The 54,023-nt window shown below is 42.4% G+C and overlaps 1 pseudogene; it reads right to left on the bottom strand.

Moving 5' to 3' along the window:
* Window positions 1-31,117: 31,117 nt before the first annotated feature.
* Window positions 31,118-33,859, bottom strand: LOC130705598 (glutathione peroxidase 1-like; annotated as a pseudogene).
* Between the last annotated feature and the right edge of the window lie 20,164 nt (window positions 33,860-54,023).

Here is a 54,023-nt window from a genome sequence, read left to right on the forward strand (position 1 = left end):
GTCCTAACCACTGGACCACCAGGGAATTCCCTCATTAGCATGCTTATTGAGAAATCTAGTGTAAACAAAATAGTCCGTGCATTCCTGGAACTTATATTCTAGGATGTAGTGAAGGAGCAAGAGAGACGGATGATAAGTAAGTAATTCTACAACTAAGCAGGTAATTCCCCAGAGTACTATCAAGAAAACAAGACAGGATGATAGAGAATGGCTTGGGGAGGCGGCAGTACTCAAGAATGATGAGAAATGCTCTCCTGGGGCAAGAGCAAGTAGAAAGACCACGAGATAAGATGTGACCCGTGTTCTGAAAGGAGTTGTCAAGTGCAGAAAAGAAGCAGAGATGAAGCCTGTTGAGTGAGGTTCAGCTGTTGAACTTGGCTCAGGGTCAGGACTCTATCCACCTGGGAAAATTGGAAAGATCAGGAACAGCCTGGTCCTTAAAGGGCTGAGATTACCGGACCCATTATCAAGGCAGGGGGCCAGGCTTGGCCGAGCCCAGCAGAGAACATGACTCCAAGGGGGGGGGGGGGTCGACCTGGAGCTTGATCCCAGGGATGTGTCAGAGGTCAGATCCAGGCCAACACAACCAGAAAGTTCTCCACTGAAGTCACATGATTCTGTTTCCTGAGCCCATTGCCTTTTCCCCAAGGAAACCTCAGATCTCTGGTTTGGAGCGTTCACTGTGATGTATCACATACCGCTTGAAGCCCATCAAAGCACCTGAAAGCTGGAGGATGCTAATGGATTCTCTCTTCTTAGCTTAGGATGGCTGCCATAGTCCACTTGTCCTGAGCACACAGAGACAGACAAGAGCAGAGCAGAGCCCCTGAGCCTCCAGAGAAGTCCAGACACATTTTATTTGTCCGTGGCCTACTTTCAGAGTCTCTTGATAAGACATTTTTAGAACACTGATCTTGGAAAGCCATGGAACCAAGCAGGGTAGGGTTGGTGATCTCTTACAGCCTGTCTACCTCATGGCCTGCTTCTTTACATATTCAAAATGAGCCCTTAACTATTCAAGTATGCATTCTGGGAGGGTCACTTAGCCTCCCTGCTAGGTTATAAACTCATTTTCTGGCAGAGTTAAGTTACTTAAGGAACATCTGTTGGTGTGCTTATGGCAGCTGCAAGCACCAGCAGTGTTTTGGCAATAGAGTTACTGGGATCAAGAAGGCTAGATAGCTGCCCCTAAGGAGTTTGTGATCTAGTGCAGTAATTCTCCAACTTGGCTGCAAATTGCAGTCACCTGGGGAGAGTCTGATTCAGTTGGTCTGGGATTGGTCAGGCACATGTGGAACCTTAACTTTCTAGTTGGCTTGATTGTGCGGCCCAAGTTGAGAAATGTTCTTCTAGTAGATGAAAAGAAGCACATCATTTCAATATAATGTGGAGAGTGCTATGGCTGAAGCAGTCCTGGGGTGCTGTGACAGCCCAGAGGCGAAGCACCCTTCCAGAGAGTCTCAACCTTGTATGTTAGAAGCACTTGTGGAATTTACAAAATGCCCTGGCTCTCTCCCAAGCTCAGGGACTCAGAATCTCAGCTCTCAGGGCATGAGTGTGTTTAAAAAGCTCCCCAGGTGATTCTGATACCCAGAGATGCTTGAAAACCATTGGAACCCACCTAGGGAGATATAACGGGGGCAATCGCTTTCTAGCAGAGGTAACAGCTGCATGGAGACTAGGAAAGTACACGTGATAATTCAGGCAAAGGAGGAGGGTAGGCCTTGGTATTCTACTTTGCTCCTCCTGTAATGCCCACATGGACCCTGGAACATGGTAGTTACTCAATAAACCACTGTTAAATAAATGTTCAGGACATAAATGATGACTGGGGTTCATATGTGGAAGCACATCTGTATTGGTTTCCTAGGGCTACCATAACAAAGTACTCAGAACCACGTGGCTTAACACAACAGAAAGTTATTCTCACAGTTCTAGAGGCCAGAAATTTGAAATCCAGGTTTTGGGCGGGGCTGCTTCCTTTTTGGAAAGTCTGAGGGAGAATGTACTCCATGCCTCCCTCCTAACTTCTGGTGGCCGCCAGCAATCCTTGGCACTCCTTAGCTTCTAGAAGCATCACTCCAATCTCTGCCACTATTGTCACGTGAACTTCTCGGCTTCTGTGTGTTTCTGTGTCCAAATTTCTCTCTTTTTATAAGGACACCCCAGTCATTGGATTTGGGCCCACCCTAATCAGGATGACCTCATCTTAACTTGATTACATCAGTGAAGAGCCCATCTTGAAATAAGGTCATATTCACAGGTAACTGGGGTTAGGACTTGGACATATTTGGAGGTGGGGGAAGGACACAGTTCAACCCACAATGACATCCCAAAGGGCAGGAGAAGCTGGTGGTCACAGAATGGAGGGAGGTGGGCAGGGGAGGAGCCCTGAACTCAGCCTGTCCCTGCTCCCACTACGTCTATTCACTTGACTGACCGGTTTGAAACCTTTTCCACCTTATGAACCCCTAGCTTTTGTATGACTTCCACACATAGCGCATTGGTGATTTGTGAAAGTGACGTTTCTCATTTTTAGGGAGCAATGAGAAATATTCTCTAAACCAGTTTGAGATTGTGTGACATCTTCTTTCCTCCATTCAAGCCCTCAGGCTGTACTGATTTGATTCTCGCTTTAGCTCTGACTAAAGTGGAACACACACTCACAGACTCAAGACGTTCTGTGCTAAAACTGGGACAGTCCCCACAAACTGGGACAGATGGTCAGTCACCCTGTTTCTCATTCTGTCTTTGTCTCTCCTTTCCAGCCTCCCTGTTTTGTCTTCTGTTTGGGTGTGCCCTGGTGAAAAGAATAGACACATGTAACATATTTATAGCTTGGTTAAAGGACCGTGAGGAACTCCAGCTGAGTTTTATCCAAGCTTAATACTTAGATACTGTTCAAGAAGCAGCGTGGCCTTATGATTTGGTAACTGTTCAAGAAGCAGCGTGGCCTTATGATTTGGTAAAATTAAAAAAGAAATATTTTATCCTCTAAGGCCCCACCTAACTGCCCACACTGTGAACTGGCAAATAATAAACCTTAAAATGTTGTAATTCAGATGTAGAGTGGACTTGTTTTGAGTGTATAACCATGACTTTCACATGAACTTGGAGCCTTCCCTTGTAACCAGAAGTCTCTGAAAATCGCCTGTATTCATTGTCTCCTCCTTCCATTGCTGTCTGGTTTGTGGACCCACAGCCATAATGCAGATGGTTTCATTTTTAAAAAATATTTATTTATTATTTATTTTTGGCTGCACTGGGTCTTAGCTGCGGCACGCAGACTCTTAGTTGTGGCATGCACGCGGGATCTAGTTCCCCGACTAGGGATCGAACCCAAGCCCCCTGCACTGAAAGCACGGAGTCTTACCCACTGGACCACCAGGGAAGTCCCATAATGCAGATGCTTCTGAAGATTATCAGAACGTTCGATCATCAGAGTTCATGGACAACATATATTAAAATGGCTGAAGTTAAAAAGCCTGCTGTACCAAGTGCTGGCAAGGGCGTGGAGGAATTGGAATTCTCAAACACTGCTGGTGGGAAGGTAAAATGGTACAACCGCTTTGAAAAACACTGCAACCATTTCTTAAAAATGTTAAATATACACATACCCATATGAGCCAGCCTAGGTATTTACCCAAGAGAAAAGAAAGCATATGTTCATACAAAGACATGAACATGAATATTCAAACCAGCTTTATTTGTAGTAACTGAAAATGGGAAACAACCCAAATGTCCACCAACAGGAGAATGGATAAACAAATAGAGATATACCCATATATCCATGGTATATTCACAATGGAAAACTACTCAGCAAAAAGAAAGAGAGACAGGGGCAGGGGACGAGAGAGAGAGAGAGGGAGACTATTTGATATATGCTCCAACATGCATGAGTCTTTTTTTTTTTTTTTTTTTTTTTATTTTTAAAAATTTTATTTATTTTTGGCTGCTTTGGGTCTTCGTTGCTGATTCTTAACCACTGCACCACCAAGGAAGTCCCAGAGTTTTATGATTTTTAAAAATACGTTTTAGGTTTAACTTTTCTTATAATATAAGTGGTTTAGATATCAGGAATTCTTCATTTAGTGATTGTAGCCTATCGAGCCTTCTTTTCTCTTACCTCTTGCAAACAGCTTTTGCAGCCCTTAGGCTAGAGCAGGGGTCAGCCTACTTTTTTTGTTAAGGCCTAGATAGTAAATGTTTTAGGCTTTATGGGCTGGCTGGTGTTGGTCACAACTATTAAACTCTGCCCTTGTACCCCAAAACCGCCATGGATAATATGTAAACAAATGGGCATTAAAAAAAAATTATTTATTCTCAGCTACGTCCGGTCTTAGTTGCGTCACGTGGGATCTTTCATTGAGGCGTGTGGGCTTCTCTTCAGTTGTGGCGCGTGGGCTCCAGAGTGTGTGGGTTTAGTAGTTGCGGTGCGCAGGCTCTGTAGTTGCGGTGCGCAGGCTCTTTAGTTGTGGTCCGCGGGCTTAGTTGCCCTGTGGCATGTGGGATCTTAGCTCGCCGACTAGGGATCGAACCCGAGTCCCCTGCTTTGGAAGACGCATTCTTTTTTTTTTTTTTTTTTTTTTTTTTATCCACACACACACACTGTATTTTATTTTTACAAGAGATAAATAGACTGACACCAAGCATTGTACATGGATGACCACAACAAAAGCAACAATGATTGCAATTACCAAACATGAAACACAGTTATACTATGTCATAATATTGACATTCAGTCTAGTAATCCTCCACTGTAACAGCTCCTTTACTTTGCAGTGAAAATTGATTTGTATATTCTTTTCCTCTGAGTCCTTGTGGGATTTTTTTTTTTTTAATTCAGACAGAAAGTCACAAAAATTATACTCATCCTCATCAGTTCACTCAGTCCCATGTAATTAATTTCTTTTTTTTTTCATCTTGATCTTTTGTTAGCACTTTTATGAGTTCATCAGTTTTTCATTAGAGTTCTGAAAATGCTTATTCATTCAGTTCAGCAGTACAGTCAGTTACCAGAAACCTGTACTTGTCAGAGTCTTTTCCATGAATTTCTTGAAGATGAAACCCTTTTATAGGAACATATTTGCAAAATCATCAGAGTACACCCAGAACTGTCTGTAAATGACAAAAGACTTGAAAATGACCATGGTTAAAGATTTGATGAAAGTTCATAATAATGCATTTGACAAGAAAATTAGTTATTTCTGAGATATACATTTTAAAGTAATAACTAGGATTATTACTTATAACATTATACCAGAACATATAAGATTTTTAGACGTTTCCTGTAATGTCTGAAACATTTATATTAACATATTTCCATACATATTTCCATACAAATACAAATATAAGATTTTTAGAAATTTCATGTAATGTCTGAAACATTTATATTAACATATTTCCATACATATTTCCATACAAATACAAATATAAGATTTTTAGAAATTTCATGTAATGTCTGAAACATTTATATTAACATATTTCCATACAAATACAAATATAAGATTTTTAGAAATTTCATGTAATGTCTGAAACATTTATATTAACATATTTCCATACATATTTCCCTACAAATACAAATATAAGATTTTTAGAAATTTCATGTAATGTCTGAAACATTTATATTAACATATTTCCATACATATTTCCATACAAATACAAATATAAGATTTTTAGAAATTTCATGTAATGTCTGAAACATTTATATTAACATATTTCCATACAAATAACCCAATGAAAGTTTAGTATTAGTTGTTTTGTTTGTTTTTTTATACTGCAGGTTCTTATTAGGCATCAGTTTTATACACATCAGTGTATACATGTCAATCCCAATCGCCCAATTCAGCACACCACCATCCCCACCTCATCGCAGTTTTCCCCCCTTGGTGTCCATATGTCCATTCTCTACATCTGTGTCTCAACTTCTGCCCTGCAATCTGGCTCATCTGTACCATTTTTCTAGGTTCCACATACATGCATTAATATACGATATTTGTTTTTCTCTTTCTGACTTACTTCACTCTGTATGACAGTCTCTAGATCCATCCACTTCTCAACAAATGGCTCAATTTCGTTCCTTTTTACGGCTGAGTAATATTCCATTGTATATATGTACCACATCTTCTTTAGCCATTCGTCTGTTGATGGGCATTTAGGTTGCTTCCATGACCTGGCTATTGTAAATAGTGCTGCAATGAACATTCGGGTGCACGTGTCTTTTTGAATTACGGTTTTCTCTGGGTATATGCCCAGTAGTGGGATTGCTGGGTCATATGGTAATTCTATTTTTAGTTTTTTAAGGAACCTCCATATTGTTCTCCATAGTGGCTGTATCAATTTACATTTCCACCAACAGTGCAAGAGGGTTCCCTTTTCTCCACACCCTCTCCAGCATTTGTTGTTTGTAGATTTTCTGATGATGCCCATTCTAACAGGAGTGAGGTGATACCTCATTGTAGTTTTGATTTGCATTTCTCTAATAATTAGTGATGTTGAGCATCTTTTCATGTGCTTCGTGGCCGTCTGTATGTCTTCTTTGGAGAAATGTCTATTTAGGTCTTCTGCCCATTTTTGGATTGGGGTGTTTGTTTCTTTGATATTGAGCTGAATGAGCTGTTTATATATTTTGGAGATTAATCCTTTGTCCGTTGATTCATTTGCAAATATTTTCTCCCATTCTGAGGGTTGTCTTTTCGTCTTGTTTATGGTTTCCTTTGCTGTGCAAAAGCTTTGAAGTTTCATTAGGTCCCACTTGTTTATTTCTGTTTTTATTTCCATTACTCTAGGAGGTGGATCGAAAAAGATCTTGCTGTGATTTATGTCAAAGAGTGTTCTTCCTATGTTTTCCTCTAAGAGTTTTATAGTGTCCAGTCTTACATTTAGGTCTCTAATCCATTTTGAGTTTATTTTTGTGTATGGTGTTAGGGAGTATTCTAATTTCATTCTTTTACATGTGGCTGTCCAGTTTTCCCAGCACCACTTATTGAAGAGACTGTCTTTTCTCCATTGTATATCTTTGCCTCCTTTGTCATAGATTAGTTGACCATAGGTGCGTGGGTTAATCTCTGGGCTTTCTATCTTGTTCCATTGATCTATGTTTCTGTTTTTGTGCCAGTACCATATTGTCTTGATTACTGTAGCTTTGTAGTATAGTCTGAAGTCAGGGAGTCTGATTCCTCCAGCTCCATTTTTTTGCCTCAAGACTGCTTTGGCTATTCGGGGTCTTTTGTGTCTCCATACAAATTTTAAGATGATTTGTTCTAGCTCCGTAAAAAATGCCATTGGTAATTTGATAGGGATTGCATTGAATCTGTAGATTGCTTTGGGTAGTATACTCATTTTCACAATGTTGATTCTTCCAATCCAAGAACATGGTATATCTCTCCATCTGTTGGTATCATCTTTAATTTCTTTCATCAGTGTCTTATAGTTTTCTGCATACAGGTCTTTTGTCTCCCTAGGTAGGTTTATTCCTAGGTATTTTATTCTTTTTGTTGCAATGGTAAATGGGAGTGTTTCCATAATTTCTCTTTCAGATTTTTCATCATTAGTGTATAGGAATGCAAGAGATTTCTGTGCATTAATTTTGTAACCTGCAACTTTACCATATTCATTAATTAGCTCTAGCAGTTTTCTGGTGGCAGTTTTAGGATTCTCTATGTATAGTATCATGTCATCCGCAAACAGTGACAGTTTTACTTCTTCTTTTCCAATTTGTATTCCTTTTATTTCTTTTTCTTCTCTGATTGCCGTGGCTAGGACTTCCAGAACTATGTTGAATAATAGTGGTGAGAGTGGACATCCTTGTCTCGTTCCTGATCTTAGAGGAAATGCTTTCAGTTTTTCACCATTGAGAATGATGTTTGCTGTGGGTTTGTCATATATGGCCTTTATTATGTTGAGGTAGGTTCCCTCTATGCCCACTTTCTGGAGAGTTTTTATCAGAAATGGGTGTTGAATTTTGTCAAAAGCTTTTTCTGCATCTATTGAGATGATCATATGGTTTTTCTTCTTCAATTTGTTAATATGGTGTATCACATTGATTGATTTGCGTATATTGAAGAATCCTTGCATCCCTGGGGTAAATCCCACTTGATCGTGGTGTATGATCCTTTTAATGTGTTGTTGGATTCTGTTTGCTAGTATTTTGTTGAGGATTTTTGCATCTATATTCATCAGTGATATTGGTCTGTAATTTTCTTTTTTTGTAGTGTCTTTGTCTGGTTTTGGTATCAGGGTGATGGTGGCCTCATAGAATGAGTTTGGGAGAGTTCCTTCCTCTGCAATTTTTTGGAAGAGTTTGAGAAGGATGGGTGTTAGCTCTTCTCTAAATGTTTGATAGAATTCACCTGTGAAGCCATCTGGGCCTGGACTTTTGTTTGTTGGAAGATTTTTAATCACAGTTTCAATTTCATTACTTGTGATTGGTCTGTTGATATTTTCTGTTTCTTCCTGATTCAGTCTTGGAAGGTTATACCTTTCTAAGAATTTGTCCATTTCTTCCAGGTTGTCCATTTTATTGGCATAAAGTTGCTTGTAGTAGTCTCTTAGGATGTTTTGTATTTCTGCGGTGTCTGTTGTAACTTCTCCTTTTTCATTTCTGATTTTATTGATCTGAGTCCTCTCCCTCTTTTTCTTGATGAGTCTGGCTAATGGCTTATCAATTTTGTTTATCTTCTCAAAGAACCAACTTTTAGTTTTATTGATCTTTGCTATTGTTTTCTTTGTTTCTATTTCATTTATTTCTGCTCTGATCTTTATGATTTCTTTCCTTCTGCTAACTTTGGGTTTTGTTTGTTCTTCTTTCTCTAGTTTCTTTAGGTGTAAGGTTAGATTGTTTACTTGAGATTTTTCTTGTTTCTTTAGGTAGGCTTGTATAGCTATAAACTTCCCTCTTAGAACCGCTTTTGCTGCATCCCATAGGTTTTGGGTCGTCGTGTTTTCATTGTCATTTGTCTCTAGGTATTTTTTTATTTCCTGTTTGATTTCTTCAGTGATCTCTTGGTTATTTAGTAACGTATTGTTTAGCCTCCATGTGTTTGTCTTTTTTACGTTTTTTTCCCTGTAATTCATTTCTAATCTCATAGCGTTGTGGTCAGAAAAGATGCTTGATATGATTTCAATTTTCTTAAATTTACTGAGGCTTGATTTGTGACCCAAGATGTGATCTATCCTGGAGAATGTTCCGTGTGCACTTGAGAAGAACGTGTAATCTGCCGTTTTTGGATGGAATGTCCTATATATATCAATTAAATCTATCTGGTCTATTGTGTCATTTAAAGCTTCTGTTTCCTTATTTATTTTCATTTTGGATGATCTGTCCATTGGCGTAAGTGAGGTGTTAAAGTCCCCCACTATTATTGTGTTACTGTCGATTTCCTCTTTTATAGCTGTTAGCAGTTGCCTTATGTATTGAGGTGCTCCTATGTTGGGTGCATATATATTTATAATTGTTATATCTTCTTCTTGGATTGATCCCTGGATCATTATGTAGTGTCCTTCCTTGTCTCTTGTAACATTCTTTATTTTAAAGTCCATTTTATCTGATATGAGTATAGCTACTCCAGCTTTCTTTTGATTTCCATTTGCATGGAATATCTTTTTCCATCCCCTCACTTTCAGTCTGTATGTGTCCCTAGGTCTGAAGTGGGTCTCTTGTAGACAGCATATATATGGGTCTTGTTTTTGTATCCATTCAGCGAGCCTGTGTCTTTTGGTAGGAGCATTTAATCCATTCACGTTTAAGGTAATTATCGATATGTATGTTCCTATGACCATTTTCTTAATTGTTTTGGGTTTGGTTTTGTAGGTCCTTTTCTTCTCTTGTGTTTCCCACTTAGAGAAGTTCCTTTAGCATTTGTTGTAGAGCTGGTTTGGTGGTGCTGAATTCTCTTAGCTTTTGCTTGTCTGTAAAGCTTTTGATTTCTCCATCAAATCTAAATGAGATCCTTGCTGGGTAGAGTAATCTTGGTTGTAGGTTCTTCCCTTTCATCACTTTAAGTATATCATGCCACTCCCTTCTGGCTTGCAGAGTTTCTGCTGAGAAATCAGCTGTTAACCTTATGGGGGTTCCCTTGTATGTTATTTGTCGTTTTTCCCTTGCTGCTTTCAGTAATTTTTCTTTGTCTTTAATTTTTGCCACTTTGATTACTATGTGTCTCGACGTGTTTCTCCTTGGGTTTATTCTGTATGGGACTCTCTGCGCTTCCTGGACTTGGGTGGCTATTTCCTTTCCCATGTTAGGGAAGTTTTCGACTATAATCTCTTCAAATATTTTCTCTGGTCCTTTCTCTCTCTCTTCTCCTTCTGGGACCCCTATAATGCGAATGTTGTTGCGTTTAATGTTGTCCCAGAGGTCTCTTAGGCTGTCTTCATTTCTTTTCATTCTTTTTTCTTTAGTCTGTTCCGCAGCAGTGAATTCCACCATTCTGTCTTCCAGGTCACTTATCCGTTCTTCTGCCTCAGTTATTCTGCTATTGATTCCTTCTAGTGTAGTTTTCATTTCAGTTATTGTATTGGTCATCTCTGTTTGTTTGTTCTTCAATTCTTCTAGGTCTTTGTTAATCATTTCTTGCATCTTCTCAATCTTTGCCTCCATTCTTATTCCGAGGTCCTGGATCATCTTCACTATCATTATTCTGAATTCTTTTTCTGGAAGGTTGCCTATCTCCACTTCATTTAGTTGTTTTTCTGGGGTTTTTTCTTGTTCCTTCATCTGGTACATAGCCCTCTGCCTTTTCATCTTCTCTGTCTTTCTGTAACTGTGGTTTTTGGTCCACAGGCTGCAGGATTGTAGTTTTTCTTGCTTCTGTTGTCTGCCCTCTGGTGGTTGAGGCTAAGAGGGTTGATGGGAGGCTCTGGTGGTGGGTAGAGCTGACTGTTGCTGTGGCGGTCAGAGCTCAGTAAAACCTTAATCCACTTGACTGTTGATGGGTGGGGCTGGGTTCCCTCCCTGTTGGTTGTTTTGCCTGAGGCAACCCAACACTGGAGCCTACCCGTGCTCTTTGGTGGGATTAATGGCAGACTCTGGGAGGGCTCACGCCAAGGAGAACTTCCCAGGACCTCTGCTGCCAGTGTCCTTATCCCCACGGTGAAACAGAGCCACCACTTGTCTCTGCAGGAGACCCCCCAACACCAGCAGGTACGTCTGGTTCAGTCTCCCCCAGGGTCACTGCTCCTTCCCCTGGGTCCCGATGCACACATTACTTTGTGTGTGCCCTCCAAGAGTGGGGTCTCTGTTTCCCCCAGTCCTGTCACAGTCCTGCAATCAATTCCCACTAGACTTCAAAGTCTGATTCTCTAGGAATTCCTCCTCCCGTTGCCGGACCCCCAGGTTGGGAAGCCTGACGTGGGGCTCAGAACCTTCACTCCAGTGGGTGGACTTCTGTGGTATAAGTGTTCGCCAGTCTGTGAGTCACCCACCCAGCAGTTATGGGATTTGATTTTACTCTGATTGCGCCCCTCCTACCGTCTCACTGTGGCTTCTCCTCTGTCCTTGGACGTGGGGTATCCTCCTTGGTGAAGTCCAGGGTCTTCCTGTCAATGATTGTCCAGCAGCCAGTTGTGATTCTGGTGCTCTCGCAAGAGGGAGTGAGAGCACGTCCTTCTACTCCGCCATCTTGGTTAATCTCCCATGCATGAGTCTTAATCTCAAAATAATTAGGTCAATTCTCAAAATAAGGAAACCAGATTAAAAAAGAGTACATACTGTATGATTTCAATTATATAAAATTCTAGAAAATGCAAACTAGTGGTTTCCTGGGGAGGATGGATAGGGGAGGGTGGGGTGCAGGGGTTACAAAGAAGCAGAGGGAAGTTTAGGGGGTGATGGACGTGCTCATTAGCTTGATTGTGGTGATGGTTTTAGGGTGTGTACATATACGAAAACTTATCAAACTATGTGCTTTAAACATGTGCAGCTTATTGTATGCCCGTTATGCTTCAAACAAGTTGTTTTTAAAAAGCCCCACGCACACATTTCAGTCCTATATTTACTGATTTATCTGCGGTATTTGGGAAATCTGATAATATCCTCCTCTTTGAAATACTTCCCTTCCCAGGCTCCCCTGATCTCTTCCTGCCGAACCACACACACAGGAAGCGGCCACGGCAGTAGCTGTACAGATGAGACTAGAGTCCGGCTTGTTGACTTTAAACATATATACCTATCTTTCTATCATCATCTTGAGCGGCCACAGCAGTCACAGAAAAGCAGAGAAACTTCTAATCAACCTGAAAACCCAGATGTCTCAATAAACACTTTTGTATTTCCCCGCTGCCATGACACCAGGAAGGGGGGATGGGTTAGTGTGCTTGGGGGATATTTGGTATTTTTCATCCTATGTAAATGACTACCCTTGTAAAATAATGAATTCAGGAAAGACGAGAGATTCAGGAACCGGCTCCCAATTAACCCAACAGCCTTCCGGTGTGCCCCTCAAAGCTGCAGAGGGAAGGAGTCGAGGCCCAGTTGCCTGGGTGAGCTGTCTGGCTTTTCACCCTTCGCTCCGACATATCTGGTGCAGAGGCTGGGACTTGGCTGGGCTTCATTCTTCTTAGATGCAGTGCAGACACATATCCCTGGCTTGACCCCAGGCCCCATCTTCACCCGCTCAGGAAAGAAGAGCAGCTTTTTCAGTCCTCATCCATCCTGCAGCTGCTCACATCAAGGGCTTAAAGAAATGGCAAGTGGCCGGGCTTTCAAAAGCCGCCTTGCCTTACCAGACAATTGAGTAACTTTCTTAAGATCTGTTGCCAACTTTTCGGTTTGCCCTATAGTTACCCAAATATGTTATGACATATGCTTATTTAATGTCTCTACATGTGGTTTGAATTTAAGAGAAGTCTACCAGACTGTGGATCTGCAGTTTTACCAGGACGCTGTAGTGCAAAGTCAGGAAATATCAGCCCAAGTTTCTGTCTACACACCCGGGGCACAGTTGCTAATCCTTGTAGGAGTCACATGCTTAGGTATTGACAGGCGCCTGTTCTGAGATTCCTCTGTTTTACTAAACTCAAGGTTGTCCTGGGTAACAGTCAGATTTGTTTAGTACCACACAATTTTTCATTTGCTTTTCTCTAGGAAACTTTCAGCTGAGTTTCGCTTCCAAATGGTGTCTTTAAGGGTAGATGTTCTTAAGACTTAGTTCAAAGATCTCACTACAAATCTATTTGTTGACTTCTTCCAGATAAAGATTTAATCCCTTGCTCTGGGAGAGAGACATTCTTTTTGCTTTCTGGGGAGAAAGCAAACACTGTCTCATGGAACCGCTGTCTAAGGGCCAGGCAAATCCCACTGGACTAGGAGAATGTGTGTGTTAAGATAAAGGAGAAGTACCACTGCATCCAACAGTGAAAAGTAGAATCCAGGAGCTCAGGGAGCTGTGATTGCTATTGGCTCTTTTTGACTATAGAAGCTAGTTGGCCGGAAGGCACTATTAGCTCTCTGATCCATCAAGGGGTATTTGTATCATGAGTCAGTATTAAAGGAGACAAGAGGTCACAGGGGTGGAGCAGGGAAGTAAAAGTAATCAAAGCCAAATAATGCCCCAAGACCCAGCTTCCCTTTGGGGTGAGTCCATTCAGAGAACCTCTGAGAAGCAAATAGGCAGGGCTTCCTTTTTCTGTATTGACAAGAGTCTTAGCCAGTTCTTTAAAGAGTTTCTTACCTTGAGCCTCTGAATCTCAGAAATGGGACAGGCAGAAGGGCTTAGCCTACGTGGAATGATGGTATTGAAACTGTTTTTTAACTTTGAAATCAAAAGAGAGAGAGAGAGAGACAGAGACAGAGAAAGAGAGGGACCAGACAGTTTTGCTGCTGTATATAGCATAGTAGGTGAAATAAGCTTTACTTTGAAGAAATCACCTATCAAAGATTATAGCTAATGCAAAGAAACGTTTTAAATTGTGCAGTGAATTTCACCAATGTAGACAGTCCAATCTGGATAACTGAAATAATTTTTCAAATAATAACAATAATAGATAAAATTAATCAAATACTTGACTACATACCAGAACTCATCGAATTCTCTCAACACGCAGAATTTTTCATTTATTTTGTATACGAAGAAGTGAAGGCAGAGGGGAAGCAATTGCCAAGGCCCATAAACAGATAAATGGCAGAGCACGGATCCAAATGCAACCCCTAGACTCTAGATTCCTCCGTAATATTCCTGATACTGTACTGATCCTATGGGAGTGTGGTTGATGGTTTTGTTCATTTGTTTTCATTGGTGGGTTTGTTTTGTTTAGTTTACTTTCGTTGGGGGTGGGGACACCTGGTCAGTGAGAGTTGCTTGTAGTATCTAAATACTATCTTAATGTTTACTGGAATATTGTGTGTATGTGGTACACAGACAGCCGAAATATCAAGGACAGGAGTCGAGCTCCCTGCCAAGAGGAAGCACCGCACGATGCAATGAATGGAGCGTGGAACTGGGAGTCACGGGCCCACGTTCTAGTCCTGGCTCCGTCACTCATAAGCCATGTGACTTAGGGCATGTGACTTAGGGCATGTGACTCTGAGCCCATGTTCTTTATCAGTGCCTTGAGTCCTACCCTCCTCACATATCCATATCAGAGGAAGAAGGCAGTGCTTACAGCTCTCTTTAACTCTTAATTGCATCAAGGGTTTGGTTTGACTCATCACTTTCCAAAGTGCAGAAAGAGGCTATGGAAAATGTACCTTTTCCTCCTGACTCTTAGGCACCTTTGCAAGATGAGCTGCTGGTCTTCTGAGGGTCCAGAGGCATGAGGATGGACTTGACCTGTCAATATTTTGGAATTATCTTGTTAAGTATGTTCTCTTTCTTTAGAGAAACTCCATAGGACCTCAAAGTATCTGCCCTGGCTACTAACAGAAAAATCACATTGAACCTGACTACATCTTTGGTTGGGTGGACTCTTCCAATTTGAAGTTGTTGAGAGACATGGCTAGCGGAAGAAGCAATGATTGTCAAGGAAGCAGTCTTCCTCCACAGAGAAGCTCCATGCAAGTTAGTGGAATAAAAATTTCCCAGAACAACGAAGTAAAAGACCACAAGAGGGCACCACACTTCACTTTTCTGGATTAAGAAAACATGTGGGCAACGCAAGGTACAAATGCAGAGGTCACAATTGAAGGGATTTAGCTCTTATTGTTTAACGTGTATTTTTGTCCTCTAATAAAATGAGAAATATAAATATTCATAATATTTTGCATAAATGTGAATATGGCCTGAGTGGCTTATAAACAACAGAAATTTATTTCCGACTGTTCTGGAGGCTGGAAATCCGGGATCAGGGTGCCACGCATGGTTGGGTGGGTTCCAGTGAGGACCTTCTTCCGGGTTGCAGATGGCTACTTTTGCCTTGCATCCTCACTTAGCAGAAAGAGAGAGAGAGAGAGAGAGAGCTCTTCTGGGGTCTTTTCTTATAAGGGCACTAATTCCATTCATGAGGGTGGAGCCCTCATGACCTAATCACTTCCCAAAGACCCCACCTCCTATTGCCCTCACATTGGGGGTTAGGATTTCAACAGAGGAATTTGGAAGGGACACAAACATTCAGTTCACAGCATCTCCTTTACCTGAGAGATCAGCAACGTGAGAGGCCAGGAGTAAAACAGGCTGTGTGTCCAGGGAGTTTAGAACTTGAATACTCCATTCATGCCGTTTATCAGAGACCAGAAAGCCAAGTATGGGAAATGTGATCTTAATTACAACCACGTGAAATTGCTCAGTGATGTGGTCGTAAGGAATTAGATTTCTGAAAGAAGGAGAAAATCATAGCCGGTTTGTTCGTAGAATTTTATTCCTCTCTCAAAGGTGGACGAGATGCACGTAGGTGACCACTGGCAAAAAGCACTGCTGTTGGAAACCAGACAAGGAATATATTGACTTTGAGAGAATTTGCCAAACCTACAATAAAAGAATATGGTTCTATTTTCAAAGTGCTTCAGCTGTGAGACTCTCCTGGAGGTTCACAATTGCTTAAATCCCTGCCCTGCTGGAAAACTTTCTGGAGGTAAAGAGTGAAAAGACAGAACTGGGGTCTGGGCACAGTTCACTGCGAGGCTTAAAAGAATTTTACATTAAAAATAAAGGACATCATTGATACAAAACTCCCCCTTTTGCCTAACTGAAATAGACTACTAACATAGGATTTCATATCAGCACACTTTCAATGCCTCAAGCCTAAAGTAAATCAGGTTGGTTGAATAGAAAATAGATGGCAAGTCTTTTGCCCTCATTCCTTGAAGCCTGGTTTTGTGGGGAAGCCGCAGGAATAGGGTGGTGGTTAGGTGTGCAGGCTCTGGAATCAGACTTCCTGGTTTAAACCCTGGACCAGCCTTTCCTAGATATGCAGCCTTGGGCAAGCTAGTTCAAGTCCCCAAGGTTCCGTTTTCTGTAAGATGGGGGATAGATCGTAATGGTATCACAGGGTTATGAGAATTAAATTAGAAGATAAATGTAACCCCTCCCCCCAGCACAGGGGTATTGTTGGTATTAGTATTATTAAATGGCTTTGTGATTGGATCTGTTTTCTCTTAGCCTACCAACCTTAAGCAGGGTCAGCGTGTGATAGAAAAAAACCAACGGCCTCTGCCGTTGCGTGACCTTGGAGAAATCACTATATCACTAATCTCAAAACTTAGTGTGATCGTCTGTATAATGATGATGAAGCAGATACGAACTTTACTCCACAACCTTGGGTGCACTAGATACTATTATATTCTTTTGTTTTTCTAGAGCCAAGTTTACTCTGACCTTGACCCTATCCGGGAGGCAGAAAATTTAGTCTTAGTCTTAATAGGCTCCTCTCTCCCCAAGCAACATCTGAGAAAGGTTCCCTCTGTCTTTAGTCCAAGAGCTGCATCAATGCTCCGTCCTTTGTCCAAGCCTTTCGAAGGTGGGTCACTCTGATCCTTCTCTGCCAACCAAGCATAGGGTGCTCGTCGGGCATGGGAGCCCCCATGTAGGATGCCCACCCACCATTGGTGTTCCAACCCTTTTAAAGCCTGGTCACCCCCTCACAGCGCTGCAAAGGACGGAGGCTCAGGTCACCAGTGCTTCACCCCATCCATGTTCCAGGCTTGGGAGAAGCCTTCTCCTCACTCTATTATCACAGCTTCTACCACTTCCTGCCACAAAGACATTCACTCCTCCCCAGTCCCCCTAGGAAGATACCTTAGGCTTTCAAGAGTAAATGCCAGGGGACTTCCCTGATGGTCCACTGGGTAAGACTCTGGGCTCCCAATGCAGGGGGCCCAGGTTCGATCCCGGGTCGGGGCACTAGATCCCACATGCCACAACAAAGATCCCGCGTGCCACAACTAAGACCTGGCACAGCCAAATAAATAAATAAGAAAAAAAAAAAGTAAATGCCAGGAAGGTAGTGGTATTAGTGGGGTTATGTCCAAGAAACCTCTGTTTTGGGCCTTGAAATAAAAGAATATAAAGCCCCAACCATCTTCCAGAATCAAAAGAGAAGGTAAGAATCCAAGGAAAATAGGACATAAATTAACTTCTCAATGAATAATACCACTTCAAGTGGGTTGAACTAGGTGATGATTCTCAATTTTGTCTCTCCAAGAATTTCTTCCATTATTTTATTCTGTCCCCAAATATCAATTAGTAAATGCTTCTAGTTACACTTTCATGAATATCATGTATATCAATATTTAATGTTTTTACTACGACAAATGTATTTATTTTTTTGTTAACTAAGTTGCAAATAATAACATCATCCACAGAGGACAATGTACATCTAAATCATTTCTATGTTTTGTTTTAATAGCACACCTAGTAGAGAAGCTAATCTCAAAGAGATATATAGATAGGAATGGAAGAAGAGATTTCAAAGGAATTTCAGCAAGAAAACAAAGCAAATAATGCTTACTTTCAAAAGTTATCTCTAACCTTTCAGTGTCCAGTTTCAACAAATCTATCCTATGAAAGTAACTGTAACTTATCTCTCAGGGAAAGAAGTGGATCCCAGATTTTACACATTTTACACATTACAGTTGGCAAACTAACCTTAAAATATCACATGGTACATGGGGACCTCTCCAATGAGACGGGCCTCCAGCTCACACTACATCCTGCCCACAACAGGAGTTTGACAACATCCAGACTGGTCCACGCCCTGTTCAGTAAGATGTGTCCACTGACCAAACATTTGCATTTCACAGCAATAGTAAAGCACTACAAGTTTCTAAATACTTACTGCAAATTTCTGTAGGTATCTTGGGTGGGCTGCTTACCGTTCTGTCAGTGTGGGAACCACACTTTGAGTAACACTGCTCTATAGTTCTTTACCAAGGCTCTCTGCGGCTCTCTCTAAGCTAACAGAAGAGGGTGTGAGCTCCTCTGACCTCTTTCTCCTCCTCATAAGAGTTCTGTATTTTCATCCATAGGCAACTTTTTCCTTCAGGAGTTATTCAATAGGGAAATAGTTATTCTCTCTTACCTTGCCTACATTATTAATCCCATCTTTCCTGATATTCTCGGGACCATCTCTACAGCAGACACTTTTGGTTGCCTACTCGGCTTTCTTCCTTGCTTCTAGGGTCCCAAATTTCAGGATGAAACCTATCCCTCAGGAAAGGTGACTCTTGTTAAAGAATTTTTTTGAAGGTAAAATCATGTCTCATTCAAATGTAAAATAAACATGTGTCAAAGATTTTATTTAACCCAATCAATAATGAGAGAACAAGTAAGATGTTATAACCAGTTCAGAGAAGAATTCAAATAATCATACATAGACAGGAAGAAGAGGACTGCTGAGATGAATTTACAAACAGATGCACGGAATCACAAGGCAATGACCAACTGCATTCCACTGCACATAATTTGTTTGCATTTCTCATGATAAGAATTACTTACATTACTAACAGTTTTCTATAATTTACAGATTTCTCAAATAGCCCAAAGGCAAGGAAAAGTGGAGAAAATCTGGAAGGACTGCTAGACCTGTAATCTTTCTTTTTGCTCATTTCAAAGTCTTTCACTATTTCTCCTGATACCCTATTCCCAGGTCTAGTAGTAAATCTCGCTTGGCTTAAGCCAGTCAATGGTAATTCCATTCTTCTTTCTGAGTGAATGTTTTAGAGATGGGAATGTGACCCAATTCTGACCAGTGAGGTGTTAAAGAAGTTTGGGGATGGAGGAGTGATCTTAATACGTTTCCACAGGAAAAGCTGACCTTCTTCCCTTCCCTGGGTATCTTTTCTGGATGTCTTCTGGATGTTATATCTCAAACCTCCTACAGCAGCAACCTTGAGGGTAAGTCTACTGTAAGGCTGAGGATGTTACCAAGAGATCCATGGAAAAGAAGAAATTGAGCTCAGGATCTGTCCTATTTCTGGACTTTTTCTTCTGTCAGATCATAACCCTCCTGGTTGTTTAAGCCATCAAAGCAGTTTTCTGTTACTTGCAGTTGATCCAAGAAGACAGACGAATGGAAATAAGCACGTGAAAAGATGATGATCATTAACATTACTAGTCCTTACGGAAATGCACATTAAAACTTCCATGGGGTACACATCTACAAGGATGGCTCAAATGTAAAGAAATCTAACAACCCGAGAATACCAAGTGCAGGGGAGGAGAGACTGGACTTCTCACAGATTGCTGGTGGGACTGCAGAAGGGTACAGGCACTTTAGAAAATAATGGGGTAGTTTCTTATAAAATTAAGCATACACTTACCATATGACCTAGCACTGTCATTCCTAAGTGTTTACCCAAGTGAAATGAAAATTTATGTTCACATGAAAACCTGTATGTAAATCTTTAGAGTGACTTTTGCCATAATTGTCAAAAACAGGATAAAAAACACAAATTTCTCTTAATTGCGGAATGGATAAACAAATTGTTGTATATCCATACAATAGAATACTACTCAGCAATAAAAAGGAATGGATTACTGATATACACAACAACGTGGGTGGATCTAAAAAAAGGCATTATGCTATATGAAAGAATCCAGACCAAAACAGAGTAATTCTGTGTTATTCTATTAATATGACATTCTGGAAAAGGCAAGACTACCAGGACAGACAACAGATCACACTGGTTGTCAGGGCTGTGGGTGGAGAGGAGCTGGCTTTAAAGAGATACTTGGTGGTGGTGATAGAACAATATGCATTTTTCAAAACACGCAGCACTGTTTACCAATAAAGGGTGAATTTTACTGTATACCTTAAAGAAGAAGAAAGAAAGAAAGAACACATTGCAAAGACATGGAGTACTGGGCTTCATGCCCTGATCTGGTCACTTCCACCACCCCAAGCTTTGAACTGTCTCACACCAGTTCTACACACGTATCATTTGCATGAATGTGTTGCTCTGAGTCAACTTAGATTTTCAGGTAATCCTCTGAGAGTTAAACTAGTAAAAATAAGTTGACAAAGCAAAATTGTTTTCCATGTCCTCTTCCTTATTCCTTTCTTCCCAGTCTCCTTTGCAGATTCCTCCTCCTCAGGCTACCCACAAAGGTTGGCATCTGACTCCTATTTATTACTCTCCATCTTTAGAGATATTCTGTATTTCCAGGACTTTCAATCACTACTTATATGCTTGTAAGTCTCAGATCTATGTTTTTTGACTCAGACTTTGTCTTAAACTCTGTTCCAAAACTTTGGACTTCATACAACCATTTCGTCTTTCTTGTATTCTGCAGGTCAGGAAGTGCTCAGCTGGGCGGTTAGTGTTGATCCCTGTGGCATCAGCTGAGTCGCTGGGGCTGAAGGAGCCACTTCATGATGGCTTCTTCACTCCCATATCTCCATCTGGGATGGGGCACTGTCAGTTGCTGCTGAGTCTTGGCTGGGAGCCTAGCTGGGCCTGTCAATCCACCATGGTTCCACCATAGGACCTGGGTTTCTTATAGCATGGGCACAAAAATGTTTAATTTTTATGTAATCAAATTCATCAAATTTTGCCTTACAGTTTATGTTTTCAAGATGTGTTTTGAAACTACTTGCCACTTCATGTCACAAAGTAGGAGACACAGCATAGGTGGGCCGCCACGTGCCCCAGAAGAATGAAGAATGGATTTTTGCAGACACACTTATGGGGTTACATGTGGCATTTAAATATGATATTTGATCCTTAAATGGCTGTTCCGCAGAGCTACTTGGTCAACCTAATTACTCACCTAGGAATTATTACATGTGCTAGAAATAAGCTTCTATATTCTTTAGGCTGATGCATTTTTAGGTCTCTTTGCTACAGCACATTAACCTTACCCTAAGGCATATATCCATCTTACAGACAAGGGAATGAAGCTTGGAGGAATCATACACCTTCCTCAGGTTTCCACAGCTAGAATGCAAGCTGCCAGGTAAATCAACTCCAGGTATCAGAGACTGTATTTTTTCCCCTGAATTGGGTTTGCTCTACTTTCTCTTCTCAGAATTTCAAATCTTTCCGTTCACTTTCATATGAGTTTTACTGCTAATTGAAGGCAATTCATAAAAATTCAAAGTCAGTATATGGTTTATGCTCTGAAAGGTGAGGTGCTAATAATAAAGAAAATATCAAACATGTAAAGGACCTCTTTCTTATCTGAATGTTATTTATTGTTGGGTAAACTTTGGAGAAAGCCACAATTAGCTTCCATCTAGTGAAAGGTCTAGTCTTAGTGATGGTAAGCGCCCCTAGAGAGAGCAAGGCTGATGGAATACTGAAGAGGAATTTAAGTTAGACGTCAAAAAGGACTTTTGCCTCATACAGTCATATGAAAATATTCTGCACAAATATTCATATGAAATATTCTACAAAAAATTTGAAGAACTTGATATATGTGGGTTAGTTATTATGACACCTGGGAAATAAGAATGTTTTGTAGTAATTTTAACACTTACTCATTACTCCAACAATCATCCTGTGAGGTAGATCACTGTGACAATATAAGATATGAGGTAACAGATAAGTGAAGTAACTCTACAAGGTGTAGTGATTTCTGGGTACACCTCTAGGAGTTGTTTGGCTGTTAGGTCATCAGAGAGCAAACCTGCCTCTCTGACAGGCGTGATTAGGTAAGGTAGAGGGGGTCTCGATCAACAAGACTCCACCTGAGCTGGAATAAAATCCAGTTCTCTTAGTCACCTGTGAAATCTAATGAATGGGGATGTACTCAGGGGTATGAAGGAGTTAAAAGAGAACCCAGACATACAAGTGAGGCAGATCTAAATTCCCTTTAGAACATTTTATGGTAACTCTTGGGTGTGTTTCCTACAGATAATTTTTTTTTTCATCTGGAGAGCATATGAAAAGTGAACATAGTTAGGAAGCAGAAAAAGACATAGCTAATAGAAATTAGAGCTAAGTAAATTCATAGAAGCAGTTCTTTAGCGTCAACCTAAGAAGGATTGGAGATAGAAAAGCAGAGAGCTTATCTGCAGGTGTGCAAAGTTCAGGGAGTGGGCTGACCACAGCTCAATTCCTCACCATTGTAAGTAATGCCTGGTTCTCCAAGGGAGCTTAGCTGCTTGGTGCTATCTATGGTCTCCAGATTGTATACACTTGGAAGTGTCTTTGATTTTGCTTTAAACTGAAAGGGAATTGGTGCTGTGCAGCAGCTCTGCATTCTTAAAAAGACGAGTTTTGTTTACTAAAGAGGACATTTAAATGCTGATCAAGAACATTCCTTCTGGTTACTAATATCTGGTACTAACAACCAGATGTTATTAGTATATTATAGTATACTATGAGAATACTTGAGATAACTAGGCACAGCTTCATTTTGTCATTTACATGTAAACATTCCAAGAATCCAAAACACTGAAAATTGTGTCAGCAGGTACCCAGGCCCTAATCATTTGCCTGGAGACTGGTGAGGCCTTTGTGGTTCTCAGTCTTATAGGACAGAGTAGTAGATGGGCTTTCGGATTCAGACTTAGATACGGGGTACAAGATAGGATTCAATTACTAGAACTAGAGCGTTGATTGCAGTGGGTCTCAGGATCAAAACACAAGCTCAGTTCTCAGAACTGGAGAAGTGGCCTGAAGTTAGACTAGCAATGAAGGCAAGTTGATAACTTTGGCCAAGAACATAGGTCTAAAATCCTTAAGTTTAAAGTCAGGGTAGATCCTTCAGACAAGGGCAAGGGTGAATCTATAAAAGCAGGACTAACTGCCCAATTAGTGAAGAAGAGGGACTTAGGGACTTAGGAACTTAGGAACCCAAGCAGGGCCAGCCATGTGGGGTTTGCGCTCATCCATTGTGGGGAGACAGTTTGAACTCTAGAGATCTGAGTTCTTTTAAGATGAATTTATACTAAAAAATAAATCTTTGCAAACAGGTATTCTGAACTAGTTTTTCTTTGGGGGCTAGGTCTCAAACATGAATTAAGGTATCATTTAAGTCAATCTTTATTCCTCCATCTAGCAGAAAGCCACAACATCCTTTAGAGCAGCAGTCCCTAAACTTTTTTAAAAAAAATTGCTTACAACCATCAACAATAAGCTTTTGAGGGCTTCCCTGGTGGTGCAGTGGTTGAGAATCTGCCTGCTAATGCAGGGGACACGGGTTCGAGCCCTGATCTGGGAAGATCCCACATGCCATGGAGCAACTAGGCCCGTGAGCCACAACTACTGAGCCTGCGCGTCTGGAGCCTGTGCTCCGCAACAAGAGAGGCCGCGATAGTGAGAGGCCTGCGCACCGCGATGAAGAGTGGCCCCTGCTTGCCACAACTAGAGAAAGCCCTTGCACAGAAACGAAGACCCAACACAACCAAAAAAAAAAAATTAATTAATTAATTAAAAAAAAAGAATAGCTCTTTAAAAAAAAAAACAATAAGCTTTTGAGCACCTTCATTTACATTAATTTATCCATGTATAAGTAATATGTGTGTACAATTTTCCTAGAATATTATGTATATTAAAAAACAAAAACAGGGGCTTCCCTGGTGGCACAGTGGTTAAGAATTCACCTGCCAATGTAGGGGACACGGGTTCGAGCCCTGGTCCGGGAAGATCCCACATGCTGCAGAGCAACTAAGCCCGGGCGCCGCAACTACTGAGCCCACGCGCCACAACTACTGAGCCCTGCGCCACAACTACTGAAGCCCACGCACCTAGAGCTCCGCAACAAGAGAAGCCTCTGCAATGAGAAGCCCTCACACCACAACGCAGAGTAGCCCTGCCGCAACTAGAGAAAGCCAGCATGCAGCAACGAAGACCCGACGCAGCCGAAAAAATTAAAAATAAATAAATAATTAATTTGAAAAAATAGAAACTTAAAAAAGATTAAATAAAGAATGCATAGAAATTCTAATATGATGCTGTTGTACCCCAGTAGACTGGCCCCTTTTGGGGTGGGCACCTTCCATTTTGGAGATCTCTCCTTAGGAATATTAATGGTGAATTACATGGTCTGCATGGCGTAACTGAGCTTCCAAACTACTCTCGCCAGGTCTGGAAACATGGTTTTTATTCCTCCCATTCATTAACCTGACAGTGTAGGCCTTACAGAGCCCTATCTTGGTTATTCTGAATTATTCTGATTAATGGCAGACAGTGCTGGCCTCAGATGGCCATGTTGTTCTGCCCTGATCATCATGGCAAAGACAGAGTGAACTGATTCATTTTCTGCACAAAGAATATTAGGCTCCAGCTGCTGAGGTCAAAGGCCAAATGAAACATCACCTGGGGCTCAGGTTCAGAGCCAGAATCTATCTATTCCCTGGAGATCTGGGGCCCTGGGATCAGAGGACAAGCACAACTGGACACTAAAATGCTGCTAAAGCAACGCTAGAGATGCCTCATGGGACTGCGGTGTCGCGGCTGTCACCACACCCCAGATCCTTAAACCTGTGAGCCTGAGCCTTGAACCCTAGCGGAGTCTCTGCAGAACTCCCAGACTTGCTGAGGAGTTTACAAAATTATCTCGTTACCCACTTTCACAGATTTTCTAAATAACAGCTTTACTGAGATATAATTCACATTTCATAAAATTCACCCATGTAAACCAATTCAATGGTTTTTAATATATTCACAGATATGTGCAACCATCACCATAGTCAATTTTAGAACATTTTCATCATTCCAGAAAGAAACTCATTGGCCAGCACTCCCCACTTTTCCCCAACAACCCTTCCCTCCTCCCTCCAGCCCAGGGCAATCTATTCCCTGTCTCTATAGATTTGCCTATTCTGGACATTAGATATAAATGGAAGCATATAATATGAGGTCTTTTGTGACTGGCTTCTTTTACTTAGCATAATGTTTTCAGAGTTTATCCATGCTGTAGCACGCACTAGTATTTAAATTTTTGGTTTCACGTAATTCTGCATTGTATAGATATACCACATTTTATTTGTCCATTTTTCAGTTGATGGACATTTTAGTTGTTTTGACTTTTTGGCCATTATGAATAATTCCGTTACGAACATTTGTGTACAATTTTCTGTATGGGCATACTTTTTCATTTCTCCTGGGTATATGTCTAGAAGGAGAATTGCAGGGTCATGTGGTAGCTCTATGTTTAACCTTTTGAGTAGCTGTCAGACCATTTTCCAAAGTGGCTGCATCATTGTATGTTCTTACCATAAACAACGTTTGAGAGTTCCAATTTTTCTACATCCTAGCCAACATTTGTTATTAGTTGTCTTTTTGATTTTATCATCCTGGTGGGTATGAAGTGGATCTCATTGTTGATTTGATTTGTATTTCCCTGAGGATTAATGATGTTGAGCATCTTTTTATATGCTTATTGGCTATTTATACATCTTCTTGTACAAATGGGGAATGTCTACTCAAATCCTTTGCTCATTTTTAATTGTGTTGTCTTTATTATTAGGTTGTAAGAGTTTTTAATATATTCTAGATACAAGTACCTTAGTAGATATATGATTTGCAAAAAATTTTCATTCTGTAGGTTGTCTTTTCACTTTTTTGGTGCCTTTTGAAGCACAAAAGTTTTTAATTTTGATGATGTGCAATTTATCTATTTTTTTCTTTTCTTGCTTGTGCTTTTGATGTCATGTTTAAGAAAACTATTGCCTAATTCAAGACCGTGAATATTTACACCCAAGTTTTCTTCTAAGAGTTTTATAGTTTTAATACTTATATATAGGCCTTTGAACAATGAGTTAATTTTTTTGTATGGTGGGAGGGAGGCATGCAATTTCATTCTTTTGCATGTAGATATCCAGTTATCACAGAACCATCTATTGAAAAGACTATTCTTTTCCCCATGGAATTGTCTTGGCGTCATTGTTGAAGATCAATTGATCATAAAGATGAGGGTTCGGGACTTCCCTGGTGGTCCAGTGGTTAAGACTCTGTGCTCCCAATGCAGGGGGCCTGGGTTTGATCCCTGGTCAGGGAATGCTGCAACTAAGAGTCCGCATGCCACAACTAAAGAGCCCGTGTGCTGCAACTAAGACCCAGTGCAGCCAAATAAATAAATAAATATATTTTTTTAAAAAAGATGGGGCTTATTTCTGACTCTTCATCTTTATGCTTCATAGATTTACATAGGCCTTTTACTGTTTTACTGTTTACTCAGTATTAAGATTTTAGGAATGCTTCTAATTGAAGCCCAGGAAGAAATTAACAATCAATAAATTATGCTCTATGTAATGGAATGTTATGAAACCATTAAAAAGCATTAAGAAGTTCTGTATCAATTGACATGGAAAGACAACCACAATATATTTTTTGACTAAAATCAAAACAAAACAAAACCAAAAAGCTCTGACCCAGATTAGAAAACAGTATATGGCCCCCATATATGTATATACTTCTATATGTTTTTATAAAGTCTAATTTTATAAATAATGGACAGAATGTATATATGGGGGTGATCTTGGGAGGTCTCAGCCTACAGCAGCTTGAAGCAGGATTTCGATTCCTGGCCAGAGATGGAATTTGGGCCATGGCAGTGAGAGCACTGAATCCTAGCCAGTAGACCAGTGGTCAGCAACAAGGCCCTGGCCCATCAGCTCTGTAGAAATGAATTTCCACATAGAGACAGAAAGTAGTGAAGCAAGTAAAGTGTTTATTAGGAGGGAAACAAGTACGTGTGGATAGACACATGGGCGGGCTCAGAGAGAGTCACGCCCTCGTGGTAGTTTGAATCACTTTTACAGGGCATTTCTTCCGGTTTTCCTTTGGCCAATCATCTTGCTTTGCCTGGTTCTGAGTCTGTATTTGGTGTCTGTCAGGGTCCTCCCATGTGTGGGCGCGTACCTCTTAGCCAAGATGGATTCTAGCAAAGAGGTCTATGGGTAGGTTGACATAACTTACTATGAAGTGACGCCCCCTCCCTTTTGACCTCCGAGGAGCCTTTCTGCGCATGTGTAGTCGGGGAGGTCTCCTTGACTTTGAGAGGGAGGAATGGGTGGTCTTTTATCTCTCATCTGGGCAGGGCTCAGCTCCTCTCTCCTGCCATTTTGGAGTGTTTGTCCACAGGGGAGAAACTGTTCAGCCTGGGGCCCATCTATCTCCTGCCTCAGGGGGAGGATTTACTTTGTAATTTATTTTTTTCATTTTAATGTTTGTGATGAAATAAATATATTAAAATTGAAATTTAGAAAGAAATTAACAATCAAGCCTCCAGAAGGTACATCCACATGCAAGCATGTGGGTGTGCTTTGCATACGTAAGCAAAAAGGGAGACCTGGAACTAGATAGGACCAGACCTTCACATCCCAAGAGTAAGCAACATTTTATAAATTGTGTAATCCTACTCTGTTTATTTCTGTAGCGCCAGAGTGCCAGAGTGTGAAAATAGAGCATCTGGGTGTTTTTCTGAAAATACAAGAAAGCAGCAGTTACCTGATTAAAACCCTCACAGCAGCGCATCACTACCTGTAGGATAACATGTAAACTTCCTGACCTAGCCCAGCTGACAGTCACAATCAGGTCCTTGCCCTCCTTTTCCTTCCCTCCCATACACCTCATATCCTAAACACACATATACCTTAAACCCATGGCCTCACTCTGCTCCCTTTGCCCATGCTACCTTCCCTTCTCTTGCTGATTCTTCAAGACCCTGCTTTAATGTTACCTCCACTATGACGCTTCCCGATTCATCCTCTCTCCTTCCCACAAAATTAGAACGTCTCTATTCCACGCTCCCTTGGCCCTTTCTACATCATTCTATCACATCACTCTCACATTGTTTTCATCGCTACATATCTGTCTCCTGCCAAGAACATGTATTTCCCCAGAGCAGGAATCTCTTCACACCAAGCATAATCTGTGTTCACCATAGATGTCAAGGAATGTTATTGAGTGAATGTGTGTAAAGAAATTGCACTGATTATTTTTGCTGTTAGGCAAAAGTCCACCAGTTATCTCTAGCGATCAAATATAACGGGTGATGTTTATCTCCGATTTGAAAAATCCAAAGGATTTTCCCAGAAGCCTTTCCAAGAAACTATGATCACCTTACAACAACTATTCTGGTAAATCAGGAGAAATGACTTTCACCTGAGCTACTTTGAGTAACTGCGGGTGAAGGATGGCCAAGTTGAGAGGAACTATTCAGATTAGTCTTTTTATTACTTAATTTCACTTTAAAAATGCCAGCATTACTTCATGCTGCACAAAATCTTCGAAGGAAGGCTAAAGGGCTGATGGTCCAGTTTTTTTTCTTTCCTTGTCAAAAAAGAGGAAAAAATGAATATTGTTATCATTTGAGAGAAAAGTGGAGAAACCACAAGCCATTTGCCTGGTTAGTGACACTATTTCTCAGCACGAAATGTCACATAAATCCTATATCCTGTTTAGTACAAGGAATTGTTATTCATCACGCACAGGGCAGCATTTGAAATTCATTTATCTGAGTTCCGTAGCCTTGTGTTAATACCTATAGTTGGAGGCTCTGATTTCATTCTCTGGAGCAACGAGGACCTCACAGACAGCGATCTGCTTGCATGAGATTTTGTACAAGAGTCAAGATTTGGTCCCAAGAGAAGGGCAAATAAGAATAAAAAAGGGACTTCCCTGGTGGTGCAGTGGTTAAGAATCCGCCGGCCAATGCAGGAGACATGGGTTCGAGCCCTGGTCCGGGAAGATCCCACATGCCACGGAGCAGCTAAGCCCGTGCGCCACAACTACTGAGCCAGCGCTCTAGAGCCCATGAGCCACAATTACTGAGCCCGTGAGCCACAACTACTGAAGCCCGCGTGCCTAGAGCCCATGCTCCGCAACAAGAGAAGCCACTACAATGAGAAGCCTGCTCACCGCAACAAAGAGTGTCCCCCAGGGCTTCCCTGGTGGCGCAGTGGTTGAGAGTCTGCCTGCCAATGCAGGGGACACGGGTTCGAGCCCTGGTCTGGGAAGATCCCACATGCCGCGGAGCAGCTGGGCCCGTGAGCCACAATTACTGAGCCTGCGCGTCTGGAGCCTGTGCTCCGCAACGGGAGAGGCCGCGATAATGAGAGGCCTGCGCACCGCGATGAAGAGTGGCCCCTGCTTTCCACAACTGGAGAAGGCCCTTGCACAGAAACGAAGACCCAACACAGCCATAAATGAATGAATAAATAAACCCAAAAGTTAAAAAAAAAAAAAAGAGTGTCCCCCCACTCGCCACAACTAGAGAAAGCCCATGTGCAGCAACGAAGACCCAATGCAGCCAAAAATAAATTAATTAATAAATTAATAAAAAAAAAGAATAAAGAAGAAAACAAAACAAAGCTAAAAGAAAAAAAGAAACAAAAAAACCCAGAGAGCAACCTATTAATCTGGGAAGAAAATGCATTCCATCATTTTCATGATTAGAACTCCCTTTGTTTTTACTCTCAGTCAAGTCAGTTAACCTAAGTTTCCTTTCACATTTAATTCCCCAGGGGCACCTTTGATGTCCAGGAAAAGTACCAAGCTGAATGGTTCCGAAAATCTATTTACTCCAAGTAGAAATACTACACAGGAGACCACTTCTATTCTTGCTCCCATCTTTCTCCTCCTCTTGTTTCCTATAGGGATTGGTGTGAAAAACCCCAAACCGAAGGCTTACATGCCACGTCCAGGAACTACAAAGAATGGGGACCGGGGCTGCCACATCCTCCTCCTCATCCTGGCGTGGGGTGAGGAGCCTCGAGAGCGGGTGTGGAGGGAGGATGTGCTCTAGCGAGATGAGAAGAAGTCGAGTGCCCGGCCCTGCTCCCAGAAGGAAAAACCGTGCAGAGTGGACCTGACACTACTCACGCTTACAGGTTGTCAGGAGGGCGCTGTCCTTTATTTTATTCTCAAATTTAGAGGAATAAGCCACTTATCCCCACTCTGTAGCTCCAGGTCAATCATATGTTTCCTGGTTAGTTCTTCTTTTTTCGAAATTCAATTTCCTCCAGACACATATATCCAAATGCCCATGAGATGTCTGGCTCAGTCTGGGCAACGCGAAACGCATCCTCTTCTTCCCTAAACGTGCTCCTTCTCCGGCTGTCTCCTCTGTCTCAGGGTATTGGCACCACCTCGATCCCAGCCACACGGGCTAATAATTGAGAAATCACCTCATCTCCACGCTCTCCTTCAAACCCACCCTCCCACCCCAGAACCACAACACCCGTTACTAAATTCTGGCTAATTTATCTCCTAATTATTTCTCAGTTTCTCCCACCAGCCTTCTCTTTTTCCACTCTAGTTCACCATTTCTTCCTGAAAAGCACTTTTTGGTGCGTAAGAGACACTTAACGAATGTTTGGCTTTGATGGAATGAAAAGTATCCTCCCATCCATTTATTATAGGATGAATGACTACCAGATTCTCTAGAGTTGGGCTGAAGAGGGAAAATAGAACAGGATTTCATGAGATGCCTGAGGGGAAGTAGTGATCAAAGGGGAGCTAACCCAATTTTCCTCTGCTTTCACCAGCCTATCACTGAAATACTTCATAGTTGACCCTCTGTCCTGTCTTTCCCCCCACCCCCCGACACTCAGCACTTTATTAGTGAGGGGCTGTGGTCTGGGAAAGGGGAGGCTGGGATGGACCAGCGCCCATCTCGGGGGATTTTCCCGGACATCAGGCGTTCCTCCACGCAGGTTTAGAGGAAACACCTTCACGGATCAAATCCCCAGAGAGCAGCGCTGTGACTGCCAGCAGCAGGGGTAGGAGGGGCGCCCTGGGCACAGCGGGGCCGCTGGGGCAGCAGGGCCTCGATGGCAGGCTCGAGGTCGAGGGTCAGAAAGCGGCGGCTGTACGTGTGCGCGGCACACTGTCCAGGCCCACCAGGAGCTTCTGGAAGTTCCAGGGGACGTCGCTGCGACACGCCGGAGACCAGGCGAGGAGCTCGGGGTCGGTCACGAGGGCAGGGGCGTCGGCACTGGGCGTGCGCAGCGCCTCGCGGAGGCGAAGAGCGAGTGCGCCTGCGCGCCGTTCCCCTTGCCCTTGGCCCGGAGCCTGAGCTCGGGCTCGAGCCCGCCGTCTGGTCGGACGTACCTGAGGCCCTTCAGGATCTCCTCGTTCTTGGCATTTTCCCGTGGGAGAGAAGAGCAGCTGGGACCCGGGACCGTGACGGGAGGGGAAGCCTTCTGACCGCAGACATGGAGTTTGCCCATGAGTCACTGAACTGTTGCCTTTCTTGCAAAACCCCTGGGTGGACTTGAACGCCAGGCGGGACGAGCGCCGGCGGGAAGCGAGCCGGAGACCCGCCTCTCCACGCCCAGGGCGCGCGCAGCCGCGGGACCCGCCGGCGCTCCTGAGCCGGGTCGCGCTCCCACCCCCGCTCCGCCCTGCGCACCTGTTGCCTAAACTGCTTGCTCAGGAAGCCGAGCGCGACCAGGCCCGGGGCCCCCGAGGTGCCGCCGCTGCAGCTCATTCATCTGGGTGTGGTCCCGGGCCGTCTTGCCTCCGAGCGACGCCACGTTCTCAGTGAGCAGCGCCTTGGCCCGCAGGGAGCCCAGGCTCACGAGTTCCCCACCGGCCAGCGGGCGCGCAGCGGAGGGGAAGCAGAGCGCCGAGCTGCGCACGTGGCCAGGGTGTGTCGGGAAGGGGAGAGCCGCGGGCTCGAGAGCCCCTCTGTCCTAACAATCCTTTTGCATCTAGGCTCTGCGTGTGGAATAGTATCCAGTGACCTCAGTCATCTATGGGTTACAAGAGTGCTTTTCGAAAACCCCAATTGCCTGGAATCTTGTTGAAATGCAGACTCTAATTGAGGAGGTCTGGGTGAAGCCTGAGCTTCCTAACGAGTTCCCGGTGATGCTGAGGCCGCTGGGTGACAAAAGCTTAGATAATCTCTTTCAGAGTAAAATGTCATTGCCACAAACCATAACCCTGTCACTATTGAAGCATTAAAAGGGACTCAAGGCTCTGCAAGCCTCCAGGTTAAGTAGTTTCAGAGCACGTCAGGATCAGAGCAGGACAGAAAAGGGCAGGAAATGGATATGGGCTGGTTAGTGGAAAATTTCTGCAGCTCGTCAGCCCTTAAAATAAAAGCTTCAGACTGGATTGAGAATTCTCATCCTCTTTGTAGAAATGCGTGACCGTTCAAAAACATGTCATCCCTAAGGACAGAGTGGGGATAAGGCCACTCTTGACATGGTCTGTTGTACGCTCTGACCAAGAGTCGAGGTCAGGTCTAACAGGAAGCAAACAACAGGTGGTGGCCACCTCAGGCTAGTCCCCTTCTCTGCCTATATTGGCTTCGGACACCACACAGAGAATCGGACCGCAAACTCCCACTTCACCCGACAAGTCTTTTTAAGGACCCTGGGCAAGTATGTATTGGTTCAGACACTATTCTAAATAAAAGGGCTGGGTTTTCCAAGTAAATTCCTGCCTTCTTTTCCAAGGAGCAGCTTCATGTCTAAGAAAACATAAGTAGGAGAGAATGGTTTCCACACACTAAGACCTACTCCAGATGCATTGAAAACTCAGCGAAAGAAGCCAGGGCAAACTGATCATGGGAAACACATAGGACATTTGGATCAGAATGTTAGCCTTCGAGTTCATCCTCTACAAAGCCATAGAATGCAAACTGCTGAGGCTTCGCACATCCAGCTTAAAGGGAAAAAGGATTCTCTGACCTCATTGCCTCAGAAAAGCTCAATAGGTCACATTTCCGGCTTGGGCCACCAAGCCCTCCTTTGGCTTTTCCTTCCTATGCACAAAATTTCAGAAGTCACTGTGTGGCTGAATTTCCTTCGGTAACAGAAAAAACAGTCATTATTGTTGAATGCAAGGAACTGATCTGACCTAGAGTCAATGATTTCTTCCTGCAAGTGACAAAGCCTGTTTCCTCCAGCTGATAATGAAACCCTGGAAAGGCACTGAACATGCATTTTCAAAAGCAAATCATCCATGGCAAGGATGCAGTCCTGTACCTTTTTCAATCAAAATTTGAAGAATCGTATTTTAAAACAATTTTTTCTATTGCGGTAAAATTTATGTAACATAAAATTTACCATTTTAACCATTTTTAAGTGTACAATTCAGTGGCATTATGCACATTAAGAATCATATTTTTAAAATAAATAGCTATAAATGGGTCCCTAGTCTCTCTGAAGAAATATACTCAATAAGGGCAACAAAGAAAGAGCTACAGTTTTCATTCCAGAGAAGGATGGAAAACTGTGATACTTCCATACGAATAATTTAAAGGCCTGGAGCAAGGGGAAAAAAAAATCCTATATCCTTCTTTTCCAGGGAAGGTGAGCTAGAGTATTAAGGAGATCTCTACTCACCTCTCAGCTTCAGGAGAGGTCCCTCAATATTTGCTGGATGTACTGTCTACGTGGCCAGCAGGCCTGTCCTGGGCTCATGCCATTTGCAAGATTCACTGGTAGAGAGTACGTCTTCCTACACATGGAGAAAAGATAGTCTCCCTATCCCACATAAAAGAGTACAGTTTAGGGGAAAACTGTACTAGGCTTTGGGGTCAGAAAGATCTGGTTGGAACACCAGTTCTGCTGCTTCTGGTGTCATTGCAAGTTCCTTAAGCACTTTGCTATAAGATGAGGATTAATATTAGTATCTACTTCACAGGGTGGTCATAAGGGTTAAATTAGATAAGAGGATTAGTCAGGATACAATAGGTTCTGCTGCAGTAACAAATGAACCCCAATATTTCAATGGCTTCACCTGATAAAATTTTACTTCTTGCTCATGTCACAGTCTGAGGGGGGCAGGTGGCTTTCCTCCAAGGGTGATCAAGGATCTGGGCTGCTTCCAAATAGCATCTCTGACATCTTCTTGGAGGGCTTTGCTTCCTGATGAATGTAGGACCCACACTGGCTCTTTACACCCTTGGCCTCCAAGTAGCTATGTCTTTCCTGGTTACAGTTCTTTGGAAATAAGCGTGTATATCAGTCAGAATCTGAGCAAAAAAGAAACAAACAAAAACAGATGGCACACTCTAAAGGGCCACTTATTTAATGGATTATTTACAGAGGTGTAAGCAGGGTTAAAAGAAATCAGAAGGGATGGTGAGACCTCCCAAGACTGCCAACAACTCAGTGCAGGTCCTGGATTTTCAGTAGCTGAAACTCAGGGAGCAGATGTGAGATGGGAGTCTGGAAATAGATAACCTAATCTCTCTCTCCTCTCATGTTTCTGACGCTTGCTGTTGCCTCCCAATGATCAAACTCAACTACACACCAGACAGAAGTCAGTGGAGCCTGAGGGATGCATCTACGCAAGTTCAGCTTCCTGGGGGGACGCCCAGAGCAGGGTGGAAAAGTGGATCTGGACCAGCAGGTGGAGAAGCCCCACCAAAACACGCAGAAGACTTAGCAGTGTTCTGAGTACATAGTGGGCACTGAAAAAAAAATGAGTGAAAGAAGATAAGAAAATATGAAAAAAATATTTAAATGTAGCTTATGTTTATTGAGGTCCTCACAGTTCACTCTACTTCTGACAAAGAGAAATATACATTTGCTAAGAAGAATTTTTCTCTCCACAGCACAGATTTTTCAACAAGGGCTCAGTGTCCAAAGCTGGGCTGTCCTTTCTCTCTCCTAAAAGATGAGTTTAACGGGAAGAATAGTGTTTTGTTTGCAAAGCGAGAAACATCGATAGCTCCGCCCCGAAGAACTTTATCTGTGCAGGCAGTAATTACAACCTAAGTTGGGTTGAATGGCACGGTTACCCTGATAACTGCTGTTACTGTTTTCACTCTTTCACTTGCCAACAAGATCCTCTGGTCCCTTATCTTGTACTGGGGCCAACCCAACAAGAGCGGGAGAAGTTGAAATTCTGACACTTGAAAGCACAGGACAGTGTGAACAAGCTGGTGAGTTGTGTTGGCCTTTGCTAAGTAATGGGCTGGGTTCAGTGCCAGTAAAGAGCTTTGGAGAGCAGTGCTCGATGTTTATTCATATATAGTTTCTCATTCTGCACGTAAGTGAAATCATCTTTTCCAAGGATCAAATTCATTTCTTGTTGCTTTCCTCCAATTCAGTATTTTGATGTCAGAAACTCAGGGAAGTTTTGAATTTGAAGGAAATTTAGAAGTCATTTTGCCCAACCTCTTCACACACCATCGATGCCTTGGAGAGACTGGGGTTCAGCCTCTCCCTGAGCCCATTCAGTGATGGGACACTTCCTGGTGCAAGCAGCTCCTGTGCGTGTGCTTTGAGCCAGGTAGGGAGCTCTGGCGGCATTATCTCCTTTAGTCCCCACAGCCCCCTGAGGCAGCTACTATCATAAGCCCCACTTCCCAAGTCAGGAAACCAGAGCAGAGAAGTAACTTGCCCAAGGGCACACAGCTAAACCACACTGAAGCAGGAGCTCAAACCCAGGTCTGTTTTTCTCCAAACCCCAAGCTCTTCTCCATTAGGGTCTCCAAGCACCTTTTCGGACACTCCATGCCCACCAGGAACTCTCTGAAATATTCTTACCTGTAGCTCCCATCATTTTAGCTAATCACTGTAAGTTTTACACGATATCAAAAAGTGGGAATGAAAAAAAACTGTTCCTGATAATTTACATTTTGTACCACTTTACTGTTTACGGAGCATGTCAGTAGTTTCACTTGAGCCTTTCAACAGTTCTTTGAGATAGTTATCACTATCTCTAGTTTACCTGTTAGAAAGTTGAGTTTCACAGCCATAAAAAGGAATGAAATAATGTCATTCGCAGCAACATGGATGGACCTAGAGATTGTCATACTGAGTGAAGTAAGTCAGACACAGAAAGACGAATATGATACCCCTTTTATGTGGAGTCTAAAAAAATTGGTACAAATGAACTTATTTACAAAACAGATATAGAGTCACAGATGTAGAACACAAACTTATGGTTACCAGGGCAGCGGGGGGAGGGATAAACTGGAAGATTGGGATTGATATATACACACTACTATACATAAAATAGATAGCTAATAAGGACCTACTATATAACACAGGGAACTGTTCTCAATACTCTGTAATGACCTATATGGGAAAAGAATCCAAGAAAAGAGCAGATATACGTATACGTATAACTGATTCACTTTGCTGTACATCTGAAACTAACACAACATTGTAAATCAACTATACTCCAATTAAAAAAAAAAAGAGGGGACTCTCCTGGTGGTCCACTGGTTAAGATTTCACCTTCCAATGCAGGGGGTGTGGGTTCGATCCCTGGTCAGGGAGCTAAGATCGCACATGTCTCGCGGCCAAAAAACCAAAACGTAAAACAGAAGCAATATAGTAACAAATTCAATAAAGACTTAAAAAAAAAAAAAGCAAGTTGAGTTTCAGAGAGTGGGCACATGGTCATGTGGGTAAGAGGGTGGTAGAGCCAGGAGCAGAGCCCAGTTCCTTTAGATTTTGGTCCTATGCTCTTTTCACTACTCCATGCTATTGACAGCAAAAGGTGAAACAAGGAGGTATCACTTTTGTCCTGGGTTCCATATTACTTCCTGTCTTGTACTGGTGCACCATGGCTTTCTGAACTGTTGCATTTAGGAGGTTCAGTCTTTCTAATAAATCTGCCTCACATCTGCTCCTTAGATCTGAATCCCAATGAGAAATTCTGTCTCCGTCAACTTTACTACCTGACCTCGACCCAAACTAGTCTCTGCCCTGGTTTATCAACCGTGTTTGTGGGACTGTATCTTAGGGACAGTGGGGCAGATTAGACAGAAAGCAATCTAGAGCCACAGCAGTACAATGATGCTTCTATTTGGTCCACAGGATGCCAAACAGCTGCTTCTAAATATCCAGATGTTTGGCATCATGTAGAACTAAACTTTGATTCATTGGCCAAATATTCCATTGTCATCTAATTAATCAACATATGCTTGAATGTTTTGTTATCTCACAGACTGTATGTTTGCTTAGAAGTGACTAGATTTTAATATTTCAGCTTCCAAAAAGTATCTCTCAACAAAAGCCCCCCCCCACTATTTTCCAATGCATAAGTCTTCTTTTCTTGTTGCTCGCCAATCTGACAAAGGGAGAAAAGTCCCACACATTTTACAAACTATTTAATCAGCTAAATGCATCTGCATCAAAGGCCAGTGTGTTCTTCTGTTGAGAAAAAAGCAAATCTTGCTTTTCCCTAGCGTGATGAAGCCCAAACCCATGTAAGCAAGACACATTAAACATTCCTTACTCTGTCTTTGAGTTCATTTAATTTATTTTTTTATTTAGGTATAATTGACATATTACATGATATTAGTTTCAGGTGTACAATGTGATGATTTGATATTTATACATATTATAAAATGATCACCACAATAGGTCTAGTGACCATCTGTCCCCACAGAGAGTTACAAGACTTTTTTTTCTTGTGATGAGAACTTTTAAGATTTGCTCTCCCAATAAACATGTTAAAAAAAAAAAGTTTGCTCTCTTAGCAACTTTCAAACATCTTTGGTTTTATATCCTGTACTTTACATAAACTATTTAGTGAAAATTATTTCACTGTTTTTCCTAATTGTTTTTCTCTTACATGGCTACCTGGAAACACATTTTCCAGGAATTTGCAATGAGGACCGGAAGTGGTCCAGTGAACAAGATTTCTAAGCTTTCTCTCCAGAAGTAGCTTTCTCCTCCTTGAGATCCTTAGATACACCTTAAATGTCTTTACTCCCTTTTGGACCCATTAACCTACTGCTGCTCAAATTACTAATAGTATCTACTCTGTATTAAGCTATCACTACAGGTGTCAGACTCTGCGCTAAGTGCTTTCAAGACAGGACTCATTTAATTGTCTCAAGAAGCCTTTTTGGTATATTCCATGAAGAGCACCAGTTTGCAAATGAGGAAACTGCAGCTTAGAGTGGATCATCAATTTGTTCAAGGTCACACAGCTACTGGGTCTCGGAGCTGGGACTCTGAACCCCAGCCTAGTTGCCTCCAGAGCCCACGTGCTTAACCCCTTACTCCTCTGCTTTCAAAGTGATAGTCCTCAAACACGGAATGGAATCCACCTGTCCAGAGTGAAGCCCAGCACAGGATGGTCCTTCCCTGACTTTAGGCCTCCTGTTCTCCTCTTCCCCTGAGGACTCCTGTTCCTCCCACGTCCTAAGGTTCAACCCCACAGACCGCAAGTCTTTCCCCAAACACCATACTTTTTTCTCCTCCCTTCATTCGCACACTCCACTCTCCCCACATGGAGCATCGCGCATGCCCAGACTCAGTGTCTCCGTGCCCAGCATCTTCCATGGGAAAATCCCCACTCGTCCAGCAGGGATCACTCAAAGGTTAACGCCTCCCCAAAGCCCACCTGACCCCATGCTGGACCCCTCTTCTCCCATCATACCTTCCTTGGTTACAGTACCTAACACCTTTATCGTCCTTAGTGTGCCGGTCACGTGTTTTGAAATAATTCATTTGCCTGTCCAGCTCTCTCATCAGCCCGGGAGCTTCTTGAGGAAGGGGCTGATCTCATCTCTGTGTCTCCAGGGCCTGGCACAATAGGTTCTCAATTGGTGTTTATTGAATAAAAGATGAACTAAATATGCACAGGTGGTGATGATGTGTGAGTGATTACTAACATTTATTTAACACCTCCATGGAATTCAAACTGCTCAAAATTTGTGTTTCTATAGATTTCATTAGGACAGGACTCAATTTTTGTCTTCACAATCCTCCAGGCAGAGTTTCTGCTTTTGCTTTCTGTATGACCGTGAAATTAACTTTTAATGAGAGAGAGAGAGAGAAATAGACACAGAGAGAGAGGGAGGGAAGGAGAGAGAGAGGGAGACAGAGAGAGAGAGGAAGGGGAGAGAGAGAGGAAGGGGAGAGAGAGAGAGAGCTCTTTTTCTCTGTATCTCAATCCCAAAGTCTCAAGGAAGATTCGATTAACTCAATTCTGACACTAGAACGATCACCACCAATAACCACATTATCCTAACACGACTGTTCCCATAATACCCATGTCGTTGGGAGGAAGAGGCAATTCCATTAAGTGAGAATGGGGGTGGGATGCTGAGCAAAGAATACAACAGATGTCTGCAATAGTCTGCTGACATCAGGGCTGAAAAACAATCTCTTACAGGGTTAGCAAAACCTTGTTTAGGAAATCATCCCTCTCACTGTTTTGGAGATTTTAATAAGGGCCTCTTAAAGACCAAAAGGTCACCCAAACTCAGAGAAATGCCTTTCTAACAGAGGCATTACAGGCCTGATGGATGGGATATTTAGGGGCATAAAAGGCTTCTCAGAGTCTTCAAATGTAGGGAGTTGTGAGGTCCTTTCATAAAACCAGAGACCTCTGCTTATTGACATGGATACTTGTGTCACTGGTAGAAGCTACTGGGCAGTTAAGTTCTAAAAGTAAAAATCTGCCAGCACCAACATCTGCAAAGCAAATGGTATCTAGAAGCCTGGAAGCACTGGGCCCAAGTCATCACCCAGTGAAACAGGTTCTGTATTGGAGAATGGATTACTTCATCTCTCAGGGTTTCTCTTTCCTCAGCTGTGAAAAGGAAATAGATAACAAAGGCATCTTCACTGAGTTCCAGGAGGATCAAGTGAAACAAAGTGTAGAAAGCCTAGATATAAAAATGTTATTTACTTGTGTTATTTTAGGGAGAAACAGAAAATAATGGAAGTACTCATTTAGAAGGGAATGGTAAATAAGGTTGTGTAACTACTCATATTTTGACATTAAATTTTTCTCAATAATTAAAATGGAAACAACAAAAAACTATGGGGAAATGACGGTGGTACAGGTTAAATGTACCATGAAGATGACTAATGTTATATTTTTCTATAATTTTATAAACAACATGAATACATATGAAAAAGAACTAGAAAGGGAGTTCAAATAAAAACTATTTGGGGCATCCCTGGTGGCGCAGTGGTTAAGAATCCGCCTGCCAATGCAGGGGACATGGGTTCGAGCCCTGGTCCGGGAAGATCCCACATGCCGTGGAGCAACTAAGCCCATGCACCACAACTACTGAGCCTGCACTCTAGAGCCCACAAGCCACAACTATTGAGCCCTCACTCTACAGTCTGCGAGCCACAACTACTGAGCCTGTGTGCCACAACTACTGAAGCCCACGCGTCTACAGCCTGTGCTCCGCAACGAGAGAAGCCACCACAATGAGAAGCCTGTGCACCGCAACAAAGAGTAGCCCCTGCTCGCTGCAACTAGAGATAGCCCGCGCACTGCAACGAAGACCCAACACAGACAAATAAATAAATAAATTTATTAAAAAAAAAAAGAAATACAGCATCTTAAGCAGAGGTGGGAGCATGGAGGTAGGGCACATGTGGGCAAGTTGGCACAATTCCCAATTTTTTTCCCTACCCACAATCCATTTGCCCTTCTGGTATCTGCACTCAGTGTTCCTCTGGTAGGACTCCCCCCCTCCTATGTCAACATGTACCAGGGGCAGATGCACCAGAGCAGATTGAAGGTTGAAGTCAATCAGTATATCTGTCAAGACACGTGAAGTCCCTGAGATCTTACCCTACTTGCAAGAAAGCAAGTTAGTCTGCTACCATTTTATGGATGCTGGGAGAGAACATAAGACTCCTCGACAAACTCACACACACACAGACACACACACACGGTATTACAGCAAAAGCAGCAGCCAGAGTGTCAGCAATTTGCACTGTTCCCCAAGCGCCAATCCCCAGGGTGACAATAAGGGCCAGATGACACCTGCATACGTAGTGGGTGGCGTTGCAGCAGAGGAATTCAGAGCGGAGGGACCTGTAGACTGTGAGCAAGCAGAGAACACTGTGACCAGCAAGGAGTCAGTCTTCCTTCCCCAGCTCCCACCCTGAAAGCTGTGGTCAAACTCTAGCACCTTCACCTACTTGGTTGCCTATGTGACCAGGTACAGAGCTGCTTGGGAGAAGGACAGGCCATGCACACCCAGCAGGTATGTGCAAGATGCTCAGGGCCATGATTCTCCTGACAGTATCATATTTTCTTGGCCATATACAGGGAAGTGCATGTGATCCAACCAGAACTACTGAGATGAAATGAAACCTTTGAAGCTTTTGCTTCAGAGGACAGGCATCTTACTTCCCACCCCACCTCTACCTCAGAGGAGAATCTAGAAGAGCCATCTTGTGACCAGTAAAGTCTGTATGAGAATGGAGTCCACTCAAAGAAAGCAGAACTGATAAATGGAGAGATCAGGAAAATTGACTCTGGTGTCATCATTTGATCCATAGTATAAAGCCAGGCTTAAAACCAAGCCGTCTACCTCCAGAGTTTCCATTTATGGAAGGCAATTTAGGTACAGTTTTCTGCCACTTGCCATCAACAGAGTCCTAACAGACACAAATATCAATGTAAACCTGTATTAGTCAGGGTTCTCCAGAGAAACAGAACCAATAGAATATATAAAGAGATCTAGCTCTCTCTCAGTAGATAGATAGATGATAGATAAATCTAGAGGGGGAGAGAGAAAGAGAGAGTGATAGAATGATAGAGAAGAGAGAAAGAGAAAATGATAGAGAAGAGAGACTTATTATAAGGAATTGACTCGTGATTATGGAGGCTGACAAGTCCCAAGATCTGCAGCTGGCAAGCTGGAGACATAGCAGCACTGATGGGGTAGTTCTAGTCTGAAGGCCAGGAAGCTTAAGACCCAGAAAGAGCCAATGTTTCACTTTGAGTCTGAAAGCAGGGAAAAAAATCAATGTCCCAGCTCAAAGTTGTCCGGCAGGAAGAATTCTCTCTTACTCACAGGACGGTAGGGCTTTTGGTCCTCTTCAGGCCTTCAACTGATTGGATGGGGCCCACACACTTCAGGGAGGGCAATCTGTTTTACTCAGTCCACCAATTCAGATGTTAATCTCACCAGAAACACCCTCACAGACGCACCCAGAATAATGTTTGACCAAATGTCCAGGCACCCTTTGACCCCATCAAGTTGACATGTAAAATTAACCATCACAACACTTTGTTAAATTGCATTTATCAAATGTTATGAATGTGCCTAAGTCTTCCTTTGGTGAACTTATAAAAGTCCCTAAGTGATTCAACTTCACAATTTTTATTCTTCCGGACTCTTGAAAAAATGGAGCTGTTTAATGAATCATTTGTTGATTCATTTCATCCAAGGTTTTGCAGGGGTTTTAAGAAACTAGAACTCTATTTTCACAGTTGTGTTGTTCCCGAGACTAAATTAAATCTGCTGGGTCAAACCTTTCCCTCTGTTATAAGAGCTATTTCCCTATACGCATCTCTCCTCTTCCTGAAATAGAAATAGGACCAAAAAAAGAGGGGGAAGAGAGAATTTTTCAAGATAAAAAACTGTTTGGATTTTCTTATGCTATTTTAAGTTCACAATCCTGTCCATTTGATATTCATTTTACATGCCTGGCTTTCATCACAATGATTATCATTTAATTACATTTTAGCTGAAACAGCCATATAACATTTCAGTGAGATTGAGGAAAGACTGAGCCTCACTTCCAGGCTTTTCTGCAGCCTTATGTTATATCTCTGTGTTAACTTTAGAGGCTGCCTTTTATAATACAGGGGCTACGATGTAGATAATTAGTCTTCTGATGACGTCAGGTACATTAAAAATTGGCTTGGTTTCATTTCCGTTCCACACAAAGTTTTCATTCATGGTTCATCCAAGGGTTTTTCCCCATTAGAAGCTTCTTCTCATGGAGCCCACAGTTCATCGGCCATGGGACCAATCAGCCCAGAAGGAAAGAAATGAATGAATGAAACCTAATTCACAATAGAGTGGGATTTCTTTTCATTCTTGTCCAGCGCATTCCCTCTACCTTGGCTATATAGTGCAAACTCCTGGATGCTCCAAGAGATGCTGAAGAACTTGCCCAGCCCTTCAGTCCTCTTGGAGAGGAGCTGAGAGGAAACGTTCCCTCTTGCTGGCTCCTGACCATGGCAGAGAGACCACAGGAATGGTGAGAACAGGACTCACCATGCTGGCTCTTACCTGCCAGCAAACAGACAAGGTCTCCTCCCCACCTCCTCCTCTCCCTCAGTCAGCTCAGCAGAGAGGTTTCCCACCCTGCTCCCCACCATTCAGCCTGTGTCTGTCAACATTGGTCAGGGAGAATAATAGGAAGCTCTAGTTCAGGCTTGGGACAAGCCACGGTCTCTAGGCACCAGCTGTACTTGCAATAGAGCTCATGTATTACAACGAAGTTTGGCTTCTTGTTTCTTTTTTGAATCGGTTCAGAATCTGGAGGAGAGACTAGGTAACAGGTATGATCAGCTCCTTTCAAACCCCAAACATACACCAAGGACCTGGGAGAACTGGCAGAGCTAAGTAGGTTACTGTAATAACTTGATACCAAGTTCCTAAGGTGGAGAGGAGATAAGATGGCAGAGTAGAAGGACGTGAGCTCACCTCTTATTACAGAAACACCAAAATCACAACTAACTGCTGAACAACCATCGACAAAACAAACAAACAAAACAATGCTGGAACCTACCAAGTTCCTAAGAAAACATTCTCAGAAGACTAAAGGCACTCAGAACGTGGGGACCCCTTTTTCTCTTCCATTCTTTTCCATATCCCATCAAACATATAAGGCAGTTGTGAGATATTATACACAGTATAAAGGGCAGTATTTAGTCACAAGCTAGACCTTTGAGTTCCCCTTTAGCTCCAGCTTTTTTTTTTTTTTTTAATAGCTACTTTATTTATTTATTTATTTATTTTTATGTTTGGCTGTGTTGGGTCTTCGGTTCGTGCGAGGGCTTTCTCCAGTTGCGGCAAGTGGGGGCCACTCTTCATCGCGGCGCGGGGGCCACTCTTCATCGCGGTGCGCGGGCCTTTCACTATCGCGGCCCCTCCCGTTGCGGGGCACAGGCTCCAGACGCGCAGGCTCAGTAGCTGTGGCGCACGGGCTTAGTTGCTCCGCGGCATGTGGGATCTTCCCAGACCAGGGCTCGAACCCGTGTCCCCTGCATTGGCAGGCAGATTCCCAACCACTGCGCCACCAGGGAAGCCCCCCTTTAGCTCCAGCTTTTGAAGTGCAACCTAAATGATTAAACAAAATCTGCAGTTCATGTTTGCAAAGTAAATGACTATCAGACTTATGAATCTGATCATCTCTATTAAAAAATTAAAAGCAATGTATTGAGAGAGAAAAGAAGACTCGAGTAAATGAGAAACAGCATGTTCCTGGAGAGGAACACTAAATTTTTATAAGCATGCTAATTGTTCTCCAATTAACTTACTGTTTTAATGCAGTTCAAATCAAAATGTCAGAAATAGTTTGGAAATTTCACAAAATGATTTTATTTTTTTCCCCTCATTTTTTTATTATGCAAACTTTAAAAATAACCATAATAAATTGGAAAAAATAGTATTAAGAACACTAATATACCCACCACTTAGATTCAATAATTAATACTTACCTATTCAAGTATACTTTTTTTTTCAAGTATACTTTTATGTTTGTATGTATATATACATATATATACACTATAAATATATTTACATACACATACTATATATAAATAATTATACTGTGTTTTTGTATTGTTAAATCTATGAAACCAAGTTCACCCTAAATACTTCGATATGCATCTCCTCAAAATAAAATTTCCTATATAATCACAATAACTTGATCGTGTCAAGAAGAGTGACAATTATGTCTTCATACCCATCCATATTTAAACTTTGTGATTGTCCTGAGATCGTCATTACTGCTTCTTTTCCTTCAAATCATAATCTAATCAGGGGTCACATTTTGTTATTCTGTCTCTTGAGGCTCTTTTATTGTAGGAAACAGTCCCTCTGCTTTATTTTTCATGTCTTTGGTGTTTTTGAAAATAATGTTGAGGGAATTTGAAAATGATTTTGATCTTTTGAAAACATCAGGCCAATCCTTTTGGCCTGGATGGGCCTGATTATCCCTTCATGGTGTACTTTACCTTGCTCTTCTGGTCTCTGTATCTCCTAAAAAGGCTTGATTCGGTTCAGAGTCAAGATTTTTAACAAGAGCACTACCTAGGACACATTATATGTTCCATATGGCATCACACGCAGAGGCATATAGTTCGGGTAGCCCTACAGTTCGTCAGATGGATAAGACGGTGACCACCAGGACCCTCCATTGTAAAGGTTCGGGGGTTTTCCCCTTAAAATCAAAATCAGCGAATACTCTGGGAAGAGGCGGGGACATTATTTTCAAGTATATTTGGAAGAACTAGTGGATAAAGATATCAAATAAAATTTAGAAAAAGAATAATTGAGTGACTATTCCAATCAGATATTAAAATATATTTTTAATAATGTGAGAGTAGAGCAAAGATTAGCCCCCTAATGGGATTAGTAGCCTACATATAGCCTCTGTCACGTGGCTTTGGTGAGAGGACATCCACCAATGGGCTGGCACTTAACTTTAACAGTCAGGTAACTGGATAAACATGCCACAGGAGCTCTGGGCTTTAGGTCTTCTTGGTCACCTTTGGGAAGTCACATGAGCGCGCGCACACACACACACACACACACACACACAACAGGCACGGCTATCTCCAAAGAAAGCTATGACTATATCTCAGACAGTGCATTTATCAACTCTATCCCAAGGTTTAGGATTATGTTAGGACAAAGTCCTTTTCGACAGAAACCGATTCAACAGACATACAGTATTAGAAAAGGATAGATGATGTTTGCAGATGAGAAAAAGGAAGCAAAACAAAAAAAAAAATCAGACGGACAAACAGTAAGTCAGGATGTAGGAGGGTTTCCCCTCCTATCCTGGAAGGCAGTCTTCCAATTCAGGATTGTGTGTCAGCTCCAGCCTTGAAGCTAGGGAAAAAAATATCCAGATGATGGCCTGAGGGAGGGTGGTGAGAGAGAGTGAAGGACAGAATACAGCACAGCCCTAGGGAAACTGGGGGCGGGGGTGAGAGCTGGACCAGAAGAGCACACAGGGCCTGAGACAAAGGTGGGGGGACCTCGGGAGAACACGGTGTGTGGTGACATCCTGTTTCTCCTGACTCTGCGCCTCTGTGTGTCTCTCTGTTTTTCTCTATATGCAGACCTAACAGAAAAAAATAATTACTACCTATATTCCTCCCACCCCACCCCCGAAACGATGCTGGCCTCGTCAAAAAGAGATGGTGTTCCTGCAAAGACCTTGGTTCTGCCGTGTCCCTTGACGGGTCTCTGTGAGCAGGTTGGAGAGCAGGGACCAAAGGAGGGTAATCTGCTTTGTCTGAAGGAACCACACAAATGATGGCGTGTATGATGCGAAGATACCACTGACCTTGCACTGGCTGTCTGGGAAACATAAGAATGTGCCAAATAACTGTCAACCGAAAAATTACTCACAACCTAAAAGTTGAGAGTTAATGTTTTATTTGGTGGGAATTTTTAGGACTTCAAGCCCGGGAGGCAGCATCTCAAGTAACCCTTAGAGAACTGCTCCCAGGAGGCGAAGGGGGGAGCTAGGATACGTAGGAGTTTTGCAACAAAGGGCAGGTAGTAGGAACAAAAGATTACCGTTAATTAAAGAAAACTAGACATCTCAAGGAATGTAGCACTTTTCTACGTATGGGAAGATGCAAGAGTCTGGGGTCACTGAAATTATTCCTTAGATATGCACCTCAGCTATCTGGGGCCAGTGGCCTGTATTTTCACATCCTGAGTTTCCTCAGGGCTCACCGTGGGGAGTGATGGCTGCTAGATGGCAGGTATTCTTTCCTTCCTGGGTTCCCTCAGGGCTCACCAGCTTAACACAGGCTGTGGCTGCAATCGCTGATGACCGGGACATCTTTTGTTTACTGATATGGCAGGCAATATTCCATTTATCAAACCACTCCAGCCTTAAACGGGGCTGTCTGGGTGAGTTACCCTGGGGTCCTCCTCATTCTAGAGCTGCTCTCCTTGGAACAAGAGTTGATGCAATTGGCTTGACTTACATGGTGGGTTATTTTCTGCTAATCTAACCAAAAAGAGTCTCCCCTCACTGATGTTTAGGAATGAAGAGGGCTCTTCGACTACCACCATGCTGGCATGGGTGGTCGTGTAAAGGTCTCCCATTGTTCCGCTGACAGTAGTGTCCTTTGTCACCTTCCCTTCCTCCTTCCTGAAGTCAGCACACGCAGTGTGAAAGGGACAGTTGAGGCAATCAGACAGACTCAAACACATGCGCTAAACCAGCTGTCCTTAGGGGAAAAGCATGGTCCAGACAATTATACTCTTAGATAATCTAGTTCAGATAATCAAATTGCCCCGGAAATGGTCACCTCTCCCTTTTCATTTTGTTTCTTGGAAGTCACAGCTCTGACTTTATTCTTTATTCTTTCTTGGCGATGGCAACCTCTAAGAACAGGCATCCAAATTAAAGAGGGCGCTGTTCACTTATGTCAGTGGAGGTACAAGAGTCTCATCTCCAGTGATTGCCCAATAGGTCTTGAATGCTACAGGAAGGGTTAAGCAAATTATGTAACATGATTCCATCAGCTGAGTGCCTTGCTTTCATCACACTGCAGTTAAATCTTCGCAGCGTGCATCGTGAGCCCAGACTACAAGTTGGCGTAAAAAGCTTCCACTCCTGTGTATAGTGTTTTTCCACAGTTGAAAAAAATTCCTTTAAGGCACACACATTCCTTTAATAGCCATAGGCTATTGACAGGCTAAGACTGTGCTTAAAGCATAAAATCTAAATAATAGAAATAGTTATGCTAATAACAACGGCTAACAGTCCTGAGGGCTTACAACTCAGTAGGTACCAGGAATGATATAAAAGCAGTTAACAAACAGTATGGCAGGGCACTGACCAATCAGAACTGACATGGGTCTTAACCCTGCAATAGGATAGCTGAGGTCTGTTGCCATGCGGGGCACTGACCTTGTAGTTGCTGGCTCCTGAGGAGGTGAGACAGGCTGGGACCTGGGACCCTCTGCTGCAGTGCTGCAGGGCTTGCACCTGGACACACCTCTCTTCAAGCAACACAATTCAAAGAAACTATATGGGACTAAAAATAACTGCATGCAAGCGCAGTTGGGGCAAATTCTGGACAAAAGATTCAAAGAGACCAAAAAAACCCAACTGCCACTTTTGAAGATCCTGAAGCAAAAGCAGGGTACCGCGCATGCCCCCTGCACACAACACCACCTAAGTCACCCCTCCGGCCGACCCCTGGACACACCCCTACCCTCACCCCATATAAGAAACAAGCTCGCCTCCCCCCACTCAGGGAGCGAGCAAGCAAGGGAACTTGTTATTTGTTCTCGCTCCCCCCTGCTGCAGCAGGGGCCCCAATAGAGCCTTGCCTGAAATTCTTGTCTGGCCTCTGATCAATTTCTATTGATTAAGGAGGCCAAGAACCCTGGTCCATAACAAAAGTGTGAGGAATCTAGGGGGAAGGTGTCTGTGTTTGGGGACATGTGCTCGGGGAAGCTATTTACTAACTGGTAAGGAAGGGATCCACATCTGAATAATGTGTACAGATGTACCAGGTACACCGGCTGAATATCAGAACTGCCAGGCCCTGTGCTATAGCCCCTATTCCCACCACAAGCCTGTGAGGGAAGATCCGGCACTTATAACCCTTTTACAGATAAGCAAATGAAAACTACAGAGTTTAAAGATCTTGCCCAAGAGCACACAGTCAGTACAAGGAAAAAACTTATTTGGAAAGAACTAATTTTTAAAAAAATTAATAGATTTTTTTGGGGGGAGCAGTTTTAGGTTGATAGAAAAATTGCGTGAAGGGTAGAGGGTTCCCATGTACCCCCTCACCGGCCCACCTTCAGTTTCTCCCACTATCAACATCTTGCATTAGTGCAGTACGTTTGTCATATTTGATAAGCTGATATTGATACATTATTATTAACTAAAGTCCATAGTTTGCATTAGAGTTCACTCTTTGTGTTGTACATTCTGTGAGTTTTGACAAATGTATAATGATGTGTACCCAACATTAAAATAGCACACAGCATAGTTTCACTGCCCTAAAAATCCTCTGTTCTCCTCCTTATTAAGCCCTCCCTCCTTCCCCCAACCCCTGGCAACCACTGATCTTTTTACTGTCTCCATATGTTTGCCTTTCCCAGAATGTCATATAGCTCAATTATACTGTAAGTAACCTTTTCAGATTGGCTTCTTTTGCTTAACAACATGCATTTAAGTTTCCTCTCTGTCTTTCTGTGGCTTGATAGCTCATTTCTTTTCATCACTGAGTAATATTCCTTTGTCTGGATGTACCACCATTTATTTGTCTGTTGAAGGACATCTTAGTAGTTTCCAAGTTTTGGCAATTATGAACAAAGCTGCCACGTACATTCCTGGGCAGGTTTTTGTGTGGACATAACTTCTCAATTCATTTGGCTAAATACTAAGGAGCACGATTGCTGTATCATATGGTAAGAGTGTGTTTAGTTTCGCAAACCTGCCAAACTGTCTTACAAAGTGGCTGTACCATTTTATACCCCCATCAGCAAGTAATGAGAAAGAACTAATTTTTCATATATGGTTTTATAAATTTACAAAGCACTTTTAACTCTATGAACTGAACCTGGATCACAGAAAGACATATTTCTTCAAAAATAAAGCCATATTATCTCTTTGCTATGCTATGGACTTTTCTGTGTAATTATTACTGCCAAATAAAGGCTACTACTTACTCAGAACCTATTTGGTGAACGACATTCATTCCTTTATGTCTTATTTAACCTTCATAACAAATCCTGAAAGGTAGGGATTGTCATTTACTGAAAAGGAAACTGAGACTCAGAGGAGTCAAGTATATCGCTCCAGATGACAAAGGAGTTCAAACCCAGGGCTGCCTGTTGCCTTGTCCTGGGTTCCTTACACTCTACAGCATTACACTCCTTCAGTGTAAATTGGCATGAAAAATTATGAAAGACTTGGAAGGGAGAAAAAAAGAAAAAGGATTACTGAATGTCCTGTTCAGTGCATCTTTCTGAGGTATCTTCCCCTTTCCTTGTCTCAGAGCTATTTTACAACTCTGTAAATTGTAGAAAACTAGTAATAATGAAAACGATTCTTGTCACAGAATTGCAAATCAGTTGTGTCTGGTGGAGTGCAAATTTTTTTTTTTTGGCTGCGTTGGGTCTTTGACGCTGAGTGTAGGCTCAGCAGCCGTGGTGCACTGGCCCAATTGCTCTGGGGCATGTGGAATCCTCAAGGACCAGGGCTCGAACCTGTGTCTCCTGCAAAGGCAGGCGGACCTCCAACCACTGCGCCACCAGGGGAGCCCTGGTGGAGTGAAACTGACAATCAATTGCCCTGTGGATAGACTGCTTTTGTATCTATTTGTAACTTCACTTCAGCATTCCTTATCTGCCTCTATACGTGTGTATTAATTTGAATTCTCCTTTGAACCAGCTGAAATATCTTACTGGTTCAGTGATTAATTAATGAGTTAAATTCCTTGACATGTGTTTATTTTATATAGGTATGACACTCATGATTTTACCCTTAAAAAATTCTTTTAACAGAATGTATTTTGTGCGTGTGCATCAATATAATCAGAAACAATGTCAGTGTTATTTCATTATTATGGTTCCTTTTTCATAACTTAGGTGCCCACAGCATTAGCGTATCAAGACATGTGAAAATTCTGGACTTTCCCTAAACCCACTTGACTGACTGGCTACCTTTTGAGATTGATGTTGAGATGGTCCTTCCCTCAGTTCCTTCTCCAATGCTACCACTGCATCATCTCTTATTTCCTTCTGAAACCATTTTTCTCTTCTTCTGCACAATTAAGATTTTCTGCTTACTGTTTCTATAGAAACAAGGGAGTATTGGAAGGGGACTATCCAATAGTAGTTAATCAAGAAGAATCTTGAGATATACAGATTGCCAACAGACACATGAAAGAATGCTCAACATCATTAATCATTAGAGAAATGCAAATCAAAACTACAATGAGGTATCATCTCACACCGGTCAGAATGGCCATCATCAAAAAATCTAGAAACAATAAATGCTGGAGAGGGTGTGGAGGAAAGGGAACACTCTTGCACTGTTGGTGGGAATGTAAATTGATACAGCCACTATGGAGAACAGTATGGAGGTTCCTTAAAAAACTACAAATAGAACTACCATACGACCAGCAATCCCACTACTGGGCATATACCCTGAGAAAACCATAGTTCAAAAAGAGTCATGTACCAAAATGTTCATTGCAGCTCTATTTACAATAGCCAGGACATGGAAGCAACCTAAGTGTCCATCGACAGATGAATGGATAAAGAAGATGTGGCACATATATACAATGGAATATTACTCAGCCATAGAAAGAAACGAAATGGAGGTATTTGTAATGAGGTGGATGGAGTTAGAGTCTGTCATACAGAGTGAAGTAAGTCAGAAAGAGAAAAACAAATACAGTATGCTAACACATATATACGGAATCTAAGGAAAAAAAAAAAAAAGGCCATGAAGAACCCAGTGGCAAGACGGGAATAAAGACACAGACCTACTAGAGAATGGACTTGAGGATATGGGGAGGGGGTGGGGTGAGATGTGACAGGGTGAGAGAGTGTCATGGACATATATACACTACCAAATGTAAAATAGATAGCTAGTGGGAAGCAGCCGCGTAGCACAGGGAGATCAGCTCGGTGCTTTGTGACCACCTAGAGGGGTGGGATGGGGAGGGTGGGAGGGAGGGAGATGCAAGAGGGAAGAGATATGGGAACATATTGTATATGTATAACTGATTCACTTTGTTATAAAGCAGACGCTAACACACCATTGTAAGGCAATTATACTTCAATAAAGATGTTTAAAAAAAAAAAAGAAGAATCTTGGGTTTATTTATTTATTTATGGCTGTGTTGGGTCTTCGTTTCTGTGCGAGGGCTTTCTCTAGCTGCGGCAAGCGGGGGCCACTCTTCATCGCGGTGCGCGGGCCTCTCTCTATCGCGGCCTCTCTTGTTGTGGAGCACAGGCTCCAGACGCGCAGGCTCAGTAGTTGTGGCTCACGGGCCTAGTTGCTCCGTGGCATGTGGGATCTTCCCAGACCAGGGCTCAAACCCGTGTCCCCTGCATTGGCAGGCAGACCCTCAACCACTGTGCCACCAGGGAAGCCCCCCAAGAAGAATCTTAGAATTAAATTTGCCTGCAATACTTCACACACCTCATTGTATGACAGATTATTATGTGTCCTGTGGCTTATTCGGGATACTAGTTTCCCCTTCTGCCAGCTGTAGGCTCCTCATTAGCCATTCATAGTTTTATCCTATTCTGAGTAGGCAGGGGACACTTTAGAAATATGTCTTTTTCTGGATAAGAAGTACTGTCAAAACACTTTTGGTAGAAGGGAAACTTGAAATTATTGATTATAGTTTTGAGAATAATGACATTTTAGAGAAAAAAAGATCTTAGGCATAAACTACCCAATCCCTTCATTTGACAGATGTGGAAACTGAATTCTAGGGAAATTAAATGACTTGGCCACAGTGACACAGCTGACTGTGGGCCTTGCTAGGAAGAGGGCTGCACCCTCATTTCCAGTTCAGTTCTCTTTCCATGACGTACAGCATTTCAATGACCTTGGCCTTCAAGAACTCAGGTTAGCTCGGTAGCTAACAATTATAGCAGGCATTATTTTCCTGAACTTCTCTGATTTTATGAAATCATGCAGTTTATAAAAGCTTATTGTTTTACGTACTTGAAGGAAAAATCAAGGGCAAGGTCAATGGGAGCAAATTTGCATTTAAGTGACAACTTGCAAAAATAAATTTTAAGTTAATACCAGATTTTCGCTGTTGTTCTCACTAACTGGACTAGATCGTGTGACTGTCACACATTGCACCTCGCTCCATGTATGCAGGCCCTCTGGATTTTTCCTGGGCTTGCTGAAGTTAGGCAAGGTTGGCCAACGGCTGCTGACCACATATTTGTTTGCCTACTGAATTCAACAGTTCAAGAAAGCAGTCCATTATTAAGAGCCCTGCGTTTAATACCTCTCATTTGCATTCCAATTATTTTTTTAGTTGACAAGGAAGTTTGAGGGGGGAAAGTGAATAAAAGCCTGGCTTTATTTTTAGAAAACCTTAAGCCTAGAGGATCCCTTGGACTTTCAAGAATGATAAAGAGAAACAGGTATTGCTTAATGTAGCCATCTGGACCCCAGTGGTCCTGTTTACAGGAAGAGGCACATATAATTAGAAACAGCCAGTGGAGGACAGCATAACCTAATCAGTACCAAGGACCTGAAAGATGTGTGCTTCTCCCTTATCCGATCACGAGGCTACCATCCACTATCTGGGAGACCTTCACCTTCAGTCTCCCCATTCCCACTCCCCAGTTTACACATAGAAGTGCCAACCACACAAGGAAACCAACACGCTTACCAGTTTCCCATCTGATGAAGTATGAAGACAAAGTACCTGCTTCCGTTGCAGATACCTACTATGTTTTTTTAACATCAGGCTTGGAGAGTGTGTTTCCTCTCAGTCATAATACACTGTGTGATCTGAGTAATCTGGAACCCCTTGGGGATGGTGTTGGGTGTTTACTATAGTATCCACTGAACTCAATAATAAAGCCCTTGCCTCCTGATTTTTAACCTTGCAGGGGTAATGGCTTGTTTAGTGAGATAATCTCTGTGCCTACGTGGGAAACAGCTCTAGGTAAATGGAAGGTGATGGATGACTTAAAGGGAACTCAAACACATTTATGCCATTTACCACCAACTCAGCCCAGCGTGGGAGGAACCTCAGTCATGTGTGTCCTAGTTGCAGACTCATGCCACAGAGATGTCTTGTG

Source organism: Balaenoptera acutorostrata, chromosome 18 (assembly GCF_949987535.1).
Source record: "Balaenoptera acutorostrata chromosome 18, mBalAcu1.1, whole genome shotgun sequence".
Taxonomy (NCBI): Eukaryota; Metazoa; Chordata; class Mammalia; order Artiodactyla; family Balaenopteridae; genus Balaenoptera; species Balaenoptera acutorostrata.